Raw genomic sequence first — 55,966 nt, forward strand, 5'->3', positions numbered from 1 at the left:
GAGTAGGAAGTGTTGATCCATATCGCAAGGACAAGAAGGTTTTCCTTTAGGCTTTAGGCCACGTTCGCAAAGCAGATGTACAGGCCATGTGTGGTGGAATCAGGGTTGGGGTTTGAACAAGTTTATGTACAGTTATGCTGACCTAGAAAGAAATCTAAAATGGTTTCCTTTGTATATTAGCCCTTTAGAAAGTTTTCGTCTCATCAGTACAATGATACCTTTCGCATACCAGATTTAATTCCTGCCTCCAGGGAGAAAGAGAAGGGTCTGAGTGTCCTAGCATAGCCTGTCTCCTAAGTAATTCTTTTTTTTTTTTTTTTAATTTTTTTTTTTTTCAACGTTTATTTATTTTTGGGACAGAGAGAGACAGAGCATGAACGGGGGAGAGGCAGAGAGAGAGAGGGAGACACAGAATCGGAAACAGGCTCCAGGCTCCGAGCCATCAGCCCAGAGCCCGACGCGGGGCTCGAACTCACGGACCGCGAGATCGTGACCTGGCTGAAGTCGGCCGCTTAACCGACTGCGCCACCCAGGCGCCCCAGTAATTCTTATTTAAGGAGCACCTGGGTGGCTCAGTCAGTTGAGCATCCAACTCTTGATTTCAGCTCAGGTCATGATCTCACCATTCATGAGCTTGAGCCCTGCATCAGGCTCTGTGCTGACAGCATGGAGCCAGTTTGGATTTCTCCCTCTCTCCCTCCCTCTCTCTCTCTCTTTCTCTCTGCCCCTCCTCTGCTCGCACTCTCTCTCAAAATAAATAAACTTTTTAAAAAAGGGATTTTTACTTAAAATAATCAATATGTCATTGTGGTACATTTTGGAGCAGGCTGCCCCTAGCCCCCACAATATCTGGCCAGATCCCGTATCCTCCAGTAACCCACAGCTGATGTATGATCGCCCTGGACGATCTTCAGCAAGAAACCTATTAGTCATTGTTGTCACAATCCCCCTTAACCCTCATATTTCATCTTATTTATTTTCTACCCACTGACGCCCTGCCTTTGCTCCTTAGCTATACCGCCAGGCTGTATTCAGAATTGAGTCCAATTTCCCCCTCTGCACTACAAAATCCCACTTGTGGAGATAGCCCCGCTGCCTGAAAAAAGTATCCGTAACTGTGCTTTAACAAACGTCACTGATTTTTTTCTTAAACAATTACACACTTTGAGATAGCTCTGGGAGTCTCCCCGGGAAAACGTGAAGCTGCAACACCGACGACTTAACGACCCAAAGCGATTCTCGGTGGCACCCACGCTTCTCCCCAAATCCTGGACACTCAGCCTCCCGCTGAGCACCCCCTGCTCTGGGCCACGTCCCGCCTCTCCCGCCGGCTCTCCGCCAACAGCACAGACCACGCCTGTCCTGCTCGGCCCACTAACTAGCGCCAAGCGCGGCCGCCGGGGTCCCGCGACACCCGTGCCTCCAGCCCGGCGTGTCCAGTCAACCGGGGCTGTGCACAAACCTGTCACCCTAGCGCGGACATACTGGCGCGTACAGTGTAAGAGGCCTCTGGGCTCTAAGTCTCACCTGGAACTGCCCGAAACAGTCACTGCAGGCAGCCGGCTCCTGGGACACCAAACACCCCCAAACCCACCTGAACACGCAGCCCGCGTCCCGTGGGACGTAAGGAGCAGGACCGGAAAGGCGGGAGGGAGGGGGACGCGACCACACCACAACCCGGCCCCGCCCCACCCTCGCCACGTCCAACACCGACCCCGCCCCTCCGGGGACGCACCCTCCCTGTTCACCCTACCTAGGCCCCGAACCACGCGGCCAGGTCCTGCACCGAACCCGCCCCACCGCTTACGTCTCCTTCTGGTCTTTGCTCATCCTCCCTACACGGGCCCCACCCCTCCGCTTCTGCCCCTTTCGGTCTCAGTTCAACCTCACTAGGCCCCGCCTCAGGCTGGCCACGTCCGGCACCGGCCCCACCCCCACCCCACTCACCCTCCCTAGGCCCCGCCCCACGCTGGTCACGTCCTACACGGTCCTCGTGACGTTCCGTCCACTCTCCGCTCACCCTCCCTAAGCTCCTCCCCACGCTAGCCACGTCCTACACCGGCCCTGCCCCTCCACTGTTGTGCGGTCCCCGCTCTCCGCTCACCCTCTCTCAGTGCGGCCCCACGCTGGCCCGCCCCTCCGCAGACGTCCGGTCCCCTCTCTTCCTCCCCAGGCCACGCCCTTCGCGTAATTTCTTACTAACCCGGAAGCGGATTTCCGGAAGAGCAGGTATCGCTCGGTAAGTGAATTGTGATGTTTGAGGTTTACCTCAGCCCCTTCCCGGCCCCGTTCTCCATACCCGGCGCCCAAGGATTCCTGCCACTTACTGGTCCCCGCCTCAGGCCCCGTAGCCGCCCGTCAGTCCCGGGGGGAGTTCAGCGTTGCCCTGAGACGCTCGGGACGTCGATCCCAACGCTCCTCGGTCCTCTGGTCCGTGTCCGTTTCCGGTTGAAGTCTTTCGGAGGCCTCCCACAGAACCCAGTCCTCTTCTGAAACCCTCGCCATCCTCGTCCTCCCGCGGCCGGAAGCACGGTCACCGCGTCAGCGAGGCTCGTGGGCCCCGGCCTGACGGCAGAGACCGATCCCGTGCTGGGAACCCCCGTGTACTTAACGTCCCAATCCTGCTCCCGCTGGCTGTCTGACGCTGTGTTTGCCCTGTCCACATCCCACTGGAAAAGGGAGCTCTTCCTGGGCAGAGATCAACTGTGATCCCATCCCTTTGAATGTCCAGTTGTGTCCGCAGGATGAGGATGCAAGAGGCACAATATAGAGACGGAGGGAGTAAGGGAGAGTCAAGTGGAGGATGGGAGGTGGGTGGTTACAATGGACTTTCACAGGAACAGTGACAGTGAGAAAGAAAGTGACCTGGGGAGAAGATAGTTCATTATGTGAAAAGAGACAAAAAGATCAGTACGGAAATAGGGACAGAGTATGTAATCAGACTTTGACCAACAGTAGCATTGGGCGATAGGAGGTTGGATTGCAGTCTCATTAATTTTTTTTTAATTTCTAAATTTCTTTCCCTATTAAATTATTTGTCACATTCAAACTATGAGGCCACAGTGCTTTTCCTGTCCGCTGTATACTGAAAGTGTTTTGCTGATTAGTAAATAATTTTACAATATTTCTGTGTGCAGTTGTTGGAGATACTGATGATTTTTGTCTTGACATTCAAAACAAAGTTTAAACAGGTATTCTAATATTCAACATCTTCCTTTTTCTCGATATTTTAATTATATGGTCTGAGAGCTAAGGTTTCCAACGAAGTTTATGATTTCTTTGAATTCCCTTTGCCCCTTTTTTGTTGTTATTCTTTCACCAAATATCGTGGGATGGGCTGTATAGTCCTGGAACCTTTGTTCTGACTTGTCTCATCATGATAAATACATTGCTCAAAGGTACTTCCATACCTGCCTGACCTTGTACGTTTCCTCATGCCAATAATTAGGTCTTAATATTCCATTTTTGATGTGTAAATGTGATGTTCTGGTAAAAAGAGAAGTTAAAAGCTTTTAACCAGTATGAGTAAAACCATGAAATAGAGAAGCTGCTCTTGCTCCGGAGAAATACGGGCAGGAATTTTTAGGAGCAGGGGTGAGAAGGGCAAGCCTTACCATTCACTATCAAATGCAGTCCAACTCATGTATAAGGCCAGTAATGGTTACCTCCACTGGCCTCCTTTTCACATCTCTGCCTGGCCCAAAACACACACAGCACAGGGAAGCTGGGGAGGGAAAGCCCAAGAGTTTTATAAATAATCGCTGAACAAAGGTGTCTCTCTCGTGAGGAGGTGAGACTTGGCTCTGTGATGGAAAGGCAAAGCCCTTGGGATGTTAATGGATGGAAGGGAGCCTGGGAAGCTCAGAGACTGGAGAAAAGGAAAAGCCTGCACATCCTTCCCTGGTGGTCCTGTGTTCAGCGTACGCTACAAGAGTGCAAGGATTGTGACTTGAATGGGACACAAAGACTCACATTCCCACGGCTACCACGTGGCGTGTGGGCTTCACCAGGATTCAGGGTATTGTGAGGCACAAGGTAACATGTGTTCCTCTCCATTTACAAGTTTATTGTCCCTGTTCCCTGGTGGGAGAGTAGAGAGTAGAGGACCATCTATTCCACGCGCTGGTTTTCCTCCCCACTTGAGTGCTCGTAGCCCAGGAATGGGACAAGTTATTCAAAGACCTGGTTGGCATGTTTTCCAAACTGGAAAAGTTCATTTATCTGATTATTACCCTCTCCTTCCTGAAATGGTGTTCTTAGGACATTCTGATCTCTGACACTCAGGTGTCCTGCCGGACACATTTCCTCACTCACCCACGACTTTCCCTCAGAATTCTCCCCACTCCAGACCAGTTCCATCTCTCTGTGAGCCAGTGACATAGAACTTGTGAAGTGGCTCTGTTTAGGGGGTCTTTGTGAGAAGTGCTTCATGCCCAGACGTCAAGTAGGGAAAGGACTGGACACCATGGTATCAGTGAGGGTTGCCCATACATACTGTGCACCAAATCTGGATGTACTGTTAGCTCTTCACACACCAGGATTAAAGAAAATGCACACATTAGTAGTGACTCTCAGGAGTGCCTGAAAAATCCTGGAAAAGAATGCCAATAAGGGGAAATTTGTTGCACCCAATTGTGTGATGTATTTGAAGGTTAACAAAGTGAATGTGTGCATTTGAGCTAAAACTATTAACAATTTGCAATAGAAGGCAGAGATTACACACCAATAGCCATGACAAAATACGGCGGCACTTCACACATGATGAGTGCTTTATTCACTAATTGTTATTTAAAATCAACCTAAATGTCTGACATAAAGAGGGTTTTAAATTGTTAACAGCACATCGATCCCAGTGAGATTTAGTGTTCAAGGATCTGTAAAGAATCAACGTCTCTGCAGATGGCTGAGGGTTTCTACACTCTGGGTAAGTAGGAGTTTGCTGGGCCAAGAAGTAGCACCTTTCACGTTGTGATAGATTCTGGCCCAGTGACCCCCCCCCCCCCAAACTGCAAGGAAATCTTTATCAGTGACCAACTCTTGAGGCATCCCCCCCTGCAAAACCCAGGAATTAATTACATATATACATTACGTGCATACATACATACAGATTTGGATGAAATGACAACCCTTTGTTTTTATTTTCGTTTCACTAGACATATGTATAATTTTTTTTTCGTTTTTGTAGACCTATGTATAATTAATTGTTTTTCCAATTCTTTATTTATTTATTTTGAGAGAGAGAGAGAGAAAGAGCACAAGCAGGGGAGGGGCAGAAAGAAAGGAGAGAGTCAGTCCTAAGCAGGTTCCATGCTGTCAGCACAGCCTGATGTGGGGCTCACTCTCACAAACGATGAAATCATGACCGGAGCTGGAATCAGGAGTTAGACGATTCGACTGAGCCACCTAGGCACCCCTCTAATTCATTTTTGATGTGCATTTACATACTATTTTTTATTTTGTGGTTTAACGATATACACACAGGCACTTACACACTTTGGTATTATGTTTTTGTGGTGAAGCCAAAATCCTTTCTTCATGCTTTTTATTTTTCCTGTGGAAGGCATCACCTATTTCACATTTAAAAGTGTTATGTCCCATTCAGTTGTAATATATCATTGAATATTGTTTATTTTAAGTACTTCATTTCAATTGTGTTAAAGTTTCAGATAATGTAGCAATGCCTGGATGGCTCAGTTGGTTAAGCGTCTGACTTTGGTTCAGGTCACGATCTTGCAGCTGGTGAGTTTGAGCCCCACTCTGTGCTGACAGCTCAGAGACTGGAACCTGCTTCAGATTCTGTGTGTCTTTCTCTCTTTGCCCCTCCCCTGTTCATGTTCTGTGTTTCTCTCAAAAATAAACATTAAAGTTTCAGGTAATGTATTTTCAGATAGAATTTGACCTACTTTCGTGTTTTTTCTGTTCCACATTGTTTTGGCTATGGCCCCACCCAAAATCAAAATTGACACAAAATTGACTTTTAAGATAATTCTCAGTTTGTATGTGAATACATAAAATTTAAATTTAAATTTAAAAATGTAAATTTTTAAAAATTTAAAACTTTTACATTTAGATTGCACCGAATTTCTGTAGTCACTGAGGTTTTTATGTCATGATGTCCTCTAGGTTAAGAATTGGTTTGGCAGCTTTACTCCTGTCATATTATGTCCTCAAAAAGTTTTAAAGACATTTTTATGTGGGTCTACAAAATTATTTCAAATGGAAGCCATAATATTTTGCTGTTGTAAGTAGACTTTGTGTGTGTGTGTTTGCTTAGTTTTTAAACTATATTAACTAAGCAGTATTGATTTCAGTATATTAAGAGTAGCTTTGTGTACTTTTAAAAATATTTGTATTAAGTATGATCATTAAAAAGGCTTCTGTTTAGGGGCGCCTGGGTGGCGCCGTTGGTTAAGCGTCCGACTTCAGCCAGGTCACGATCTCGCGGTCCGTGAGTTCGAGCTCCGCATCGGGCTCTGGGCTGACAGCTCGGAGCCTGGAGCCTGCTTCGGATTCTGTGTCTCCCTCTCCCTCTGACCCTCCCCCATTTATGCTCTGTCTCTCTTGGTCTCAAAAATAAATAAACATTAAAAAAAAACAAAACTGGGGCGCCTGGGTGGCCCAGTCGGTTAAGCATCCGACTTCAGCCAGGTCACGATCTCGCGGTCCGTTAGTTCGAGCTCCGCATCGGGCTCTGGGCTGATGGCTCAGAACCTGGAGCCTGTTTCCGATTCTGTGTCTCCCTCTCTCTCTGCCCCTCCCCTCTTCAGGCTCAGTCTCTCTTTGTCCCAAAAATAAATAAACGTTGAAAAAAAAAAAATTAAAAAAAAAAAAAGGCTTCTGTTGTTTGGAATTTGAAACCCTGTCTTCAAAGAACAGCTCCTGTTCCGGTTCTTTGGCTCTTCTCTTCCTCTCTTTTACTTGCCCTGAATCCAGCATCCTGTGCAGTGGTGAATGGCTGCAGCCCTCACCAGCCCTCCTTTCTCAGCCTTCGCTTTAGTGAGACTGCTTCTTTCTCTGCTGCTGAATATGGTTGCTGAGCTTTTCTTGATCAGCAAGAATTATTCCCCCCCATTTGACATGATTTTTAAAGATTTGAAGTCATTTTGAAAGGTCATATGTTTTTCTAAGGGTCTGTTGATGTGATCTAATTATTGGGGTATTTAAAATTATTTAATGAAGGTAATATGTTTTCCAGTATTGAAGCATTCATTATTGCAATAAACTACACTCGACAATGTTGTATAAGTGCTTTGGGAGAAATCACAAATCCATTGTATGGATGGAATCTGATATATATAGTTTATGTATTAAAATTGGCTGATGGCATTGTTCTTCTTTGTGAATGAATATTCATAACATTTTCTTGGAAATTAACCAATTTCTCCTATATTTACAATAACAATATAATTCCTGTTTTTCTTACATTTAAGTTACTGCTTTTAAATGAATACATGGTCTGTTTTATTTGCCAATGTTATTTTTTTCATAAGTCCTTTGTAATTGCTTGATTTCACTGTGCAGACTTTTTATTTCTGTCAAATTTGTTTTCTTCATTTCATTCTTTATTTACTCTTTTTATTCTTCTTTTATAAATATGTGGTTTATTTGTGAACATCTGAAAACTGAAAAGTCTTCTTTCCTTTTTTCTTCTCTTGGTTTATAAGTGTTTTTAAACTCATTGAAGGTTTTGGCTTTAACTCTTCTCCAGAGGCTTAAAATGTACAGCAATGCTTGCTTGCTTTACACTGTGGCCAACCAAATGCAAAGGTTACATCTCTAAGAAAATATCTTCAGGTTATATGGTAACATAGTGTTGCAACTTAATATTTATGTCTTTATTGTATTTTAAATGCATTCAAGGAGGAAATTTTTTTTTAAGTACATACACAGCCTGACTCATGATTAGCACAAAGTCTGACTCATAATTAGCGATCGATAATAACTGACAAACTCAAAAATGTATTATTTTTATACTTCCTTTTCTTTTGTTCTTATATGCTTCCACTGCTTTCACTGTCAACACCCTATGCCAGACAAATACCTAAGTATGAAAATTAATCAAACTCTTCCTAATTGCTTTACTGCATTCTTCAGCAAAGACTAATTTGCAAACAAATATCTGTTCCTATTTCTTGCTTGCAATTCTCCAGTGGCTTCCCATTAGCTTTAAAAATTGAAAGAAAGACGAGTCCAATTACAATGACCTTTGGGCCCTGAAATCCACCTGCCTGCCACCATCTCAGGTTTATCCCATTGCTCAGCTGCCTGCCAGTATGTTCTCCTTCCCTGGGCACCCTGGGCACTGCAGTGTGTCTGCAGTGTTAACGCTTGCTCCCTCATGAGGGTGGGGAGGGTGCAGGTACAGGGGTGAGCTTATTTGTATCTCTGCTGAACTTTCTAATGCTTTCCCAAGTAAAATTTTAAGGTATCAGATAAATGATATGTGCATTTTAAGAGTGTTTCCCCACTTCCGCAAATGAAATGTTTTAGTATATGTATATAGAATATCCTTGTCATTATTTCTTTAAAAATCTCTAGTTCTAAACTAGACAACTCCTCAAGAACAGATGATCTCTCTGCTTTATTCGCCCATGTAATTTCATTGTTTGGTATAGTCTTTGACTTGAAACATATTTATTTAAAAATGTTTAAATGTTTAGTTATTTTGAAAGAGAGAGAGACAGCATGAGTGGGGGAGGGGCAGAGAGAGAGGGAGACAAAGAATCTGAGGCAGGCTCCAGGCTCTGAGATGTCAGCACAGAGCTGGACGCAGGGCTCGAACTCACAAACTGTGAGATCATGATCTGAGCGAAAGCTGGATGCTTAACTGACTGAACCACCCAGGTGCCCCTTGAAACATATATTTATTAATGACAAAAGGAGATCATCACTTTTTTCTCAAAGACTCAGATGTTGCAGTAAATAGGTTGAAAAGACAGAACATATCAAAGATACATGAAAATCAAAACATTCGTCAACTAATGGTTTTCTACTAAAATATACTAAAGATCTTTTGCTGTCAGAAGATTAAAATGTTTAGAAAACCACAAAGTATTTCTTTTCTTAATTTTTTTAATGTTTATTTATTTTGGGGAGACAGAGTACAAGCAGGGGAGGGGCAGAGAGAGAGGGAGACACAGAATCTGAAGCAGGCTCCAGGTTCCCAGCTGTCAGCACAAAGCCCAATGTGGGGCTTGAACCCACAAAGTGCAGGATGATGACCTGGGCTGAAGTCGGGCGCTCAACCGACTGAGCCACCCAGGCGCCCCTACAACAAAGTATTTCTTATGGCATCCTACCTGAAAGGAAAATACATTGCATGATTTTTCCTCCAAAATAATATATTCTATTAGGAATGTCTTAATATCTTAAAATTTTTATTCCTTTGCCATCAGTTTAAAATATATACTATTTAGAGACAGTAGAAATTCCATGGTTGTCAGAGGGTGAGGGTGGGGAAGAGGAATGGGAGTGGTTTAATGGGAACAAGGTTTCAGGTTTAGAAGACGGAAAGAGTTGTGGGGGTAAATGGTGGTGATGTTACACAACATTATGAATGTATTTAACACCACTGGATCATACACTTGAAAATGATTAGAATGAGGGGCACTTGGACTGGAGCAGAGCTGTCAGTGGAACGTGTGACTCTTGATCTCAGGGTTGTAAGTTCAAGCCCCACGTTGGGTGTAAAGATTGTTTAAAAATCTTAAAAAAAACCATGATTAGAATGGTAAATGTTGTATGAATTTTACCACAATAAAATAAAATAGAAAAATATCCTACTTATAGTAAAATCAATTCTTACAGTGATTGTTCACTCTGGAAATAAAACATCAAGTTATATAATTCATTTACTTAGTGGAAAAATCTCATTTTTGGAAAGTGGGGGGAGAAATCAAAGAGTTCAAAGGCATGGAGAAGATTTGAAATATTTAAGGAACATGGAAGACTTACTAGTTACCAAACAAGAACAGTGTTGCCAGATATATGTGGATGCCACTGTGAGTTGTGACTTCACATATAGAGAAGGGTCAGTATTCTAATGCTGTGCTGCCAGATACAGTCATGGAACAGGCAGGTATTTGGAGTCCCTTTCTGTTGGGGCCTTGATTAGCAGATATAATGAAAAAGACATAAATGACGTTAGTCTGGGCAAATATCTATCGAAATGGGTGACAGAATTAAACTGGGCAGTAACAATGAGGAGGGCTGGAGGCTAACGTTTAGGAATTCTGGCAGTGCCATGGTTCTTACGTGGTAGAAAACATAGACACAGGGACAAATTTTATGAAAAAAACCAAGGAGAGTAAGATAAAAACAGGGTGGCACCTCTGATCGTTAATGTTAGGGGTACTATTCCAGGTAAAATCTGGGTGGGATGTGTAACCCTTAAAGAATCTGATATTAGGAGGCAGGAAAGGAAAATTCAAATTCTACCTATACCACTTTCTAACATATGCTTATGTGTATGTATATGCTGGTGTGCGTGTAGTTGTGTCCTATGACTAAAGTTTCCTGGACTGATGATGATGGCATTGATTAATAAATTAATAACAAAACCATAACTAGCAGAATTATTTTGAGAAATAAATGAACAACTGTATGTAAATTTCCAAGCACAAAGCCACATAAACTAAAACTATTGTTGTCTTGATGTGAGATACAAATGGGTGAGTTGAACCCACTTATGTTTATGACTTATTATTCTCATTTCTCCATGAAATATACTTACTTACTATGGATGTTTTAGGGGGAGGATTTACAATTTATAAATGTTTTCAGAGATATACACATACAGAAAATCGAACCATGAAATTCAGGAAAGTTGTATCTAATGCAGATTTCAGTGAACAATTTTCTAAAACTTTAGTTGGAGTAAATAAATGCCCTCCTAAAATCCTTTCATTGTATAATTTCTGGGAGTATTGCCCTGTAAAGATTGTTAGACATGACAATAATGCCATAACCCACATGTTCCTACAGTTTTCTGATGCAGGGGATTTTAAGGGTTAAATATGTGGCATGGGTGTCATTGATCCTCAAAATGAAGTAAGTCACTGAATTGATTAACCTTACCATAAAATGCATTCTTAATTCTGTTGTTTCATAACCAAACCCATTCAGAACAAATCGAAAGGTAAATGTTGAGGGAGTGATATTGCTGGAGACCCTTCAGAGGGCTGAGGGCAGGGAAGAATAGGAATGGAGTGAGATACCAGAGGGCTGAGGAGCCAAGGAAAGTGCTAGTCAGTACACAAACTAATCCCTCAGCCTGAGAACTTTCACAAGGGTTCCACATATGCCAGAAATCCTATTTTGGAATCAGGAGGAAGTGGGTTTTCACATTCTTCCTAAATTGAGGGTACTTCTATCTTCTCTCCAAGCAACAAGAGTCAGAGCCTTAACTTTTTCCCTGGTAGTGGAGAGCCATCCCCCTGCAACCCCATTTCCTTTGGAGTACAGTGCATGTTTCTGTCGTTTGTGCTGGGGATCACTTCCAGGTAAAGAACTGGGGCTTCATAACAAGTGGGTATGGAAAATGTGGGCAACTGGAGTTTCATGGCTCCTTTCTCCTTCCTCAGCTTTGCCTCCTGTTGCTTGGACTATATGAGTGAAAACCCAGAAGACAGAATGGAATCACAAGTGAGTAGGGAATTATTCTTTCTACTGACCTGTCCATTGCCATCATATGGCTATGTATCTCCTACAAGCATTCATGTTCTAAGTACACTCACGTTTTTCAAGAATCTGAACTTGAAGTTTTCTAAGAACTATGAAATTAAGGATTCTTCATGTGATAATTTCCTTCCCAATGTTACACTAAGATATCAGCCTAGTTTAATGCCGGGTATTTACAAGACAGGTATCAGAGATTTTCTTTTTCCATATCCATCCCATGGCCTTCTTAGCACCAAAAATACACTCATTAACCATTTTATTGACTATATTGGGCTTAGGATTGAGGTCAGTGCAGGTGATAAAGATGATTAAGAGCAAAACCTTACAGCCCAATAGTTAGGCAGCTGTTCCCACAGGTGAGCTCCAATGCAGTATTCTATGTGCTTGCTGCAGGGAGTGCTAATTAATATTGAGGGAAGATGAATGGTGGTCATGCTGGAGAAGCCAATGAGGAGTCATTCTCTTTTTTTCCCCCAAATTTAAACCTTGTAAAAGTTTTGATAGAATGTATTTGTACTTTTTGAAATTTATGAAAGAGAAAACAAATTCTCATTACTTCTCATGTACCAAATCCTACTTTTCCCCTCTTTGTAATTTCCCTCTGTTCAGATTTGGTAACTGGAAACAATGTATAGGGAGTATGGTTTTCTTAGTTTTGGCTGTAATTCAGTAAAAGGAGCATAAGAGGTAAAATAAAATTTAAGGACCTCTGGAAACTTTTGATGAAGAGAAAAGAACAATACTGGCTTTAAGTATGCTTGAACTGAGACACAAGATAAAGAAACAAAAAACAGTGTTAACTGCCATTGGGAGGACTCAGGCCATAGGAAGTGTCAGGAAATACTGTCTTTCATTACACAAGTCTCAGAGCCTCTGGCTTGTGCTCATGAACCATTTAGCTTTATACTTTATAATGAACAATGTAGTTATGTGAAGATTAAAGGATGTGCCTGCTGATCTCCCATCTTGTATGAATTCTTTTCAGTTTTGCAGAATTATGGACAGTGCTTCAATATCATCTGACATTTATTGAATAATAAAACTAGAAGTTGTGTTTAGTGAAATATTTGCTAGGGGTGCCTGGGTGGCTCAGTCACTTGAGCATCCAACTCTTGATTTCAGCTCAGGTCATGATCTTACAGACCTGAGTTTAGGCCCCATACTTGGGACTCTCTCTCTCTCTCTTTCTCTCTTTCTCTCTGCCTCCCCCACACTCACTCACGTGCGTATGTGTGCGTGCACATGCTCTCTCAAAAGCATTTAAAAATTTCTAAAAATTAAAAAAAAGAAATGTTTGTTCATTAGCAGTTTGCTATGTCATTGGATCTTTAAGAACTCGTAAAAAGTCACTACACCATTTCATGGATGATGAAACTGAAGTCATAAAGAGGAATAATCTAATCATAGTACTTAAAAAGTGGCAGGTTGTATATAATGAGTCCATAGATTTTTTGAAATTGGTGGAGAATAGTGTTTTAAGTTTTCAGGAGAAACTTTTATACTCATGATGTGAAGGCCTTTTTTTTTTTTTAATAAAGTTTATTTTGAGACAAAGAGAGGCAGCACAAGTGGGGTAGGGGAAGAGAGAGAGGGAGAGATTGAGAATCCCAAGCAGGCTTCACACTGTCAGCGCAGAGCCTGATGCAGGGCTCAAACTCACAAAACTGTGAGGTCATAACCAAGAGTCAGACACTTAACCAACTGAGCCACCTGGGTAACCCGAACTGGAAGTCTTAATTACACGTTTATTGGGAAATTCTCGGGTTATATTATGCCACATCTCACTTGATATCTCTTTATAATGAAAGTTATGTATTTAGAATGTGTATGCCTGTGGGTCTATCTGAAAGTCAGATGTCCAGGTGTGCACTGCAAACGATGACCAAACCCAGCATCCTATTTGAATGTTCTGTACCTGCAGCCCCCACTTCCTTAGTGCTGTTACATATACCACCCTCCCCTGAATATTGGCAGAAATGGCCCTGTCTGAAAACAATGTCCATAATGCTCTAGGAATCAGTGACCTTTGAGGATGTAGCTGTAGACTTTACCCAGGAAGAGTGGACCCTACTGGACTGGTCCCAGAGAAAACTCTTCAGAGATGTGATGCTGGAGAACATAAGTCATCTAGTCTCAGTTGGTGAGTCTCTTACTATTTATCATGTATGTATACGTTTATCCATTCACTCATTCATTCAACAGCCATGTAGAAGAGCTTCCTCATTTCTCACCGCAGATTCTGTCTTGATTCTTTCTTAACTCTCACAACTACCTTACAGCAGTCTTCTTCACATTTTACTTTAATTTTTCATCCCACTAGAATGTAATCTTCCTCACACAATTTCATGCCATTCTTGCTACTTAATCTCCAGAACACTCAAACAGTGGTGAGAACTCATTATTTTTGAATTGATAACTAAATGTATTGACTTTTTAAAAAAGAATTTTTTTTCCTGTGGGGGCTGTGGTTATATCAGACCACAGTATTAAAACAAAACAAAAAACTTTTCCACATAGAATCTAGATGTTTCTGGTGGAGTTACTATTTATTGGATTTGTTTGGGATACAGTATTTAAACACTGTGAGACCTTGTATCTTCTTACTGTATTAAAATATCGAAGATTGCACGGTTTGTCTTTGAACTTGGTTGGGTGTCAGTAATAGGTCCTTCATGTCTTTGGGAACAAGTGAAGAGTTAAGCTTTTGTTGGTGAAGGACTATCCATGTTGTTTCCAACATATTCTTCCCTGGGATGACTTTTAGAGGTTACCTTATTCTTTCTCATTAGTTGGCCCTATATTGATGATCATGTACTGTTTGGGGCACAAAACCCAAAATTTGATTATCTTTTTTCTACTAACAGGCAAACAACTCTACAAATTAGATACAATTTTCCACTTGGAACAAGGAGAGCAACTTTCCACAGAAGGGATAGGTTTGCTGCAATGCCAGAGTCTAGGTGAGCTACATGAAGAGCCTAGTCAGTGAGTGAGTAGGCCCTAAGAATCATGAAATGAAATTTAGTGACTTTTTTTTTAAGATAGACAATGTGATGGGGGCAATTTCTTCAGATGTTGACATTAGACTTTATAGGCGTCAATTTCTATTCTGTCTTTGGCTTGGGGAGGGTAATAGTTATGTACTTACTGGTTACAATTCACAAAAATGTCCCTGTTTCTTTCTTCTATGAAGATTTTCCCTCTCTTTTCATTCCCAAATTGTCATCTCCATCTTATGTTTCTCATATTTCAGTCCTGAAAATGTCAACTGCTGATGTCCTATAATTGTTTCTTCTTAAAGTATTCCTTAATTTGGCATTTTTCCTTCCCATCTCTGTTAGTATTTGAAACCTATTCAAGTGAGCATTTAGTGTCTTCAGCATTTTAATTCCCTCAGTGTCACTGTGGCAATTTTTTCCCCAATCTTTTCAGATAGGGAAGATGATCTTAAAAAACAAGAAATAATATTCATGCAACATATCTACAAGAAGGACACGACATTAATCAGTGCAATGGTAAGCTTTAAGGGTGTGGACCTGTTCTTACAAATGATGTGGGTATTGAATAAGTAAGGAATTGGGCATAGTTACGCAACCATAATTGAGATTGGAATCAAGGGCTTTCACAGTAGGAAGTTTTGGTTAGTTTGATTTTAGGGAAGAAATTAATCTGAGGTGAAAACCATACTTGAGTTCTTGTAAAGAGATAGCTGCACAATCATGACTTAAACCTAACAGTTGAAACGTAATAATGATATCTGTGCATTTGGGATGCTACATAAATCTCTTTGCTTGCTGGAATGTAATACCCTGTGTTTACGTAACTAATATAAAAAGTTTTGTAGGACTGTCACTGAATGATGGCTGTAGAATTTATACGTAGATGAAATGAAGGAATAAATATGAGCAAATTTTTAACAGTCTCTCATTTCCTTTCAAAAACCAGAAATCTCACACCCAAGAAGATCCTTTTGAATGCAATGATTTGGGAGAAAATTTTACTGAAATATTAACGTGGACTCAATATGTGGTACCTAAAATGGGAAAGAATCCCTATATTGGCAACAAATGTGGACAAGACAGCAGTTATTTGACATCCATTAATATACATAAGCAGAGTCATGCTACAAGTAAACCATATGAATGTCATCAAGGTGGGAATGCCTTTATTCAAAGCTCTGCCCTTAGACAACCCAATAATACTCAAAATGGAGAGAAAACATTTGAATGTCATGAATGTGGGAAAGCTTTTGGAAAAAGTTCTAACCTTAGGCGACATGAGCTGATTCACACTGGAGTGAAACCGCATGGATGTCGTCTATGTGGGAAGGCCTTCACTCATTGTTCTGACCTTAGAAAACATGAGAGAATTCACAGTGGAGAGAAATCATATGGATGTCATCTGTGTGGGAAAGCCTTCAGTAAGAGTTATAACCTTAGGCGACATGAGATGATTCACGCTAGAAAAAAACCTCATGAATGTCATCTATGTGGGAAAGCCTTCACTCATTGTTCTGACCTTAACAAACATGAAAGAACTCACTTTGGAGAGAAACCATATGGATGCCATCTATGTGGGAAGACATTCAGTAAAACATCTTACCTTAGACAACATGAGCGAACTCATAACGGACAGAAACCGTATGAATGTCACCTCTGTGGGAAGGCATTCACTCATTGTTCTCACCTTAGAAAACATGAGAGAACTCACACTGGAGAGAAACCATATGAATGTCATCTATGTGGGAAAGCCTTCACTGAATCTTCTGTCCTTAGACGACATGAGAGAACACACACTGGAGAGAAACCGTATGAATGTCATCTGTGTTGGAAAGCCTTCACTGACTCATCTGTCCTTAAACGACATGAGAGAACTCACACTGGGGAGAAACCATATGAATGTCACCTATGTGGGAAAGCTTTCAATCACTCTTCTGTCCTTAGACGACATGAGAGAACTCACACTGGTGAGAAACCATACGAATGCAATGTATGTGGGAAAGCCTTCAATAGAAGCTATAACTTTAGACTGCATAAGAGAATCCACACTGGAGAAAAACCATATAAATGTTATGTATGTGGGAAAGCCTTCAGTAAATATTTTAACCTTAGACAACACGAGAAAACACATGTAAAGGTAATAAATGCAGAAGATTCACCACCTATAGCTTCAAACTATAAACACACTTGAGGGCCCAAACACCTAAGAAACACTTTGTATTTCTTACGTATGGGAAAGTACGTTTGTATTTCTTACGTATGTACGTATGGGAGAGCCTTTATTCATCCTTATGACTTCACTCAACTGAAGTTAATCCAAAATGGGAGAGAATCCATATATGGGCCATCTGTATGACAAAGCCTTTAGATAATGGACTGACCTGGGAGTCAATATATGACCTGGGAGAATGTAAATGAAGTGAGTGTGGAAGAATTTTCATCCACAGTTCTGTTAAAGTGGAGAAGTCACATGTCAGAGATAAATCTGTGTCAGTAATCAATGTAGACATACTTTTCATTTATCCTTTAAATAAATTGCACAGGAAAGATTCTAGATCAGTAATCACTTTGTACTCATTCAATTGAGCAACACACTTGCATGCAGAAGAAAACTCAGTGATGTGTATCTGCTAAACCAAGAAATAAGTGGGAAAGAATCATTACTGGGAAGACGAGAATTTTGTTGCCAAAGGGTTTTGTTCAGTGAGAACTAGGACATGAAAGTGGCTGAAGACATTTTGGAGTATCCTATTTCCTGAGTGCCTCATATACTTACAATAATCTCTGTAGTGACAAAAAACACTGGCAAAGCTGAAAGCAGAAGCAAAGACAATCTGACCTTGCCTATATCCCCATCACAACAGCTACAAATCCACAAATCACCAAGAATGAGACCTGGGAGTCCCAGCACCTCCCACATGCAAATGCAGAAAGCTAGGAAAGTAGTTGGTGCTTCTCTACTGCCAGGATAACAAGAGAAGGCCAAGTCATTAGTACTCATTTGAACATGATTAGTAATCCTGCTTCACAAGTAGCAAAAAAGAGAATGTAGATGCTTATTAATTTATAATATTATTATGAGGGAGTATGCAATGCCCTTTTCAATCCCCCACTTTATTTCTGTTCTTTGGTTTGAATATTATATATTGTTGTGTCCTCAAACTGACTTTTGTTTTCAGTGTGTAAAGTCTATTAAACTCCATTAATGTAGGAGGACATAGTTTCTGAAACCTAGAACTACTAAATTTCTCCATCTTTTCATGTTTCTTATAACTTCTTTTTAGTGTAATATAAAATTTTCCTAACTCCAGTCTCAAGATACATGTGGATTTGTTCATTTTGTCTTTTTTATTTTTCCATTACCTTTCCTGTTTTGCAATGGTCTGTTTTTTTTGTTGTTTTTTTGTTTGATTGATTTCACACGTGGTCTTAAAAAAAGGAAGGGGCTGAAGTTGATATTGTTTTACCTAGAGAAGTTTATTATTCTCTTACATCATTTCTTCCATTCAGGAATTGAAATAGTCATAAAAACGGGGCACCTGGGTGGCTCAGCTGGTTAAGCATGCAACTCAGTTTCAGCTCAGGTCATAATCTCAGTTTGTGAGTTTGAGCCCCACATCAGGCTTTGTGCTGACTGCAGGGAGCCTGGTTGGATTCTCTCTCTTCTGCTTCTCCCCTATTCATGCTCGCTCGCTCGCTCTCTCTCAAAATAAACTTAAAAATTACACTCAGGTTAGGTTACAGCTTTGATTTTATTCAAACATCCATGCCTTTCAGGTCATTCTTCTAAACTTATTGAAGACACCTTCTTAAGTACTATAAACTGAGAAGCTAAAATGCTTTCTTTTCCTCTGTATCCCCACCTAAAAAACCTATGGGGAAAAGGATCCCTGTATTGGACATTCTCTATATTTCAATCAGCCTATGCCAGCCCACATGTTTACATATCGATCTACTTGTTATTCCCTGGTAGTGAACTTCTATGAGTTTCACTGTGTGTACTAAGCAAATTCACCCAGGTGTGGAAATCAGATGACCTCTTCTCTTCCTGGAATTGTGGTTCTTACAGCCCTCTCTGATTCCACAAATCTCTGAATTTGGAACAATATAACTTTTATTTGAATCTTTAATTTCCTCTTGTGTGTCTTGTCTCTCTACTCACACATCTTACCTGGAAGCAGAAGCCTCAATATTTTGCTTAAACAAAGTGAAACTAGCATTGTGGCATCAGGCCTGTGAAACTTACTGGGGCCATGGTGAAGGGAAGGCCAGATCCTGACCAGTGAAAAACTAGAATCCAGGATCTGAATGGTTCAGAGCCGGGGAAACCTGTGTGCACTTGTGATGGGGGCTGTGAGTGGGAGGGTTGTTGAGTTTGGACACAACGTTGGGGACTGAGTTATGAAGATATGTGGTGGAAACCCTATAGGTTGGGGGATCAAAGATCCTAAACTCTCCACCAGGGGAAAGGACCAAGGCCACTTTGAGGCAACAATCCCAAGGTGAAAATGTGAGGTGATATGTGTTAGAGGAAGGAGGGGGAGGTACAGAAACACCTGAGAGTAGGCAGATGAGGCATGGACTGCTGACACTGGCCATTTGTTTCTCAAGGCCCAGCACCACCTGACCCAAGTCTCACAGTCCCTGCCCCTTCCTGGGTGAGGAGGGATCTTTGGCCACACCCCTCTTTGACCAACACCACCTGCCCTACAGTTTCCTGCTGAGCTAGAAGCAGATTTCCTGGAGCAAAGGTGCCACTCTAGTGGGGTGGACCAGGTGCTCCTGTCTTTGAGATTCAAATCCTGCATCCATTGGCCCCCTCCCCACCCATTCTCCACATCTGGTTGCAGGGGTCCCTGCAGACATCACAGTCCATGTACCTGTCCATACCATCATCAGAGAGGCCCACATCATCCTGAGAGGCTCAGGATACTGGTCGTTCTGCTGCCAGGTATGACTCATTTTGTTTCTGGTTAAGAAATAATGGGAAGCTATCCCTGTCTGCACTTTCTGCCTTTCGGCTTTTCATGGACTCCTGTCCCAATCAATGTCAGGTCACAATTAAGGGAAGTGGATTATTGCCCTTCACCAACCATCAAACCTGTTGGCACTTAAGACCACCCCCCAGATGCCATGCCAACCCCAGCCTTAGGACTCTGCAGACCCCAGTCCTCTCCTGAGACCCCTTTTTTGTCTTGGGAGCTGCACCCGGCTGCTTCTTAGGCCCTCCCTTCAGTCTACCTTAAAGGAGGTCCCTGAGCCTTGGACAGGGGAGGTCACCAACCTCTCCTGACATCCCATGTCCTGTCCCAAACTTCACCTTCCTTGCTGTGCCTGGCATGGTGTGTTTACATCCCCAGTGTTTCACTGGAAAGTGAACTCTTCCCAGGAGGTGGGCATCTTTAGTACATCCATACAGATGTCTGAGTTGCATGTGAGGACAAGGAAGAAAGAACATATCAAAGAGGGAAAACAAGTGAGACAGAATAAGTCAGAGAAAGTGAGGTGGAATGAAAGAGAGTAAAATAAAGGTTGGGTGGTGGGGGAGAGTGGGTCCAAAGAACTCATGAAGATATAATGGGAGCAAAATAAGTGATCTGGACGGGGCACCTGGGTGGCTCAGTCAGTTGGGTGTTCGACTTTGGCTCAGGTCATGATCTCGCAGTTCGTGGGTTCAAGCCCCACATCGGGCTCTGCTGACAGCACAGCAACCTGGAGCCTGCTTTGGATTCTGTCTCCCTCTCTTTCCCTCTCCTGCTCGTGCTCTGCCTCTCTCTCTCAAAAATAAATAAACATTAAAAAAAAATAAGTGATATGGACAAGAATCCGTGGGATAAATGAAAATAGATAAAAATGGGAAGAACAGAGATAGAAGAGGACAGAATAGAAGCAGGCCTTAAACAACAGCAGCACAGGGGACAAAGGGGGCGGATGCCATAATCATTACATTTTAAAAATTGTTCTAAATTACTTCTCCCTCAAAATTTATTGTGTCACATATGAAAAGCACTCAGTGTTTTTCAGTATAATATACTGGAAATATTCTTCAGTCCTTGTTAAACAATTTTGCATCATTTCAATATACAGGGTGTAAGGATATTAGATTTTTTATATAAATCAGTAAAACCTTGTTTAACCAGCTACTCTAATATTCAGCACCATCCTTCCTCTCCTTATGGGATCTTCGGACTTAATAAACAGTAAGCTCAACATTCAACATGATTAATAGATTGCATAAAGTCATTTCTGTAGCAGACTTTTCAGGGTTTCCTGGATCTTTTACTTATAATTTTATGCAAACATAAAAACTTTCCTTCGTACCCTCTTTTTTTGCCTTCCTGTGAAAGGACTCCCTATTTTGTTGTTATGAAATATTACTTTCTGAGAAAACAGACTTCATCAATATGCCAGAATAATTTTCTATTGTCTTCCTCTTAAAGAACACTGATTGGACAATCATCCATGGATGAAAGGGCCTGTGTGGAAATCCAGGAGTCCAGCGGAGAAGCTCCAGCACACTGTTGGAGCAAGAAAAAAGAAGACTGGATGCATTAAAAAGGACAAGAGCCCAAAGTTTCACTTTATCACCCTTCCCCAGGATGGCACATCTCAGTGGCCAAGAGGCCATCCTGGCCCATATCTTCTCCCATGGGGGAAAGGGACAGCATGTGAGTGACATGCTCCTCTAGCTGTGTGAGATGCTGCCAAAGAAACCCAGTTCTTTCTACAGTACTGGGATGTGCTGCATGACTTGGAACTGGGAAGCACCTGTGAGAAGAGCACATGGAGCTCTTTGAGGACCTCAAAGAGGTGTGGACCCTACTAACTCCATAGCAGACTCTATCAGGAAGCATGTCCATAAGCTGCCAGGGACACTGCACTTCTAGACACCCCAGTTGATATGAGTTCCCTCCAGTGCTCAGTACACATCTCCAAACCATGTGGTTAACTACCTTGAGTGCACTCCCAACTGTGTCCAGAGTGAGCACTTGCAGATGACTAGTGAGCAAGCAGACAAGACTGGCCCAACTCTATGGGGTTGTGAGTCAACACAAAACTGAAGCATTTAGCACCATACTAGGGAAAGCAACAGGGAGGCTCTCTGCATGTGATCTGGCTTTGCAGTATCAAGAGAAGGCATACAATCAGGAATTCCACCCCCGCTCCCACAACAGGGGACAAGAAATGCAGTGCAGGACTATACACAGAAAAGGTATGAGAAAGGATATAGCAAATACAAGATGTAAAAGAACATAAAAAATGAAGGAAACATGAAACTCCCAAAGTCACACAATAGTTTTCCAGCAACAACTACAAAGAAATGGAAATGTGCAAGTTTCCCATTAGAAGACTTCAAAACAGTTATTTGAAGGAATCTCAGTGAGCTACAAGAAAACACAGAATTCAACAGAATGAAGAAATCAGTACATGAACAAATTGGGAAGTTAAAGTGATAGAAATTTAAAAAAAAAATTTTTTTTTCAACGTTTATTTATTTTTGGGACAGAGAGAGACAGAGCATGAACGGGGGAGGGGCAGAGAGAGAGGGAGACACAGAATCGGAAACAGGCTCCAGGCTCTGAGCCATCAGCCCAGAGCCTGACGCGGGGCTCGAACTCACGGACCGCGAGATCGTGACCTGGCTGAAGTCGGACGCTTAACCGACTGCGCCACCCAGGCGCCCCAAAGTGATAGAAATTTTAAGAACTAAACAAACGTTGGAGAAGAATACAATAAACGAAATAAAAAATGCAATGGGGTACAGCAATAACAGACTGGATCAAGCAAAAGAAAGAATCTGTGAGTAGAAGAGAGGTCATTTGAAATCACCCAATGAGAGGAGACCAAACAAAAATAATGAAAAAGAGTAAAGAAAGAATATATTAACACAGGGTACCATTAAGACTTTATGTAAGTCCCACAGTAAGAGTTGGAGAAAGTGGCACACAGCTTATTTAAGAAAATAATGACAGAATTTCCCAAATCTAGGGAGAGAATAGGACATCCAAGTTCATGAAGCTCATAAATCCCTAAAAAAAAAAAAAATTCTAACCAAAGAAATTTCTAAGACCTCCTATAGTAAGACACCAAACATCAAAGGCAAAGAGAGAATATTGAAGGCAGCAAGAAAAGAAGTTTATCACTGAATGGGGCAGCCCCTGCTCCAGCAAGACTGTGAGAGTTTCTCAGCAGAAACCTTGTAGGCCAGGAGGGGGTAGACTAACATACTCAAAGTACTGAGGGGAAAAAAACCTGCCAAACTTAACATTTCACCTAGCAAAGGTCTCTTTCTAAATGAAGGAGAGAGAAAGACATTCCCAGATATACAAAGGCTGAGGCAATGCATCACCCATGAACTTCCCTACAAGAAACGCTGAAGGGAGTTGAAACGGAAAGGACACTAGTAACAAAAAGCAAAGAAGCAAAAAAGCACATAATGTAGTTAAATGCAGAATTCTACAATACAGAATTCTAACTGTATACAGTTATACAGTGACTCACTAACCACTTACTTCCAGCATACAGGTTAAAGGACAAAAGTTCTGAAAATAACAATAGCTACCATAACTTTTTAAGGACACACAATATGAAAAGAAATTATGATACTGAAAACAAAACATGAGGGGGAAAGTTAAGTTGCTTATCAGCTTACATTAGACTTACATCTAAATGATGTTTTATGTAAGTCTTACAGTAACCACACAGCAACAAAAAATACACAAGATAAAAAGGCAGGAATCAAAGCATACCACTACAGAAAATCATCAGTACACAAAGACAGGAAGAAAGGAACAAGAGAACTGCAGAACATCCAGAAAAGATCTAATAAGATGGCATTAGTAAACCTTGCCTATAATAATTATTTAAAATGTGAGTGGATTAAATTCTACAATAAAAAGGCATATACTGGCTGACTGGATTAAAAACAATTCCCAGGGGCGCCTGGGTGGCCCAGTCGGTTAACCATCTGACTCTTGGTTTGGGCTCAGGTCACGAGTTCATCGGATGGAGCCCCATATTGGGCTATGTGCTGACAGCATGGAGCCTGTTGGGATTCTTTCTCCCTCTCTCTCTGCCCCTCCTCCACTCGTGCTCACACACACTCTTTCAAAATAAACATTAAAAAAATATCCAAATATATGCTACCTACAAAAGATTCACTTCAGTTTTAAAGACACACACAGACTCAAAGTGGTGAAACAGAAAAACATAGTCCATGTCAATGGAAATCCTGAGAGAGCAGAAGTAGCTATACTTTTATCAGATAAAACGGACTTTAACTCAAAAGCTGTAACAAGAAACAAGACTATTATGTGTCGACACAGAGATGAGTTCATCAAGAAAATATAACGTGTTAGTATATTAAATGATATAATACTCAGACTAAAATCAACAGAATGTTTTTATAATAACAGAACAGGGGAAGATAAAGGTGATAACATGAAGATTTATATTTCAATGTATAAAAATTATAACTAAAATAGATCAAAGTGCACATGTTTGTGTAAATGACTGTGTGCGTGATAAAACTACAGAATATGAAATATGTAAAATTACATGAAAAATGAGCCAAGGAGGAAAACCAATTGACAGGGACATGTCTATGAAACACAGCTGTATTAGCAACATTTATTTAGTAATCAGTGAGATATAAATAAGACCCATATTTTTCCTTATATACATAAAAATAAAGAATGTAATATTGAGTCCTGTTTACAGTCGAGTAAAAAGCCCACATTGTGGTTGTTAAGAACATCACTGCAACTCTAAGCAGGGGCGGTCTTGCCAGAATCTATCAAAACATGAATGCACCGTACTTCAAACCAGCTTGCCCAAAGCATAGAAGCATGCACACATCTTCAGAGAAGTCATCATGCTCAGAGGCAACAACTAGAAGATCCTTTACAAATCCACGAATGTCTCTTTGGAATGCAGGTGTTGTGAGCTATTTTTTAAAAACACCTACTCTAAGACATTTAAGTTGTTTCCATTTTTAAAAAGAAATTGTGGAATAAAACCCATCCCATCATGTGGATTAAATGCAACCTTGACTTTCATAGTCAGTTTCTACATTCTCCCAATTCATTCCAAATAATTACTATTTTGAGGCTACACCCACACTGACTCACTTTGCTAACGTCGGAATGCATTATAAAGTCAAGGAGCTCAGGTTTTCCATTATCAATCTTATTTTTTTAGGATTCTCCAGCAATTCCTGCACATTAATAAACAACTTATCTGTGCAGTTTTTTTAATCCTTATTCATAGATACATCCTAAAGCCCTTCCACTGATTCACCCTCAAATGGAGATACTTTCCAAAGTTTGATGTCAATGGTTCATAGTGAGATGGAATCTATCTGGAGATGGAAGAGGGCTCAGAAAACACCATGAATGATTGAAAGCAAATGTTGTTAGGTAGGATACCTGAGAATTGAAGATTAGTAGGTCCTAAAAAAGCATTTCAGGAGGGAGAGAACATATCAGCAGAGAATATATTTTTTTCCTAAGAAAGAGGCTTTCTTTTTTTTTTTTTTAACATTTATTTACTTTTGAGACAGAGAGAGACAGAGCATGAACGGGGGAGGGTCAGAGAGAGGGAGACACAGAATCTGAAACAGGCTCCAGGCTCTGAGCTGTCAGCACAGAGCCCGACACGGGGCTCGAACTCACGGACCGTGAGATCATGACCTGAGCCTAAGTCGGCCGCTTAACCGACTGAGCCACCCAGGTGCCCCAGAAAGAGGCATTCTTGACTCCTGCTCATCTTCCTTCTTGTCTGAGCTTCCTTCTCAGGCAAGATCACTCTTAACTCATTACTGAGTGTTGAGACTATGCCTTTAAGGTCTTGGAATCAATATGCCCCTTCTTGTGCCTCAAGCACACACATAACGGAGGAATTCACCATCGGATGTGCAGTCCTCTGCTTTCCACTGAAACACTGGGACATCCTCCACAGGAACTCCTATGTGGACAATAATCTTCAACATGGAGAACTAAAGTTAGTTGTTTATGTTCATTTGTTCAGAAAGGCTTCCTACCCTAGTTAAATCCACATGTCACTTGGCAACAGTAGGTACATAACAGGAACTGACTTTCACATGAAATCAGACACTAAAGACACTTCTAATACATGCTGAGCTTAGGATCTCCAGGTGAGGATGGGCAGAGATTTTAATTTCTCCATTTCAGGGCTTCCAAGTGTCCCACCCATTCCAGGCTCTTCAATCCCTTTCAGCACTTTTCTTTTCCTTGCCCAAGCCCAGTTCACATTGCCAGATGCCCCTCTCCTTGGGACAGACACTTGCATTCTGTGCTTAAAAAGTCTTGGTCCTCTCCTACCCAACTGCCTTGGAACATTGTTCACAGGTGTTGGGACATGCAAGAAGGTCAGTAGAAGCCAGCAGAATGCAACCAGCACTACCCTAACAGGAATAATGTGACCTGAATGCCACGGGGACAGGCTCTCTCTTCTCACCCCTACTTCCAAAGATTACTCCTTACTCTTACTCCTCAGCAAAAGCAGCTTCTCTTTCATGGTTTTAATCATAATGATGTCAAGTATTTCTTTTTTCTAAAACAACATATTAAAGCATCAGAACATATGAAGTTAAAAACTAATTCTTAGCATTGGAAATCATAAAGGATAGCCACCAAAGTAAATAGATCTACAAGAGGTATTCTTGAACAGATGGGCTTTGATAGAACAAAACATAGGTATAATTGAGACCATCCTTTACATTTGCTGAGAAAGGACAAAGGGAGCATATACTTAGTTGAAAACTTTAATTCACAGCCCACAAATTTAAGAGATCACATAAAGGGGGGAAGGAGTTAAGCTGGTGGAGAAGTAGGGAGACCCTGGGTTTTCCTCATCCCTCAAACACAGTTCTGTTGAGGTCTGATCACTTGGACCACCCAGTAAATACATTTGCAGTCTGGCTTATCTCCATAGTTGAGGGAGATGGCATGGCACGTGTGAAGTGCATAGATGGGAATAGGGGGAGAGAAAACCTGCGGTGTCACAGAGGGAGGGAACACTCTGTAAGGAGAGACAAAAGGGACAGAAAGAGAGAGGGGCTAAAAAATGCAGTATCAAGTTAGCACAAGAAGGAAACCTCTCTGCACCATGGAATGGGGAGCAAAAAGTGCTGAGCATCCCAGGTTTTTTTTTTTTTTTTTTTCCAAACTGTGCTTGGAGCTCAAATTCGAAGGTTTTGGAAGTGAGCAACATTCTCCAGAGCATAGCTGTGCTGTGCACTCCTGCAGAGAAGGGAGCTGGCCCCAGAGCATATAGCATGGTGTAGAGATATCCAGGTGTACACTAGGAGAAAATGGTCCCCTTCCTGGAGTATTTTGTGAAGAGGGTTTTTTGCCTCCGTAAGGAAAAAAGACCCTGCAGGTGCCAGCCAAAGGCCTTTCATCAAGCATCATGGAGAGGCTCTAAGGTGGAGGAGGGGAGTGGATCCACGCAAGTGCCAGGTACTTTAAGACTGGGTTTTGAACCCAGCCATACACCAAAGAAAAAGATGGAGCACAGTTGTGGCACAAGAACAAACAATCCTAAAATTTGTATGCAACCAGGAAAGACCCCAAATAGCCAAAGTAATGTGGAAAAAGAAAACCAAAGCTGGAGGTACCACAATTCTGGACTTCAAGCTATGTTACAAAGCTGTAGTCATCAAGACTGAATGAAACTGGTGCAAAAACAGACATGGATCAATGGAACAGAATAGAGAACCCACAAATGGACCTACAGCTATATGGTCAACTATCATCAATAAAGCAGGAAAGAATAAAAAAAGACAATTTCTTCAGCAAATGGTGTTGGGAAGACTGGACAGCAACATGCAGAAGAATGAAACTGGACCACTTTCTTACACCATACACAAAAACAAATTCAAAATGGATGACAGACCTAACTGTGAGACAGGAAAACATCAAAATTCTAGAGGAGAAAACAGGCAGCAACCTCTTTGACCTCAGCCCCAGCAATTTCTTTCCTAGACATGTCTCTGGAGACAAGGGAAACAAAAGCAAAAATGAACTATAGGGACCTCAACAAGATCAAAATCTTCTGCACAGCAAAGGAAACAATCAGCAAAACTAGAAGGCAACCAACGCAATGGGAGAAGATATTTGCAAATGAGTTAGTACCCAAATCTATAAAGAACATATCGGGGCGCCTGGGTGGCCCAGTCGGTTAAGCGTCCGACTTCAGCCAGGTCACAATCTTGCGGTCCGTGAGTTCGAGCCCCGCGTCGGGCTCTGGGCTGATGGCTCAGAGCCTGGAGCCTGTTTCTGATTCTGTGTCTCCCTCTCTCTCTGACCCTCCCCCGTTCATGCTCTGTCTCTCTCTATCTCAAAAATAAATAAAAACTTAAAAAAAATTTAGAACATATCAAACACAACACCTCCAAAACAAATAATCCAGTTAAAAATGGGCAGAAGACATGAATAGACATTTCTCCAAAGAAGACATACAGCTGGCCAACAGACACATGAAAAGATGCTCAATATCACTCATTATCAGGAAAATACGAATCAAAACCACAGTGATACCACCTCACACGTATCAGAATGGCTACATTAACAGTTCAAGAAACCACAAAAGTTGGTTAGAATGTGGAGAAAGGGGAACACTTTTGCACCTTTGGTAGGAATGCAAACTGGTGCAGCCACTCTGGAGAACGATATGGAGGTTCCGCACAAAATTAATATAGAACTACCTTATGACCCACCAATTCCACTACTCGGTACTTATCCAAAGGATACAAAAATGCTGATTTGAAGGGGCACATGCACCCCAAAGTTTATAGCAGTCCTAACAGCAATAGCCAAAGTATGGAAAGAGGCATAATGTCCATCAACTGACAAACGGATAAAGAAGATGTGGTAGATACATACAATGGAATACTGCTCAGCCATCAAAAAGAATCTTGCCATTTGCAACAATGTGGATGGAGTTAGAATGTATTATGCAAAGGGAAATAAGTCAAAGAAAGACAAATATTATATGACTCCACTCACATGTGGAATTTAAGAAACAAAACAGGTGAACATAGAAGAAGAAAGGAAAAATAAGAAAAACAGAGAGGGAGGCAACCATAAGAAACTCCTAAATTAAGAGAACAAACTGAAGTCTGCTGGAGGGGAGGTGGGAGGAGGGATGGGATACATGGATGGGCATTAAGGAGGACAATTGTTGGGATGAGGACTGGGTGTTATATGTAAGAGAGTAATCAATGGATTCTACTCCTGAAGCCAAGGCTACAATGTATGTTAATGAACTTGAATTTAAATCAATATATATATTTTTAAAAAGGCCACGTGAAGGAAATTTATTATACAAGCTGGTTAAACAGAATTTTGACTGTTTATACAAAAATAAAAACTAGGGGCACCTGGCTGGCCGCGTCAGTTATGCTTCCAACTCTTGATTTCAGCTCAGGTCACAACCTCGCCATCGTGGGATGAAGCCTCAGTTCGGGCTCTGCACTGAGCCTGGAACCTGCTTGAGATTCTCTCTCTCCCTCGCTCTCTGCCTGTCCCTTGTGCACGAAAGCGCTCTCTCTCACACAAAAATAAATACAGCTAAAAATATAAAAGCCACTATCCTTAACGCATGCACATTGAAACGGTGTAAAATTAAGTTCCAAAGAATATTTTCACCATAAAGAGCAGGTAACTGTTGACGCCTCACACCTGAGTATGACACAGTCAATGTGGAAGGTGAAAAACCGTCAAGATGTTGGTACCTATCTTCCTTTCCTTCCGTCTCCCCTTCTCCTAGTCTCCCCACTCCGTGACTACACTAACGCCCTTTCCTTCTGTTCTCACTGGACCCACTGCTTCTTGCTCACTTCACCTGTCCCTTGCTATCCAAGTGTGCTGTCAAGACCAGGGGACCAGCATGCTCTGCAGGCTGCCGCCCCTCATTACCCCCACGCCGTCCATCCTCCCTTCCCCGTGCACACCACCGCGTTGACACCGGTGACCCTTCACACCTCTTCGCCCCGGCCCCGGCCCAGACCCCGCGCGCGCCCACACCTATGTGCACAGGGACCTGTCCCCCCTCTTCACCCCTTCTCCCACCGGGTCTCCCCCACCCACCGACACCCGCATTCACAGGGACCCGTCACCCCTCGTCACTCCCGCCCCCGCCGGGTTCCCCGCCCTCAGGTTCACAGGGGCCCATCACCCCTCCTCACCCCCTCCCCCATCCCTCCTCCCTTTCCAGCGCGCGCCACCACACTCACAGGGACGGTCACCCCTCTATACCCCCTCCCCCGCCCGCTCCCCTCAGTCCCGCTCCCACCCCCGCGTTCATAGGGACACAATCAAGACAGTCCCCCGAGGGGAGCGTTCCCGGCCGGAACGTAAACACACCCTAGCAGGCATAAGCAGCGGCAAGGCATCCGGGACCCTCGCCTCTCCCAGCCCAGGACTCAGGCGGGATGGGGCCGCCAAGCGCGGAGCTCAGCCAGAGGCTACAAGCTCACACTCGCGAGCAGGTGCGGTCTTGCCAGAGAGCGCCTCCGGGTCGCGGGGTCGCGGGGTCGCGGGGTCGCGGGGTCGCGGGGTCGCGGGGTCGCGGGGTCGCGGGGTCGCGGGGTCGCGGGGTCGCGGGGTCGCGGGGCTTGGTGAGCTGGGGGGGCGGGGCCAGTGTGTGCGCTCTCGGCACTTGCTTCCGCTCCGGGCGCGGCGTTTCCGGTCCGTCCCGTCCCGTCCCGCGCGGGGAGTCTCGGGGCGTCCACGCAGGTGTGCCGGGCCGCTTCTGTTCTGCAAGTTAAGTACTTCAGCTACTTTCAAGTCAAAGCATGCAGTTGGGAGGACACGTGATACGGGCTGAGATGTTTCTTTCTCAACCGCTTGGAAAGGGCTTATGTCACAAACTGCTTTTTCTAAGTGTTTGCTGCGAGTGGGTTGAGAGCAGCTGGGTTTGGTAGCCGGGGACCCTGGAGGGCGGGGGCGTCGAGCGGATGAGAGAAGGGGGGCTGTGGTGGCGTGGGACCCTGGAGGGCGGGGGCGTCGAGCGGATGAGAGAAGGGGGGCTGTGGGGGCCGGGGACCCGGGTGGCTGGGGACGTGGAGCAGGAGAAGCAGGGGTTCTTGGTGGCTCGGGACCCCGGTGGACAGCGGCATCCAGCAGGAAGAGCGTAAAGGGCTGTCGGTTGTGGCCTGGGCCACGGGGGCACCAGGGGTAGAACAGGGGGACATTGGTGGCTGCAGCCAGTGGGCGAGGGGATGGAGCAGGTAGAGCGGGGGTGGGGGGGGGGGAAGCCAGCTTGTGAGCACACCCGCCCCTCCCCCCCCCCCCCCCCCCCCCCCAACAACCCTCCCGGCAGCCCAGGCTGAGAGACTGTGGAACCAGACTCCATGTGCACGCAGGAGGCAGAGGCACTGCCCGGGGCTCCTACATGGCCTGGAACTCCTTTCTTCTTTACATTTGCTTTATCCTGTTTAGAATTTGTACAGGTGATGGGGTGCTTGGGTGGCTCAGTTGGTTAAGCTTCAGCCTCTTGATTTCAGCTGATAATCATGATCTCTCCGTTTGTGGGTTCGATACCCTCATGGAGCTCTGTGCTGATAGTGCGGAGTCTGGTTGAGATTCTCTCTCTCTCTCTCTCTCTCTCTCTCTCTCTCTCTCCTTCTCTCTCCCCCGCTCTCTCCCTCTCTCCCTCTCCCCATCCTCCTCTCCTTCTCCCTCTCCCCCTGCCCCACTTGTGTGTGCACACACATAGCTAAAAATACACTTAAAAAAAAGAAAAAATGTATTGAAAACGAACTTGTCCAGATGACTTATGAATTCTAAATGAGGAATGATGATGGCATTCCACAATTTGCTTGAACCGTTCTAAAGTATTTTAATCTTTTCACATCTTTGCTCCCATTATTATAATTTGAAATATATGAGATATTTATGATTTTTTTCTCTATTTCTGAATATTGTGTGTCTCGTATGGAGACGTTTAAAGTATGTATTTTTCAGGAAATAAGTCACTCTGTTGTTAACTAAGGAAACATTAGCTTTTCAGTAGTTCCAGGCATAGTTGTTATGGATGTCTATTCTTTTACATGAGCATTTCAAGGTTTTTTTGTTTTTTGTTTTTAAACTTTTTTCAATGTTTATTCATTTCTGAGGCAGAGAGAGACAGAGCATGAGTGGGGGAAGGGCAGAGAGAGAGGGAGACACGGAATCGGAAGCAGGCTCCAGGCTCCGAGCTGTCAGCACAGAGTCCGACACCCGGCTGGAAGTCACAACCGTGAGATCATGACCTGAGCCGAAGCCGGACGCTTAACCGACTGAGCCACCCAGGCGCCCCTTCAAGTTTTTTTTTTTAATGTTTATTTATTTTTGAAAAAGAGAGAGGCAGAGTGTGAGTGGGGGAGGGGCAGAGAGAGAGAGGGAGACGCAGAATCCAAAGCAGGCTCCAGGCTCTGAGCTGTCAGCACAGAGCCGGATGCGGGGCTCGAACCTATGAGTCGTGAGATCATGACCTGAGCTGAAGTCAGACGCTTAACCGACTGAGCCAACCAGACCCTAAAATGCTTTAACTCCAGTGGTCGTTAAAAGATTCCAGAAGGGAGAGGAATTTCCTGTGCTTTTCCAGGCCCTTTCATTATTGCCCGAAATGAAGAGCCATGCTACTTTGCTTTTGCGAAAAGCTGCGAAACAGTAATGAGGCAGGATTTAGACGACGAGAGCACGGTCTGGCACGAAAAATAAACAGCCCGTGACCCAAGCAACGCGGGGACTGGACCATTGCATGGGTTACAGTGGATTTGGGGCTGGTCCAGCCTTGGGTTTCTTTCCTTTGCCCGTGTTTTTCACGGACGTTTTCTTGCTCTACAGGAGGCAGCCTGCACGTGATGGACAAAATTCCCGTCCAAAGACCAAAGCACCTTTGAGGTAAGTGCTAGACAGGGAGGAAGGAGAAGTTACTTGCTCTTCAGAAGGAAATCCTTGTCATCCAGAGCCATACAACTTTTCTTGATGCTCGTTAGGGATTTTCCAAAGTTAGAAAATATAGACAGCATGCGTGTGCTGCAGTATTTTCACCACCAACTCCAGTGGCTCTCACATTTTGCTGCCCGTAACCATCATGTGGAGACTTCAAACCTCAAGGCCCAGGCCTCAAAACAAACCAACAAACAAACCAACAAGAAATGATTGGTATCTTTAGGGCAGTGGCTAGGGAACAAAAAGTTTTAAAACCCAACAGAGAAAAACTGCCAGTCGGTTTGCACACAGTGCTTTTCACAATTTAATATACGTAAGATCCACTTAGGGATATTGTTTATATGCGTATCTTGATGCATTGGGGCTGAATTGTGCCTAAGGTTTAGTGTTTTTAATAAGACACAGGTCCTACCAAGCTCCTTTTTATTCTCAGATAAATAAACTTTGATGAATGAAAATGATTTACAAAATGATCTCCAATGCTTCAAAGTTAAAATACTTGTACAGTGTATCATATTTGTAAGAATTTTATTGATAGTGAAATAACTTTTAAAAGACACAGTTTCAATGGTGGTTAATAATCAAACTGTACCAGACAGTGGAGTATTCCCCACCATGGTTTCCACTGAAACACTTCAGCAGAGTCAAAAACTCTTGTCTCTGGAGAGGACACTGCTGAAAAGACGCACACCATATAGATGGGTCCTTTTCCCAGATTGTATCAAAATTTAATCATTTGCAGACCACATGCAGGTGAATTTCATAGTATTCTCTTTACATTACACTTTAAAACCTACTCACACAACTTGACTCTTTTTTTTTTTTTTTTTTTTAAATTTTTGGGACAGAGAGAGACAGAGCTTGAACGGGGGAGGGGCAGAGAGAGAGGGAGACACAGAATCGGAAACAGGCTCCAGGCTCCGAGCCATCAGCCCAGAGCCCGATGCGGGGCTCGAACCCACGGACCGCGAGATCGTGACCTGGCTGAAGTCGGACGCTTAACCGACTGCGCCACCCAGGCGCCCCTTGACTCATTTTTAATAAAATTCATTAATTTAAAAATAATTTATATGCCAGTTTAATAAGTTCCGTTTACATACATACAATTTAAGTTTACGTGACTAAACATGCAGTGTCTGTGTGTGTGTCCCCCAAGCATTATCTGCAGTATTCCGCCATTTGCACACATACCGCAGCTGAGGAAGCACTGAACAACCAGAAACAGCTGTTCGTATATCTTCCTCCTGTCAACTCGCTCACAGTCCCCTCAAGTCACTCGCTCCCAGTCCTTCTCAGAGAGGAGACCAGAGGTCTTCACAGAGGACCCTCGAGGGGACAGAGGGACAGTGTCTGCAAACAAGAAACTGAGGGCTCCTGCTTCCCAGGAGGATGGAATGAGAGCCGCCATTGAATCTGGAGCTCCATCAACCATTGTCTTAACCAGTGAAGACCATGCTGAGGGACGGCCAAGAACATGGCTGGGTGGTGAATGAGGAGGAGGCACGGTACAGGTATAGACAGCATTCAAGGGGAGGCCTTGTTGCCTGGAGGCCAGAGGTCAGTGGTCAGGACCTGGGCTGGTGTCTTCCTGGTCAAGTGGGGTGTTGCTTTTGGTCCAAGTCCGTTTGTAGTGGACAGAAACTGGAGAGTCTGGACAGCCTCCAGATCAGGTCTCTGAGTGCTCTCCTGGGTGATCTGGCATGGGATGTGTCTTAGTTTATTTGGGGGCTTTAGGCGCGTCTGGACGGGCATCTGGTCAGATCTCTTGCCGGATGCCTCGAGGCTGAGCTTAAGAGTCCTGGCCCCGTATACATGCAGCAGGATGTGAGTTCAGTGTTGAGGGCATATTATGACACTTGATTTGTGTCTGTTGGGTTAGGACTGGCTCAGGCTATGTGGTTTAGAGGCAGCCAGGGGAACGTCACGGGAGCAAACTTGAGGCCTGTTGTGTGTCAGCATGATGATGAGGGCAAGATCCTGGCCAAAGTGCTTGGATGCTGGCAGAAGGGCATCGGTGACAGCCACTTCCTGTCTTATTTTTTTGTCCCTGAAGTGAGGTGAAGCTCAGTTCAGGTTTTTTGATGGGAGACCCTGTAGGGCGCATGGGTCTCATACCAGGTTTCTTTCCCGGCAGCTGACTTGTGAGAATAGGGCCCAGGGTAGATGTCTTCTTGGTTGCGTAGACAAGCACAGGCCTGTTTGGATGCTGTGGGAGAAGACCCCACACGTACACACAAACGTGTATGTACCTATGTATGTGTGTACGTATGTGTGTACACACACACAGTCGACCCTTGAACAACACAGGTTTGAATTGCATGGGACCACTTACCTGTGGCTTTTTTTCAATACAGTAAAACGTTATAAATGTATTTTCCTTATATTTTCTCAATATCAATTTCTTTTCTCTAGCTTACTTCGTTGTAAAAATACAGTGTGTAACACACATACCCTACAGATACGTGATCACTGACCGATTATGTTATCGGGAAGGCTTCCAGGCAACACTAGGCTATTAGTGGCTCAGTTCTGGGGAAGTCAAAAGTTCTACTCGGATTTCCAACTGGTGGTCTATGTGTTAATTAGCTTGACTGTGGGAATCCATCAGAGTATATATGTATGTATATCAAAGAATCATGTTGTAGATAGATTTTAACATGATATGGGGGAACTTGGCCAGGGTGTGCCCTTTCACTGCGCATTTACGTGGGGATCCTGGGCTTGTGGCCTGGGAAGAAGCGGTGCTCCATGAGAGGGACCCTGCAGAGAAGTGGGCTGGTTATGGGCAGAATGTGTCCTGGTCTTGTCCATGTCTGTAGGCTCTGTAGAGAATATCTGGACTACCTCGTATCAGTAGTCTGGTTTACTCTCCATTTCTGTTCCTTAGCACGTTTGCTACCGGTTTATGAGTATTATTATTAACCATACCAACTTCCCCCTTGTTTATTTTTATATTGTCTCTTTCTGTGTCATTATTTTATCCTCTTTATTATTTTCTTCCTTCTGTATTATTCCAGCGTTTGTATTTTTTTTTTTCTTACTTCCTCAGAAGGAAACCAACATGACGGATCTGAGTCTTGCCTGTATTCAGCCGTGTCCATGTCAGTCTCTAAATGGACGCCTGAGCACTGATTTAGTTGAGTCCTATGTCTTCCCTCTTGTCTCCTCAAATCCTGTGCTGTCGGCCGTGTGTGCCCTCCGGGGCCTCCACCCCATGTGCCCGCAGCCCACATCTGTTCTCCAGGATCGCCACGCCATGTCCTCCTCTGTGTATTTACAACCCGTGTGCCGGTGACCCATGTCTGTCGTCGTGTTTTTCTAATCCCTCTGCCAGCAGTTCTTGACAGTCTCAAAAGTCTGCGTTCCCTGTGCCTGCACCCTCTGCCAGCCCACGTGATGCTTCATCCCTTTTCACAGTCCCATCATGGAACTCATTTCACCGTCTCTTCATCCCCACGGCCCAGGACAGTTCATGTGTTTCTCCTGGCAGGAGCTGAGCTGACCTTGGGGAGAGACATCTGAGTTGCCAGGTGTCAGAGTAGCAGACAAAGCATCAAGTCAAAAATGAAAGAGTTAAGCCTATAATGACTTATTGTGGTGGCACAAGCAAGAGCCTTAGCCGCAGAAGTTCTGACTCCCCCACCCCCCACCCCGTTCTATTCCTCATCACCTGGGATGTTGTACAGATCACGGATCGGGTGAACACAAATGTGGGCTTGGTCTCACTGTTGAGGAAACCCCAAACAAAAGGTGGGGCATTTTCACAGACCCTTGGGCTGGAGGGAGAGTGACAAGTGCTAGGGGCAGGAAAGCACTGGGCACTGTGTCAGAGTTGGACAAGCGTTTTCAGGGTTTTCCCGTCTTCTCCCCCGGGGAGGGGATCTCAGCAGAATCAACTGGAGAGGAGCTCATCCCCAGACGCAGGTGAAGAGAAGCATGTGTGTTGTAGGAGATGTTGTCCTTCCCTGAGGTTTCTTATGCTGAGATCCAAGCACTTGCCAAGCACCAGATTCCTGAGTGGCACCATCATTTAGTTATGAATGGAGAAATGGGATCACACAAAGAACTTTCGGAGAATTGGTCCACAGTGACCACCCGCCATCTGCCCCACCTCCTTGGAGGTTCACGTCAGCCTTCCCTCGGATACGGATTTCTGGATTTCCTGAGTCTAATGAAAAAGGAGAGTCATTCACACAGACACGGGACTCCTTCATGTGCCTTCTTCTCCCAGGAGGCGTGAGGGGGAGTCATAACCACCAGGTCAAACAGAGTCCTCACCCTGTGTGACCTCTCCTTCCTGCCTGTCCTGCACACTCTCCCGAGGACCCAACCCCAGGAGGGCACCCTCAGGCAAGGCAAGTGAGGTGGTCTTGATCGACTCATTGGGGAGACTTCCATGAAGCCTGTCACAATGTACTCCGGAAGCAAAGTCACACAAAGTCCTAACCCCGACGGACACCAGAATCGATGCTATGGCAACACCCTCTGTGGCACACAGAGTTGCATGTGGAAAAGGAAGTATGCTTGTCTCTCAAAAATATGAATTTCTGGGGTGCCTGAGTGGCTCGGTCAGTTAAGCGTCCGACTTCGACTCAGGTCATGATCTCGAGGTTTGTGAGTTTGAGCCCCGTGTAGGGCTGTGTGCAGGCAGCTCAGAGCCTGGAGCCTGCTTCGGATTCTGCGTGTCTCTCCTCTGCCCCTCCCCTGTTCGTGCTCTGTCTCTCTCTGTCTCTCAAAAATAAATGGGAAAGAAAATTAAAAACAACATCTGAATTTCCCATTTGACACAAGAGGAAGCCATTTTCAAGTACAAATTTACTTCCAAAAACCTAGGTTCTCCTCTACTCAATTGGAAGCTTCCCAACTGAGGGTCTGAACTGTTTTTACTTAATGTTTTCTTCTCAGGGCCCCACTCTGAACCCACAAGGATCTTAACTTCCAGTAAACAAGCTAATACTTGAGGCTTTCAGTCCCCACAGTGAAACTGAGCTGGATGCTGTCACTGCTCCTTCATGACTCCACACAAATCAGACTCTGGGGTTCCGTTCCCCAGAGCACTCAGCAGCTCAGTGTTCTCTACGTTAGCTCAAAGTCCAGGGTCCAGCATGGCCAAAATTAGGAGTTACGAGGAGGAAATCCTGGGCCCACTGGACCTTCTGTAAATGTTCATGGTACCCTTTATGCCCCAGAGAATGCCCAGGCTGCAGTGCAAGGCATGGAGACTCAGACCTGCCAGGCTGAGCAACTGCCCAATGTCAGGTCCTCCTGGAAGCCTATGTAATGCCTGTGCTGGCCAGTGACGCCCCCTTCTGGTCAGAGAGCACCGTGCAACACTCTGTCTTGTGACCTCCCCTGTGAGTTGCAAAGCCAGGTGTGTGGACTTCCTCGGGTGTGGGTGGAACACATGGCAGAAGGTCAGCCAGGAGGAGCTGGCCATAGTCGTCCTGGGAGCTCAAAGGATGCTTATGGATGCTATCATGAGATCCAGCTCAAAGTGTGTGTGTGTGTGTGTGTGTGTGTGTGTGTGTGTGTGTGTGTGTGTGTGATGCAGATGTCAATCCAGGAAGAGAAGGTTGGATACCAAAATCACAGGTTGACCTAGAGTGGTTATTTTTCTGAGGCTTTTCCCTTTATGGCTGTGGTGCACATACACTACTATTTGCATTTTACCTAAGATTCTGCCTAATTAAGAATCAAATGAAAAGTAAAAATGGATTTCATTGGTTAAAGTCATTCAGGCTCTAACATCTATTTAGCCCAGTTGAACTCTTTTAATTAAAGAGTGAAGTGGCATCACTCATATGTGAAATAAAAAACAAAACAGAAGAACATAGGGGAAAGGAAAGAAAAAGTAAGATAAAATCAGAGAGGGAGGCAAGCCATCGGAGACTCTTTTTGTGTTTTCTTTTTAATTTTTAATGTTTATTTTTGAGAGAGAGAGAGAGAGAGAGCGTGAGCAGAGGAGGGGAGACACAGAATCTGAGCAGGCTCCAGGCTCTGAGCTGCCAGCACAGAGCCCTATGCGGGGCTCGAACTCATGAACCCCAAGATCATGACCTGAGTCAAAGTCAGACGCTTAACTGATTGAGCCACCCAGGCGCCCCTGGAGACTCTTAACTATAGAGAACAAACTGAGGGTTGCTAGAGGGGAAATGGGTGTGGGGATGGGGTAAGTGGATGATGAGCTTTCTGGAGGGCATTTGTGGGGATTAGCACTAGGTGTTACATGTAACCAGTGAATCACTAAATTCTACTCCCGAAACCAGGACTACACTAATTCTTAACTAACTTGGACTTAAAATTTTAAAATATAAAAAAGAAAAAAGGGTATCTTTTTACCTCTGTCAGCTATGATATTTGAGAATCTAGAATTAAATATGATTTCCTGTACAAAGTTCAACTGCTGACATTAGTTTCTAATAAATGTGACATCTCTATGTTTAACACGGACTGAAAAAAGCAAGTGTTTACCTTTCAATGCCCTTGTCAAATGACCAGATTGCTCCTACGTGGTCCCACTCACATAGGAGGAATTTAAGGATCATGCACTAATTTCCCATTCAACAACGTATTTAGTCATTCTCTCTCCCAAGAAATAGAATCATGACTTAGAACATCCATCCATACCCTGACCTTAAATACCACATCGCTGCCTAGGTGTCCATTTGGGACTGTTTTTCTGAGGTGTTCAACTGAGGACTGAGATTGTAATGGAACCGACCGGAAATCCTCGTGCCTCCTCCCATGTGTAGGAGATTGTCAGATGGGGGGTGGTAGCAAACTCAGCAGGACAAGATACAGCTGCTTGGTGGCTGAGCGATTACAGGTGGGAGAAGGTTCCTTTCCACCATCTTCTCTGCAGGCTCATGGGAGGGTGATTGTTAAGGGAGCCTCATTTAATCAACACGAGCCAATAAGGCTTCACCCACTTATCTCCTGAAAAATAAGCATTTATTTGCTGTTTACCATTTCCAAGCAATCAGCCAATGTTCACGTTGACATGTGTAGACTTTACAGAATACATATTATTTATGCAAGTAAAAACTTTGCACAATTAACCAATTGCTGTTTACTTCTGTTCCTCCCCTTTGACACAAAAACTTCCTGAAAAGTCTGTCTGCCTTCAGTTGGAGCTGTAGTTCATCCAGTTTCTTGGTCGTTTGTCATTTCTCTGTGTGGAAGCACTGAGTTTGTTTCAAACTCCTTCTTCTGTTGGTGCATGTTTGGATATTTCCAAACACATCTTTACCTAGCGTCCACACGTGAATATCTTTGGGCAAACGTACTTTAGAAATAAACAGAGAGTAAGGGATGGGATGATAGGACCGTGAGTATCAGGCATTTTCACAGAGACTCCAGGTGCTCAGCCTTGTTTCCACCCTTCATGCCCGACTGGCCACCTCCTCTGGCCCTTTCAGGCTCCGATAGCCCCCCAGTGCTCCTTGGTGCTGACGGAGGAGAGAAATCCTCCAAATATCCAGTAACAAACCTAAAACTCTCCAAGAACATCATCGTACACAGCCAGCCTTATAGCTCAGTATTCTCCAGGTCAAGTTGAATGCCATATGTCATGAACACAGCTAGATAGATGGGCCCTCCACATGTCCAGATCACACATAATGTCCTACAAGGGGCCGTGAGTGAATGTTTGTGGCTGAGTGTGTATGTGTGCAGGTGTGTGCATTAAAGCCTGCACTCAGATCCCTGGACTGCTTCCCAAGACCTCTGTCCCTTCTTGTTCTTCCTCTTGGTAGCTCTGGCTCTGCCTGTGAGACAAGGGACTTTGCCGATGTTTGTTGCCCTCTGAGGTGGGATGTCCCTGGCTAAGTTGTTGAGCCGGTAGATGTTTTGTTCAGGATGATCCTTTTCCATCTCCTCTCTGTATTTGGACTGGTGAATTAGGACTGCATGGGCGGGAAGAACAAATTCTGTTTTCCTGAGGTTGAATTCAGACTTGGGATGGTGGCGTTCTTGGAAGACTCTCCACTGGTCTAACGTGATTGGTTGCACTGGTGTCTCTTCCACGTGGTCCTCCAAGTCTGGAACTTTGATGCTGGGGTCCGTGTGAGCCCCCCCTCACCCCCCCTTGGGCCACAGCCACGTCTGCATGGTCAGCCTGGAGTGATGTGGTCTCCCCACTGGCTGGTTCACTCCCATGGTCTCTTTCCAATTCACTCGTCTGGGTGTCAAAGAAGACATAGGCATGTTGGCTCAGGGCAGAAGTCACATCACTGGTGTCATCCATTTTGTACCACTGGCCATTCCCAGCTTTGATGTAACAGAAGTGATGTCCGCTGTGACATTTCCTCCCCGGATGCACCTGCGCGGCATAGAGCAGGTAAATTATCAATCCCGCCTTCTGCTCAGACACGCACTGTCGCAGGTCAAGGCGCTCAGGATATTGCACTTGCTTAGCCAGTTTGCTGCCTGTGGAACCTGAGAATTATTTCAATACCAGCATTAGGTCCTTGGGGCAAGTGTACAAAGTTAACGTCTTGGAAGCAGATACCTTGTCTAGGCAAGTACTACAATGATAGGCATTTTCACCATCCAACTCTTCAGGCTTCACCAACTGGAGCAAAGCTTGGCTCACACTGTGAGCTGCCCTGCCATCCAGGTCAGGGTCCAAAGTGCTGGAAACACCAGGGCAGTGGAGACACTGGACCAGTGCCCTCCAAAGATTTGCCAGATGAGGGTGAGGTCCTCATACAGAGAGGCTCTTGAAGTCTTGTCCTCACGCAAACGCGCTTGCTGCGTTGGATCCAGAGTGAATATCAGACACTCATGGGTATCTTCCTACTTGTGTGTGTGTGTGTGGAAGGCAGCCAGCAGTTCTGGCGGGGTCGGATCACATCTCCAGGGCGGCAGAAGGCCCGGGTCACGTGAGCCTGCAGAGCACACAGCACGCAGAATGGCTGCCTCCCACAGCTTCGGGAGTGCTCCTGGGACAGCATGTAGCTGGCGAGGGGTGGTGTGTACGTCAGACACTGCAGCGCCGCATTCGCATAGCACGTGTTCCCCAGGTTCTGCAGTCCAGCCCCAACCACAGAAGGTCTCCTCCAACTCACAGGTTTCTTTGCGGGGGGGCAGACCTATTGACATGGGAGCCCAACCGTTAGGCAGGTTGCAGAGTGTCTGCGATGATGGTGATGACTTCTGAGGTAGAGTGGGTCCCCTGTGGACTTCAGCACCACCTATATTTGACCAGCAAGATTTGAGTTTGGGAAAGACATTGAACTGAAACTCTTCTTGGCAGTAGGACAAAACAGCCCTCATGTCTCCAGAAAGAGCTTTCATAGGGTCTCCCATGTGGAGCCTCACGTTGCAGAGCGATGCTTGTCTCAGGAGACCTGTCTCAGAATGATAGCTGTGGCCCTCTCCCCAGCCCTTTTATTGCTCGCCCCACCCACACGACTAGGAACACGTCATCCAATCAGCCACAGGCTCGAGGTGGGACTAAGGGTTTTAGGGTGTGGTCCCTCTTCTGCAGAGAGACCACTCAGCCCAGCCTGTCTCCTTCCCCTGCCTCCCTCAATGGATAGACACACATTTCAGCACTTTCTCCACCTCCCTCATTTCCACTGCTCCCTTTCTGGACAGACTGACTTGAGAGTTTCCAACTTCCCCGTGGAAATCCTTTTTGAGTGTCCACTTTGCTTTCAGAGTGAGTCAAGTGAGTCAAGCACTGATGGATATTATTTTTCCTAGGATGTGGACGATCATTTTGCAAATGGAGCTCGGGTGTCATGTAGGAGGACTTCTTCCCCACCAGCCAGAATGCATGTGGCACCAGCAAATTATTTGGGGATGATTACTCTCCATGACTGTGCTTCTAAACTTCCTGAACTCTCTCCATATGGTCCGTATATACAACTATCATGAAGGTTTTTGTAAACATATTTGTCTATCAAGGTGTGGCCTAGAAATGCTAACAAGAGACATCCTGTGGCTGGTTTCATGCTTTGTAAAATCTTTTTTTTTTTTTTTTTTTTTTTTTTTTTTTTTTTTTTAGCTCCCTTCCCAATATGAGTACATATCCTATATCCATCGTTTATTTGCCAAATTTTAACTGGTGCTACTGGGACATTACACTGCAAGGTAGTTTTAGGTTCACTTGTTTCAGGACACGTTTGTTGTGGATTTGTGACATTGATACACAGTTGGAGGTTGGAATTTGGAAATGCAGGGAACAGTGCACCCTCATTTAAGATGTGGCTTTAATGTGTCAGTTTCTCTCACTCAACCAGGTATCAGAACGGCAGGGTCCACCGAAATTGTGTTTTTCCCCCTCTATTGTTTGTTTGTTTTTATTTTTGTACTGTTTATTGAGAGAGAGAGAGAGAGAGAGAGAGAGAGAGAGCCCACGTGGGCAAGCCGAGGAGGGGCAGAGAAGAAAGAGAGAGAATCCCAAGCAAGCTCCATGCTGTTAGTGCAGAGCCCAACGTGGGGTTCAAACTGATAAACTGTGAAAACATGACCTAAGCTGAAATCAAAAGAGTTGGATGCTTAATTGACTGAGCCCTCCAGGCTCCCCTTGTTTGTTTGCTTTTTGACTTCAAGTTTTTATTTAAATTCTAGTTACTTAACGTGTAGGGTGAGATTGGTCTCAGGATTAGAATTTAGTGATTCATCACTTACATACAACAACCAGTGCTCATCACAAGCGCCCTCCATAATTTCCATCACCCATCTAGCCCACCGCCCCCCCCCCCCCCGCTCACCTGCCCTCCATCAGTTAAGTTTGTTCCCTGTAGTTAAGAGCCTCTTAAGGTTTGCTTCTCTGTGTGTGTGTCTCTCTCTCTGTGTCTCTCTGTCTCTGTCTCTCTCTCTCTCATCCTCTCATCCCTTCCCCTGTGTTCTTCTGTTTGGTTTATTAAATTCGATATATTTTTGAGTGGACAAGAGAATTCTTTCACACATGTTACGATGATCAGGTCCTTTTAGAAAATGAGTAATGCTAGTGCACCATGTAATTTGCAATGACCAAAAAAACAAAAAAAAAATCATATCTGGAAGTCATAACACTTGGGAAGAGGAGCTACAGCTTAAAAAGAGAAGACACCAAAGTCTGTTTCTCCTCTTTGGTAAATAGAGGCCAAGAAATATAGGAGCACTTTGCCTGGCCCTTGTCACTGACTTGGCTTCAGAGGGAATGTGGCCTGAATAGCATCTTGATTGTGACTTCTCATCTCCAGACTGTGAGAGAATAATGTTCTCTCCTTTGAAGCCACCAAGTTTTTGGTAATTGCTTATACAACCTCTGGAGATCAATAAGATGTCTTAACCGGAATACCCTTCATGATATTTCATTTTTGTAATTGAAAGAGTTCAAATTGACTAAATGGATTTTGGATCTTGAAGACTTAATCAAAAGAAATTAGTTTTGCTTTTTATTTTATCTAAATTGAGGAGAATCTTAGGGAAAATGCCCACAGAGCAGTGGACATTAGCCATAAAGGAAATAGCTTCAGAAATATCCACAAATATAAGTCAACCTGTAGAAATATTGGTATCCAACCTTCTCTTCCTGAGTTGACATCGGCATCACACACACACACACACACACACACACACACACACACACACTTAAGTGAACTAAACCTCATGTTCCCAGATGGCAGAACAGCATGGAAGTTCTCGGCTTCTCTCATCCCTGAAATGCAGCTAGGTCAGCACCAAACCATTTTGGGCACATAGGTAATTGATCTGAGGATTAACACAATAATCTGCACAACTTGAGCCACACAACTTGGCGGGTACATGGTGTGAGAGGTGAACTGGGGGAGAGAGAAGCCACGGAGGGTCGGGAGCTGTTTTTGTGGAGAGAGGACAGAGAAGGGGCGGGGGATGGGGGGAATGTAGAGGGAAAGCACTCCACCCAAAAGTAGCTAGAGAGAAAGAGTAGAAACACCCACCAGTGACTGAACAAGAAAAGGAGAAAGGAGAGGGTTTTAATACCATTACGACTCTATAAACAGGGGTGTGCAGAGTCTGAGGTTTCAGAGGTCAGTGCCTGGCCATGCTCTGGTGGGGAGGAGGGGCGAATCCCCAGGAACAGGCAGTTGGCTCCAAGGAGTCTGTGGGCCACAAGGGGAGAAGTAGTTCCCCTGCTTGGAGGGCATGTGGTAGAGGCCATATGGCTTCCCCACAGGCAAAGATCCCAGTGAGCCCCGGAGAACAGCCACATTTGCTGGTATTAGAACAAAAATGCCAGAGTTCAGTAAAACCTGGTGCGGGCTGTGTGTTGTGAATTGCCATAATCTCTGAACCTCTGCTGCTGTGCGATTGCATGAACTTTTTCTGGGGCAAGCAGGCACCTGGCCACAGTCTCTGAACCTCTGCTGCAGCGGAATCACACGAATGTTGTCTGTGGCAAGGTGGCACCTGACCATTGCTCAGCAAGACCCTGCCCCAGAGAGCCAGAGTGGGTCCAAGCTGCAGGGGTCTCAGGAGTTAAGGGTTTGGAAACACAGCCTCATCTGAGGTACAACTCAGGAGGGAGGTCCTGCCTGGCAGGCTGACAGCTTGGACACGGGCAGTATAGAAGCAGGGAGAGGACGGAAGCTGGAGACAGAGAAGGGGTGCTTGACTGAGGGTCGGTGAAAACGTAGAGTTCCTGTGCCAGAAACTAGGAGGCTGGGTGAAGCCATTTACACCTCTCCTGTGCATGTGCATACATGCGCACACGCACCACACGGATCCGCAGCAGTAAGCTAAGCAGCGCCTCCTAGTGGAGAACGGAGCAGTTGCACCGAGCCCCGCCAAACTGCACCAACCAAGCCCTGGAGGACCACCAGAAGTCACTCCTGCTGCTTAGTGTAGGGACTATAGAGTGCTTCGTAGTTTGAGTGAGGAAACTAGGGGAAACGTGAGGTAACTTCATTCGGGTTTTATTCTGTTTACTGGTCCGTCTATTTGTGGGATTTTTTTCCTGCTTTTTTTTTTTAAATTTTTTTTTCAACGTTTTTTATTTATTTTTGGGACAGAGAGAGACAGAGCATGAACGGGGGAGGGGCAGAGAGAGAGGGAGACACAGAATCGGAAACAGGCTCCAGGCTCTGAGCTGTCAGCCCAGAGCCCGACGCGGGGCTCGAACTCACGGACCGCGAGATCGTGACCTGGCTGAAGTCGGACGCTCAACCGACTGCGCCACCCAGGCGCCCCTTCCTGCTTTTGTTTACTTGCTATTTTTTTTCTCCCTTTTCTTTTTCTTGGATAAAGCAAGAGAAAACTTCTTTTCATTTTTCTTTAAATTTTTCTTGAAATTCTTTTTACTATGCTTTTTCATTTTTTGGTAATTTTTTCTCTTTCTTCATTTCATTTTATTCTATTTTATATCCTTTTTGTTGTTTTTAAACTTTTTCTTACTTTTTTTTTCTTTCCCTTTTATCTCTATTTTGTCAAGCTTCTTTCAGCAACCAGACCAAACACACCTAGGGTCTAGATTCCTTTACTTGATTTTTTGTGTTGTTTTTAATTTTTAACTTTTCCATTTTATTAATTCTTTTTCTTCCTGCAAAATGACAAACGAAGGAATTCACCCCAAAAGAAAGAGGAAGAAATGACAGCCAGAGGCTTAATCAATACAGACATAAGCAAAATGTCTGAACTAGAATATAGAACCACGATAATAAGAATACTAGCTGGGCTGAAAAAAAGCATAGAATCCTTTTCTGCAGGGATAAAAGAAGTAAAAGCTAGTAAGGACGATATTAAAAATGCTATAACCGTGGGGCACCTGGGTTGCTCAGTGGGCAGCTCAGGTCATGATCCCACGGTTCATGAGTTGGAGCCCCGCGTTGGGCTCTGTGCTGACAGCTCACAGCCTGGAGCATGCTTTGGATTCTGTATGTCCCTCTCTCTCTACCCGCCCCCCACCCCCGCTCATGCTCTGTCTCTCTGTGTCTCTCAATAATAAGTAAATTGTTAAAAAAAATTTTTTTACAGGAGTAACACCCAAATCATAGGAGTCCCCGATGATGAAGAGAGAGAATAAGGGGTAGTAGGTTTTTGTGAGCAAATTATAGCAGAAAACATTCCTAATCTGGGGAAAGACCTATCAAAATCCAAGAAGCACAGAAACTCCCATTAGATTCAACAAAAACCGACCATGACCAAGGCGTATCATAGTCAAATTCACATAATATACAGACAAGGAAAGAGTGATGAAAGCAGCAAGGGGAAAAAAGTCCTTAACTGTGGGGAATAAGCTTAGGAATTCCCTGAGCTTACACCAGTGGGTTAACAAGGCATAAAGAAATAGAAAGCCACAGGATGAACGCCTCCGAGATTAGGTAAACAAGATTAGGTAAACAGGACAAAGGCCCCCAGTATAGGACAAAGGTGTAGGAATAGGAAATCTCAAGATGAAAACATCCAAGATTAGGTAAATAAGATTAGGTATTCAGGGTGGAAGCGCCCCCTGATCTAGTACAATAGCAGAAAGCTGCTTTCACATGAAGGAAGGAAGGAAGGAAGGAGGGAAGGAGGGAAGGAGGGAAGGAAGGAGGGAAGGAAGGAAGGAGGGAGGGAAGGAGGGAAGGAAAGCAAGGACAAAAAGAGGAAAACAGGACTTTAGACCACAGAAGGGCAAAATTGCCCAGAGCTGAGCTAATTAGCAAAAGAAAGATGCCTTGTTGGCCCTGAGGTAGCATGCTCTGTCTTTCTTATCCCCTAGGCCAGTTTAGGTAAACAGAGGTGGTGCCTCACGTCTGCTGTAAACAACCTTCTGGCCAGTGCCAGGATTTTGTTTTGTATTGACCCAAACCCCTAACAGCACATATCTTCAAAATCCCCTTTCCCTCACACCCATGAGTTAATGTTCACGATTGCATTGTCCCTTTGTGCACATCCATCATGCTTGTAAGCCTCTGATCCTGACAACAATGGAGCAAGGACCCTTACTCGGGGCTCTTGTCTCCTCCCAGACATTAGCCTCTCTCTCATTGTAATCCTGCATCCGCTCTCTTTCTGGACAAGAGAGAACTCCAGACCCAGAGTCTATGACACTTAACCTCTATGGGAAGACAGATCAGGTTCTCAACAGACCTATTCACAGAAACTTGGCAGGCCAGAAAGGGGTGGCAGGACATATTCAACGTGCGGCATCAGAAAAATATGGAGCCAAGAATCCTTTATCCAGCAAGGCTGTCATCCAAAATAGAAGGGAGATAGAATTTCCCAAACAAAAAATAAAAGAGTTCATGACCACTAAACCAGCCCTGCAAGAAATTTTAAGGGGAACTCTCTGAGGGGAGAAAAGATGAAGCAAAACAAAATAGACCAAAAGTAACAAAGACTGGAAAGGACCAGAGAACATCACCAGAAACTCCAAACTCTACAGGCAACACAATGGCAATAGATTCATATCTTTCAGTAGTCACTAAATGTCAATGAACTAAACGCTCCAATCAGAAGAAATGGGGTATCAGAATGGATAAGAAAACAAGATCCATCTATAGGCTGCTTACAAGAGATCCATTTTATTTTTTTTTCAATTTTTTAAATGTTTATTTATTTTTGCCAGAGAGAGAGAGAGAGAGAGAGAGAGAGACAGAGCATGAGCGGGGGAGGGGCAGAGAGAGCGAGGGAGACACAGAATCCGAAGCAGGCTCCAAGCTCTGAGCTGTCAGCACAGAGCCCGACACAGGGCTCGAACTCACAGACCACGAGATCATGATCTGAGCCGAATTCGGACGCTCACCTGACTGAGCCACCCAGGTGCCACAGAAGAGATCCATTTTAGACCTAAAGCCACCTTCAGATGGAAAGTAAGGGGATCGAGAGCCATCTATCATGCTAATGGTCTCCAAAGGAACCCAGAGTAGCCGTACTTATAGCAGACAAACTAGATTTTAAAATAAAGACTGTAACAAGACATGAAGAAGGGCATTATATCAAGGTGAAGGTGCCTATCCACCAAGAAGATCTCACAATTGTAAACATTTATACCGCCAGTTTGGGAGCACCCAAGTATATAAATCAAATAATCACAAGCACAATGAAACTCACTGATAATAACGCCATAATAGTAGGGGACTTCAACACCCCACTTACAACAACGGACAGATCATCTAAGCAGAAAATCAACAAGGAAACAATATCTTTGAATGACACATGGGACCGGATGTACTTAACAGATATATGCAGAACATTTCATCCTAAAGCAGCAGAATATACGTTCTTCTCCAGTGCACATGGAACATTCTCCAGAAGACATCACATACTGGGACACAAATCAGCCCTCAACAAGTACAAAGAGATCGGGATCATATGGTATGTATTTTCAGATCACAATGATATGAAACTTGAAATCAACCACAAGAAAACATTTGGAGAGGCCACAAATACTCGGAGATTAATGAACATCCTACTGAAGAATGAATGGGTTAACCAAGAAATTAAAGAGGGGATTAAAAAGTACATGGAAGCCAGGGTGTCTGGGTGGCTCAGTCCATTACGTGACCGTCTCAGGTCCGTGAGTTTGAGCCCTGTGTCGGGCTTGGTGCTGATAGCTCAGAGCCTGGACCCTGCTTGGGATTCTGTCTCCCCCTCTGCCTCTGCCCCTCTCCCACTCGCACTCTCTCTCTCTCAAAAATAAGCAAACATTTTTAAAAAGTACATGGAAGCCAATGAAAATTATAACACGACAGCCCAAAACCTCTGGGATGCAGCAAAGGCAGTCATAAGAGGTAAGTATACAGCAATCCAGGCCTTCCTAAAGAAGGAAGAAAGGTCTCAGCTACACAATCTAATCTGCCACCTTAAAGAGCTGGAAAAAGAACAGCAAACAAAGCCCCAAACCAGCAGAAGATGGGAAAGAATACAGATTAGAGCAGAAATCAATGATATCGAGGAAAAAAAAAAAACGAAAACAGATAAAATAAAACCCAGTAGAACGGATCGATGAAACCAGGAGCTGGTTTTTTGAAAGAATTAACAAATTGACAAACCCGTAGCCAGATCGATCAAAAAGAATAAGGACCCAAATAAATAAAATCTCGAGTGAAAGAGGAGAGATCACAACCAACACTGCAGAAATACAAACAAAAGTAAGAGAATATCATGAGCAGTTATATGCCAGTAAATTGGGCAATCCAGAAGAAGTGGACAAATTCCTAGGAATATCTAAGTGACCAACACTGAAACAGAAAGAAATAGAAAGTTTGAACAGACCCATAACCAGTAATGAAATTGAATTAGTAATCAAAAATCTCCCAGAAATCGAGTCCAGGGCCAGATGGCTTTCCAAGGGAATTCTACCAAACATTTAAAGAAGAGTTAACCCTTATTCTTTTGAAGCTGTTCCAACAAATAGAAATGGAAGGAAAACTTCCAATCTCATTCTACAACACCAGCATTACCTTGTTTCCAAAACCAGACAAAGACCCCACTAAAAAGGAGAACTACAGCCCAATATCCATGATGGACATGGATACAAAAGTTCTCAACAAGATACTAGCCAACCGGATCCAACAGGCATGCAAAGAATTATTCACCAGGATCAAGTGGGATTTATACCTGGGATGAAGGGCTGGTTCAATGTCCACAAATCAATCAATGTGATACATCACATTAATAAAAGAAATAATAAGAACCACATGATCCTCTCAATAGATGCAGAGAAAGCATTTGACAAAGTACAGCATCCTTTCTTGACAAAAAAAAAAAAAGAACCCTCAAGAAAGTAGGGATAGAAGGATCATACCTCAAGATCATAAAAGCCATATACGAAAGGCCCACCGCTAATATTGCCCTCATGGGGGAAAAACTGACAGCTTTCCCCCTAAGGTCAGGAAGGCGACAGAAACGCTTTCTCCCTAAGGTCTCACCACTGTTATTCAACATAGAGTTGGAAGTCCTAGCCTCAGCAATCAGACAACACAAAGAAATAAAAGGCATCCAAATCAGCAAGGAGGAAGTCAAATTTTCACTCTTCACCGACAACAGGATACTCTATGTGGAAAACCCAAAAGACTACACCAAAAACCTGCTACAACGGATCCATGAATTCAGCAAAGTCGCAGGATTTAAAATCTTGGGGAAACAGGTTCTATTTACGTAATGGGTTAGAAAAATGCTTAGGGAGGAAAGCCACCACCACGGGGCGAAAACGCCCGAGGTTAGCTAGTGAGATACTGTAATGGGATCATGAAGGAAACTTGTTATATCACCTGAAGGAAATTACTTTCCATCTGGTGCCAATGTACCTTGATCACAAACTCCACATGCCCCTAGACCCTTTGCTTCTTACTCACACAAGTTAATGATTACTATGTGACTGTTTGCTCTATGTTCACGTGTGTAAGATCTTGTTTTCTTCACGTTCATTACACGGGTAATATCTCGTGAGCTCAATAAATATGGAGAGACGAAACCCCTGTTTGGGGCTCTTGTCTCCTCCTGGACATTAGCCTCTCTTGTATTCACTTCTGTGTCCACTCTTCTGCTGCACAAGAGAGAACTCCAGACTCATAGTCTGTGACAAAAATCAATGCACAGAAATGGGTTGCACTTCTAGACACTAATAATGAAGCAGCAGAAAGAGAAACCAAGGAATCAATCCCATTTACAACTGCACCAAAACCCATAAAATACCTAGGAATAAACCTAACCAAACAGGTGAAAAATCTATACACAGAAAACTATAGAAAGCTTATGAAAGAAATAGAAGACACACACACACACACACACACACACACACACACACACACGCACACACACACACACACACAGGAAAAACATTCCATGGACATGGATTGGAAGAACAAACATTGTTAAAATGTCGATACTACCCAAGGCAATCTACACATTCAGTGCAATCCCCATCAAAATAACACCAGCATTCTTCACAGAGCTAGAACAAGCAATTTGTATGGAAGCAGAAAAGACCTAATAGTCAAAAACAATCCTGAAAAAGAAAACCAAACCTGGAGGCATCATAATTCCAGACTTGAAGATGTATTGCAAAACTGTAATCATTAAGAAAATATGGTACTGGCACAAAAATAGACACTCAGATCAATGGAACAGAATAGAGGACCCTGAAATGGACCCGCAAACGTATGGCCAACTAATCTTTGACAAAGCAGGAAAGAACATCCAATGGAATAAAGATAGTCTCTTCAGCAAATGGTGTTGGGAAAACTGGACAGCGACATGCAGAAGAATGAACCTGGGCCACTTTCTTAACACCATACACAAAAATAAACTCAAAGTGGACACAAGATCTAAACGTAAGACAGGAAGTCATCAAAACCCTAGAGGAGAAAACAGTCAACAGCCTCTTTGACCTTGGCCGCACCGACTTCTTACTCAACTTGACTCCGGAGGCAAAGGAACCAAAAGCAAAAATGAGCTATTGGACCCTCATCAAGATCAAAAGCTTCTGCAAGGCAAAGGAAACAATCCGCAAAACTAGAAGACCACTGACGGAATGAGAGAAGATATTTGCAAATGACATTTCAGATAAAGGGTTCGTATCCAAAATCTATAAAGAACTTATCAAACTCAAGACCCAGAAAACAACTAATCCACTGAAGAGATGGGCAGAGGACATGAATAGACACTTTTCCAAAGAAGACATCCACATGGGTAACAGACACACGAAAAAATGCTCAACGTCACTCATCATCAAGGAAATACAAATCAAAACCACAAGGAGATGCCACCTCACACCTGTCAGAATGGCTGAAATTAACAACTCACAAAACAACAGGTGCAGGTGCAGGTGCTGGCAGAGAGGTGGAGAAACGGGAACCCTTTTGCATCATTGGAAGGAATGCCAACTGTCAGCTACTGTGGAAAACCCTATGGAGGCTCCTCAAAAAAGTTAAAAAATAGAGCCACCCTACAACCCAGCAGTTGCACTACTAGGTATTTAAACACTACAAAAGTGCTGATTCTAAGGGGAACATGCACCCCAATGTTTATAGCCGCACTGTCAAGAATAGCCAAATTATGGAAAGAGCTCAAAGGTCCATTGACTGATGAGTGGAGAAAAGAGAAGTTGGTGTGTACACACACACACACACACACACACACGTGCGCGCGCGCGCGCTGAAATACTACTCGGCAATCAAAAGGAATGAAATCTTGCCATTTGGAACAACGTGGATGGAACTAGAGTGTATTCTGCTAAGCGAAATAAGTCATCAGAGAAACACAAACATCATATAATTTCACTCATATGTGGAATTTATGAAACCAAACAGGTATGCCTAGGGACAGGAAATAAAAGATAAAAACAGAGAGGGAAGCAAACCATAAGAGAATCTTTTTAAAGTTTATTTATTTTTGACAGGGAGAGAGAGACGGAGCATGGGTGGGGGGAGGGGCAGAGAGAGGGAGACACAGAATCTGAAGCAGGCTCCAGGCTCTGCTGACAGCACAGAGCCCGATGCGGGGCTCGAACTGACGGACCGTGAGATCATGACCTGAGCCGAAGTCAGACGCTCAACTGACTGAGCCACCCAGGCGCCTCTAGAGAATCTTAAATAAAGAGAACAAACTGAGGATGAATGGAGGGACGTGGGTGGGGGGTTGGGCTAGATGGGTGACAGGCATTCAGGAGGGCACTTGTGTTGAGCACTGGGTGTTGTATGTAAGTGATGAATCACTAAATTCTGTTCCTGAAACCTGTACTGCACTATACGTTAACTAACTTGAATCTAAATAATCATGTAAAAAAATCATCATCTCTTCTAGTGACAGGCTGTATACTGTTTGGCAAAACTCGTAGCGCAGAAAGAAGCTATGAAAATCTGATTTTTCTCAACAGCCATGAATCCCCAAATCACTAAATGGGAATGAGTCCCATATTAGTCCCTCCCATAAACACATGTAGAAGTCTGAGATGACAGAGAGAGAGAGAGAGAGAGAGAGAGAGAGAGAGAGGGCTTCTCCTCTTTCAGGAGGTCAAGGCACTAACTGGCTCCTACTGTTCATTTAGAAATGACTAATATCCCTCTTTCATATGTGGGAACACTGAGAATCTAATTATCCTGTGCTTTTTGAAGGGTATTACAATGCCTTTCTCAGTTCCCCCACTTTATCTCTTGGGGTTTTGTGTGACTATTTCATAGAAACATCCACGAGTTCACTAATTTGGTTTTCTATTTATGTTTTTTTAACTTTTTAAAAGTTATTTTGAGGGAGAGAGAGAGAGCATAAGCAGAGGAGGGGCAGAGAAAGGCAGAGAGACAGAGAAAGAGACAGACAGACAGAATCCCGAGCAGGTTCTGCGCCATCAGCCCGAACTGTGAGTCATGACCTGAGCCAAAACCGAGTTGGGCACTTAACTGACTGAGCCACCATGCGCCCCACTGATTTGGTTTTCTATGTAAAGTCTGTTAACCTCCTCCATTAATTTCACTTATAGACCAGAGTTTGCTAAAACCAGAGCCATTGCACTTGTCTCTATTCAAATATATTTTTATTACTTTACTCTATTTAACATAATTATTGTAAATTCCTTTCTTCATGACTCCAATCTAAAAATATGCATGGGGTTTTTGGTCTTGTCTATATTTGTCCTTTACCCCCACCCCCCATCACATTTCCTTACTTTTTTTCTCGTATACCTGAGATTTTTCTTCTTCCTCTTCTCCTCCTCCTCCTCCTGCTCCTTTTTCTCCTTCTTTTTGAAGATTTTACTTTTCAGTAATCTTGATTTCCAACATGGGGCTTGAACTCACAACCCCGAGATCAAGAGTTGCATGCTCCACCGAGTGAGCCGGCAGGGCGCTGCTCTGAGATCTTCTAAAAGGGAGACGCTGGCACTGATGTTGTTTTACATAGAGATGGTGACTATCCCCTTCCTTAGGCAGATAGAATTGGGACACATCACATTTTCCCCATTCGGTAATCGGAATGCACTCTGCCTGTGTTGCCACTTTGATTGGAGTGAATCTGACCTTCATGCCTTCACGTTCATTCTTCTAAAATCACTGCAGATGTCTTCCTGCTGTTGGAACTAATCTCCCAAAACCATGCGATTGTATTACACCACCTTTCTTGCCAGTCCCGACCTAATAGCCTGTGAAGAAAAGCAGCCCCGTCTGGGGGGACTCTTGCTGATTTCAAGCTGCCACGACAGTCTATGTGCCCATCAGCTTGTTTTTATTCCCTGGTGATGTCTTTCTCCCTGAGACTGTCAGTGTTCACACTAAGCAATTTCTTCAGGTGTGGAAATGTCTGGTGATCTCACCTCCACTAACGAAGGCTTTTTTTTACCCGGGTGGAATCTCAGTTCAGGTAATCCTTTCTGGTTCCACGTTTTAGACTTTAACAAATACACCTTTTAAGTGAATATTTAATTTCTACTGTCATTCCACCTCTACTCACACCTTATCTGGAAGCAAAAGCCCCACTATTTTGCATGCACAAAATTCAAACTTATTTCTACCAAGCCCAGAAAGGCTCCATCTTTTTTCCTGGAATTTCATTCTCCCACCCCGCTAATTTTCAATTGCCTCAGCAGAAAATCCAGTGTGGATGTGCCAATCATCTCATTGGATTTCCCTAGTCTCATGGATTGTACCTCAAAAACTCCTGTTTAAACAGGTAACATGACAAATCTTCAAAGATCTGTATATTTTAATCAGGTTTTGATGTTGCTTTTTATGGGTAAGACCAATAAAATCTACTCAGTCATGGCAGAAACTGAACTTCTTTTACTCCAAATATTTTTTATTTCTATTTAATTTTTTTTAACGTTTATTCATTTGTGAGAGACAGAGCACAAGCGGGGGTGGGGCAGAGAGAGAGGGAGACACAGAATTCAAAGCAGGCTGCAGGCTTCAGGCTCTGAGTTGTCAGTGGGGCTCGAACTCATGAACCCTGAGATCATGGCCTGAGCCGAAGTCGGACGCTTAACCGACTTAGTCACCCAGGCACGCCAAGTATTTTATTTTTTTTAATTTATTTTTGGGAGAGAGAGCGAGCGAGCGAGCCTGCACAAGCAGGTGCGGGGTAGAGAGAGGGAGACACAGAATCCGAAGCAGATTCCAGGCTCCAAACTGCCAGTGCAGAGCCCAATGTGAGGTTCGAACCCACTGTGAGATCATGACCTGAGCCAAAGTTGGACACTTAACCGACTGAGCCATCCAGGTTACCCCTACTTGAAATATTTTAACGCAAAGAATGCTTCAGTATTTATATGTATACAACATTTATATGCAAGTTTTAAGAGCAATATGAATCTTCTGAGGAAAAATCCTCAGCTGACAGTTTGGACTCATACTGAATCCTTTATGCATTCTCACGGGACCCTGGCTAAATTTTCTGCATTTTTTTCTACCCCCAAAATTTTTTTTGGCTGATATG

The 55,966-nt window shown here is 43.9% G+C and overlaps 1 protein-coding gene, 1 long non-coding RNA gene and 1 pseudogene across 5 annotated transcripts; 2 read left to right on the forward strand and 1 right to left on the reverse strand.

Moving 5' to 3' along the window:
- The first annotated feature begins 2,068 nt into the window (after positions 1-2,068).
- On the forward strand, positions 2,069-21,435 carry ZNF596 (zinc finger protein 596). 4 transcript variants are annotated; one of them, XM_047854746.1, is made up of 6 exons: positions 2,069-2,239; positions 11,583-11,643; positions 13,693-13,819; positions 14,544-14,639; positions 19,529-19,629; positions 21,119-21,435. In XM_047854746.1, the coding sequence occupies exons 2-6, from the start codon at positions 11,608-11,610 to the stop codon at positions 21,146-21,148; spliced, it is 390 nt and encodes a 129-aa protein (XP_047710702.1). In that variant the 5' UTR covers positions 2,069-2,239; positions 11,583-11,607; the 3' UTR covers positions 21,149-21,435. The 4 variants fall into 4 exon arrangements, with proteins under 4 accessions (XP_047710702.1, XP_047710701.1, XP_047710704.1 ...); XM_047854745.1 differs by lacking the exons at positions 19,529-19,629; positions 21,119-21,435 and adding exons at positions 15,112-15,194; positions 15,625-18,266; XM_047854748.1 differs by lacking the exon at positions 19,529-19,629.
- An 8,601-nt stretch (positions 21,436-30,036) lies between these two features.
- Positions 30,037-37,278, forward strand: LOC125163251 (uncharacterized). The gene is made up of 3 exons (XR_007151359.1): positions 30,037-30,192; positions 32,534-32,590; positions 33,798-37,278. It is a non-coding gene; the product is annotated as an uncharacterized LOC125163251 (long non-coding RNA).
- Positions 37,279-40,086: 2,808 nt separating this feature from the next.
- On the reverse strand, positions 40,087-41,917 carry LOC125163764 (ubiquitin carboxyl-terminal hydrolase 17-like protein 6; annotated as a pseudogene).
- Between the last annotated feature and the right edge of the window lie 14,049 nt (positions 41,918-55,966).

Source organism: Prionailurus viverrinus, chromosome B1, assembly GCF_022837055.1.
Source record: "Prionailurus viverrinus isolate Anna chromosome B1, UM_Priviv_1.0, whole genome shotgun sequence".
NCBI lineage: Eukaryota > Metazoa > Chordata > Mammalia > Carnivora > Felidae > Prionailurus > Prionailurus viverrinus.

Bases quoted from the DNA above. Each gene is read 5' to 3' on its own strand.
- ZNF596 (XM_047854745.1), top strand. From the start codon at position 11,608: ATGAGTGAAAACCCAGAAGACAGAATGGAATCACAA. The intron at 13,820-14,543 runs GTGAGTCTCTTA...TTCTACTAACAG, and splicing joins AAGTCATCTAGTCTCAGTTG to GCAAACAACTCTACAAATTA. The intron at 15,195-15,624 runs GTAAGCTTTAAG...TTCAAAAACCAG, and splicing joins CGACATTAATCAGTGCAATG to AAATCTCACACCCAAGAAGA.